At 40.5% G+C, this 62,855-nt stretch overlaps 1 protein-coding gene and 2 non-coding genes across 27 annotated transcripts; 1 reads left to right on the top strand and 2 right to left on the bottom strand.

Annotated features, from left to right (window-relative positions):
- Positions 1–15,496: 15,496 nt before the first annotated feature.
- On the top strand, positions 15,497–54,563 carry CD46 (CD46 molecule). Of its 25 annotated transcripts, none has more exons than XM_005217317.5 (15): positions 15,497–15,768; positions 19,030–19,218; positions 19,564–19,666; positions 29,297–29,385; positions 30,277–30,474; positions 39,818–40,000; positions 40,396–40,461; positions 40,577–40,618; positions 40,732–40,773; positions 42,927–42,974; positions 43,635–43,688; positions 45,180–45,211; positions 45,930–45,990; positions 46,555–46,598; positions 52,048–52,210. In XM_005217317.5, the coding sequence occupies exons 1-14, from the start codon at positions 15,648–15,650 to the stop codon at positions 46,557–46,559; spliced, it is 1,233 nt and encodes a 410-aa protein (XP_005217374.2). In that variant the 5' UTR covers positions 15,497–15,647; the 3' UTR covers positions 46,560–46,598; positions 52,048–52,210.
- Positions 54,564–58,890: 4,327 nt separating this feature from the next.
- On the bottom strand, positions 58,891–58,978 carry MIR29C (microRNA mir-29c). The gene has a single exon (NR_030966.1). It is a non-coding gene; the product is annotated as a microRNA mir-29c (primary transcript).
- Positions 58,979–59,457: 479 nt separating this feature from the next.
- On the bottom strand, positions 59,458–59,538 carry MIR29B-2 (microRNA mir-29b-2). Its single transcript, NR_030965.1, has one exon. It is a non-coding gene; the product is annotated as a microRNA mir-29b-2 (primary transcript).
- Between the last annotated feature and the right edge of the window lie 3,317 nt (positions 59,539–62,855).

The following is a 62,855-nucleotide window of genomic DNA, read 5'->3' as shown; positions in this document are numbered from 1 at the left end:
TAAAGCCTTTGGATGTGTGGATCACAACAAACTGTGGAAAACTCTTCAAGAGATGGGAATAGCAGATCACCTTACCTGCTTCTGAGAAACCTATATGCAGGTCAAGAAGCAATAGTTAGAACTGGACATTGAACAACAGACTGGTTCCAAATTGGGAAAGGAGAATGTCAAGGCTGTATATTGGCACCCTGCTTATTTAACTTATATGCAGAGTATATCATGTGAAATGCCAGGCTGAAGCACAAGCTGGAATCAAGACTGCCAGGAGAAATATCAATAACCTCAGATATGCAGGTGACACCACCCTTATGGCAAAAAGCAAAGAGGAACTAAAGAGCCTCTTGATGAAAATGAAAGAGGAGAGTGACAAAGTTGGCTTAAAACTCAACATTCAGAAAATGAAAATCATGGCATCTGGTTCCATCACTTCATGGCAAATAGATGAGGAAACAATGGAAACAGTAACAGACTTTATTTTCTTGGGCTCCAAATTCACTGCAGATGGTGACTGCAGCCATGAAGGTAAAAGACACTTGCTCCTTGGAAGAAAAGCTATGACCAACTTGGACAGCATATTAAAAAGCAGAGACATTACTTTGCCACCTAAGGTCCATTTAGTCAAAGCTATGGTTTTTCCAGTAGTCAGGTATGGATGTGAGAGTTGGACCATAAAGAAAGCAGAGAACCAAAGAATTGATACTTTTGAACTGTGGTGTTGGAGAAGACTCTTGAACTGCAAGGAGATCAAACCAGTCAATCCTAAAGGACATCAACCCTGAATATTCATTGGAAATACTGATGCTGAAGCTTTGGCCACCTGATGCGAAAAGCCGACTCACTAGAAAAGACTGATGGTGGAAAAGATTGAAGGCAGAAGGAGAAGGGGACAACAGAGGATGAGATGGTTGGATGGCATCACTGACTTAACGGACATGAGTTTGATCAAGCTATGAGAGATGTTGATAGACAGGGAACCCTTGCGTGCTACAATCCATGGGGTCACAAAGAGTCGGACACAACTGAGTGACTGAACAACATGTTTACTTTCTGGTTGCTAGTCAGTTTGTTTCTGTCAAGCAGCTTGTTTTTCATGACTGTTAATGGAAAAAATGAAATATGCCTTGTTTTTTAAAAATTCCGAATTGGTAATTTATTTTTTGAAGCTTTAACAATGCTTTTCTAAGGGTGTTTGCATATGTCCTGGGAGTGCTTGGCTGCTATACAAATAGGATATAGAAATAATGCAATAAACATGACAAGGCTTCCTGGGAGAATATTTTTTCTAATGTTATTTCAGTAGTTTAAATGGAAAACAGCATTATTTCTATATTAAAACAAATATATAATAAGGGAGCAGAAGACAAATAAGCCAGGATATTCTAAGATGAATAAGAGAGAGAATACTGTGCTTCAAGAGATGCTTTGGGCCTCTAAGGCTCAGGGGTGATGCATTCCTCTTTTGCTATTGGGATCAGTTCAGTTCAGTCACTCAGTTGTGGTCTGGTGGTCTGGTATTCCCATCTCTTTAAGAATTTTCCACAGTCTGCTGTGATCCACACAGTCAAAGGCTTTGGCATAGTCAATAAAGCAGAAGTAGATGTTTTTCTGGAACTCTCTTGCTTTTTCAATGACCCAACAGATGTTCGCAATTTGATCTCTGGTTCCTCCGACTTTTCTAAATCCAGTTTGAATATCTGTAAGTTCACGGTTCACATACAGTTGAAGCCTGGCTTGGAGAATTTTGAGCATTACTTTGCTAGCATGTGAGATGAGTGCAATTGTGTGGTACTTTGAACATTCTTTGGCATTGCCTTTCTTTGGGATTGAAATGAAAACTGACCTTTTCCAGTCCTGTGGCCACTGCTGAATTTTCCAGATTTTCTGCCATATTGAGTGCAGCACTTTCACAGCATCATCTTTTAGGATTTGAAATAGCTCAACTGGAATTCCATCCCCTCCTCTAGCTTTGTTCATAGTGATGCTTCCTAAGGCCCAGTTGACTTCTCATTCCAGGATGTCTGGCTCTAGGCGAGTGATCACTCCATCGTGATTATCTGGGTCATGAAGATCTTTTTTGTATAGTTCTTCTGTGTATTCTCACCACCTCTTCTTAATATATTCTGATTCTGTAAGGTCCATACTATTTCTGTCCTTTATTGAGCCCATCTTTGCATGAAATGGTCCCTTGGTATCTCTAATTTTCTTGAAGAGATCTCTAGTCTTTCCCATTCTGTTGTTTTCCTCTATTTCTTTGCATTGATCATTAAGGAAGGCTTTCTTATCTCTCCTTGCTATTCTTTGGAACTCTGATTTCAGTGGGTATATCTTTTCTTTTCTCCTTTGCCTTTCACTTCTCTTCTTTTCTCAGCTATTTGTAAGGCCTCCTCAGACAGCCATTTTGCCTTTTTGCATTTCTTTTTCTTGGGGATGGTCTTGATCCCTGCCTCCTGTATGATGTCATGAACCTCCATCCATAGTTCTTCAGGCACTCTTGTCTATCAGATCTGATCCCTTGAATCTATTTTTCACTTCCACTGTATAATCATAAGCAATTTTATTTAGGTCATACCTGAATTGTCTAGTGGTTTTCCCTACTTTCTTCAATATAAGTCTGAATTTTACAATGAGGAGTTCATGATCTGAGCCACAGTCAGTTCCTGGTCTTGTTTTTGCTGACTGTATAGAGTTTCTCCATCTTTAGCTGCAAAGAATATAATCAATCTGATTTCAGTATTGACCATCTGGTGATGCCCATGTGTAGAGTCTTCTCTTGTGTTGCTGGAAGACAATGTTTGCCATGACCAGTGCATTCTCTTGACAGAACTCTATTAGCTTTTGCCCTGCTTCATTTTGTACTCCAAGGCCAAACATGCCTGTTATTCCAGGTATCTCTTCCTACTTTTGCATTCCAGTCTCTTATAATGACAATGACATCTTTTTTGGGTGTTAGTTCTAGAAGGTCCTGTAGGTCTCCACAGACTTCATTGAAGTCTTCAACTTCAGCTTCTTCAGCATTAGTGGTTGGGGCATAGATTCTGATATTGAATGGTTTGCCTTGGAAATAAACAGAGATCATTCTGTCATTTTTGAGATTGCACCCAAGTACTGCATTTCAGACTCTTGTTGACTATGAGGGCTACTCCATTTCTTCTGAGGGATTCTTGATATTGGGATGCTAGGATGGAAAAGTTGTGCAAATCTGTTCCATAGGCAGCCATGTTGTCACCAAATATAAACAGAACAGACCCAGAAGCAATATTGTCTTTCCAAGAGTTCAATGAAAAAATATTTCATAGGCAATCTGAAAACATCATTGGATTTGGTCTCATTCCTGCCAGGCTGCCTGTCTAAAACACATTTCACCTTTCTTCTATCTAAATTGCATAACCAGCTCAGAATTCACTTACCCTCCCAAATAACTCCAGTGCAAAGTGATATCATTCTTTGGAACTCAACGCACTTACTTTCTATACCATTTTAAAATAACTTATTTTTAAAATAATATGGGCTCATTATCGAAAGCACAGAAATACAGAAAAATATGAAGAATATTAAAATTGCCTGTAAAAGCCTCTACCCAGTAATTAGTATTTTTAAGCTTCTTTTTTATTTTACATTTGCAAGGTTATAACTTGAGATTATATTGACTGTATATTTTTTAACCAAATGAAAAACATTCCCCTATCATTTCCCCTAACATTTATCTAAACACATCTCATAGAATTTGATATTTCATGGCTTTTTTACCTAGTAATGGTATTACATTCATTTGCTTGCTCATGATTCATTCTTTACTCAGTAGTTAACTAGAATGTATCAAATTTTGTGCTTATGTATTTCCTTTCCCATACTAAATTAACTTATGAGGAAGGATCACTTTTTTCACTGTCCCCACATTTCTGAGTATAGACTTAATCAAACAAGAAGTATACGGTAAGTACTTGAAAATGAACTTACCAAAATTTTACTTATCCTCAACATTTTGAAATCATTCTTTTATACCAAGGTGCATCTCAAATTGTGCATGTTGACGACTTTTAATAATAATTTTCTCAAAATGTTTTCTTTTAAGCTTGCAGTCTTGGCCACAGTCTTCCAAAGGAGCAAGGTTAACTATTTGTGATAACACATCATAGACACGAAGTCAGAGTCTGTACCAAGCTTAACACCTGTGCACCCAGGGCAGGCAGAGGGGCAGAGATGGCAATGCATTGAAGAAGCAGACTCTAAATACACAGCTGTGTTTTGAAGGCCATGAGAATATTCAGTGATGATGCAGGTAACACATGATGCTGGAAAGCCTTATGAAGTAGAAGTAGAACAATGATGAGCAATCAGTAGTAACTGGGAGTGTCAGATCAACTGACAGCCCTCATCATGGGTGTCTGTTGGTGGACAGTGTTCCTGGTCTTACAAAACCAGAGCCAGGCACCAGCACGGCCAAGAGAACATTCTGATATCTCGGATTATACAATAACTTCTTTCAGTCCTGACTGTGAGCGGGAAAAGAGGACATGCTCTTGGAAGCTGACCCTCCTGCATACTACCAGTTCCTGTTCATTTCCTCTAACAAAACCATCATTCAGAGAAAGAAACAAGAAAATATATTCTGTGTTAATAAGGACCTGTATGTGTTCTAGAATGAGGCTCTTTTTAGTTACTCAACTTGGAGGACACTTTGTTTTGACAAAAGAACCAAGAGGAAAGGTCAAGTTACTCTTTACTCTCACTTATCTTCTCAGTATTAGGCAATACTTTCTAGTTCCCAACATAGCAACCATAGAAGGCAATAAACACTTCCTTTGAACTTGTTATTTATGTTGCTTGCATCATGATTATCAGCATATAAATTCTGGGGTAGGCCAGTTGTCAACCATGCTGTCATCTAAATAAAGGGACTTGGGATTTCAGTGTCCTTCTTTGACAAAGCACTATAAAGTTGGGAACATCTCGAAATAAAACACTGACAAGGAGCCGGTTATTCTCAACAGAATAAGATCTGAGATCCCTAAAACCTTAAAAGTGACCACACAGAGATACAAACACGGGAACCTGAGGATGCAGAAGCTCTCCCAGCACGTCCTGAAGCTCCCTCCTCTCGTTTGGTCTCCGATCACTCCTCCGCTCTCTTCTCTTGTGTTGAAAGCACACATTATCTAGTCAGGGGAAACTACGCTCTGGATGTATAAGCAGTCTCAATTAGTTAAAGAAAGGAGCTGTCACTGAGGATTTCTGTTTACACGTTTGTCCTTTTTCTTTCTTATATTTAAATGTTTATAACATGGAATGGGCTCATGGAAGAGAATTTGGAAAACACAGGAGGAAGATATGAAAATCTGATTAGTTACCTATAAATATATTACCTAGTGATAACCACTTTAATATTTTAATTCATTTTCTGCTAATCTTTCTTCAGATATATTTCTTTATAAACACAGGTATCCTCCTTTTTAAATACCTTCTTTTTCTTTTATAGAGGAGAACCCAATCCATACAGATAGATTGGAGTAAGGTTTATGCTATGCCAGTTTTCACTTTCTCTAGGAAAAAATTAATTTCTGTTTAGTAAAAAGGCATTAAATGATTACAGAGAGTGGGTTAAGGGAAATATCTGAAAGAAAATTTAGGAAATTAATATTTCCTAAACTGTAGCTCAAAAGTACTTTGTATTATGTTCTATATAAAAAACACTAATATTTAAATAAAAGAATAATTTTTATCATAAAATTAGCTAGCTTACTTTTAAAGGATTCAGAATAAACTAAATTAACTAAGAAAGCATGACTTTTAAGAATTTATCAAATTAATAAACATGTATTGATACTTTCTAAATAAGTGGCCCTGGAGTCTTTTTTTTTGTAATCCAAATTGTTATTATTTTTTTAATATAGATTTATTTATTTTAATTGGAGGCTAATTACTTTACAGTATTATAGTGGTTTTTGCCATACATTGACATGAATCAGCCACGGGTGTACATGTGTCCCCCATCCTGAACCCTCCTCCCACCTCCCTCCCCATACTATCCCTCTGGGTCATCCCAGTGCACCAGCCCTAAGCATTCTGTATCCTGCATCAAACCTGGACTGGCGATTCATTTCATATACGATATTATACATGTTTCAATGCCATTCTGCCAAATCATCCCCCCCTCTCCCTCTCCCACAGAGTCCAAAAGACTGTTCTATGCATCTGTGTCTCTTTTGCTGTCTCACATACAGGGTTATCATTACCATCTTTCTAAATTCCATATATATGCATTAGTATACTGTATTGGTGTTTTTCTTTCTGGCTTACTTCACTCTGTATAATAGGCTCCAGTTTCATCCACCTCTAAGAACTGATTCAAATGTATTCTTTTTAATGGCTGAGTAATACTCCATTGTGTATATGTACCACAGCTTTCTTATCCATTCATCTGCTGATGGACATCTAGGTTGCTTCCATTTCCTGGCTATTATAAACAGTGCTGTGATGAACACTGGGGTACACGTATCTCTTTCAATTCTGGTTTCCTCGGTGTGTGTGCCCAGTAGTGGGATTGCTGAGTCATAAGGCAGTTCTATTTCTATGGTCCACATTTTTCTAGATCTAAAATTTATATGGAATGATATTGTGAGACTTGCTAATGACCTCTAGAAAAGTCAGTATATTTCTGAATATTTAAAAATAGATCCATGTATGACTACTGCTAACTTCTGTGTAATTCTGGACTTTAACAGCTACTTTTAGAAGATACTTCTGCCATATTTACCTTGATAAATATAAAGAATGAACTGGACACCAACTTGAATTTCAATTTGAAATTATGCAACATAGGAAAAAAACTAGCATAAGCAAAGTCAATGGACAAACAGTGACCAAAAAAATTGAAATTATATTACAGATAAAGGGTAACTGGCTTCTCTAAAGAATCAACTATTCAAAGACTAACCCTCCCCCAACCTCCTAAAGTACGGGTAAATGACATGCAAGCAGGTAACTCAAAAAAGAAAGGCAGGTAGCCCATAAATATAGGAAAAGATGCTCAAACATTCTACTTAGTTGAAATTTAGTAATCTCTGTTTATTCTTGGGTTTCTGAAGAAGTAACATTTAAAGGACCTAGAAATTAAATGCACAGAAATGCAACTTCCTTAGAATGAAAATTCTCTATCACAAGAAAAAAATGTTCTGTTTCCCACCCCCCAAAATGGAGTAGGTTGGTGAGCAATTAGATTAACAAATATCTGATACCTGAGACTTTGTAACTGCAGGAATCTGTGTGATTTTTTTCTATTACATCAGCTATCTCTGGGAAATACTGTATATATAAAAGATACATATAAAAGTCTAAAATATTATATAGCCTAACTTGCATTATTGAGCAAGTCTTTTCAACCCTGGCCTTACATTTTTCATCTGAAAAGCAGGGTCTGGAATAACTGGTCTTGAAAGCTATTCCTAATGTTAGCATTCTAATTTTGTTTTGTTTTGCTTGACTTTTTGTACAGTTAAGTGTGAGTTGTAAGTTAGTTTAAGTCTATGATGTTGAAATGTACTGTCTCCACTATTATAATGAGAAAGGAATAAAAGATTTTATCTTTGCAAACCTACTTGTGGAATATGGTTTGTAATGTTTACAGTGCGAAGCTTCTGAAAACCAAGAGGAAACAAAGTGAGTGCGTGGTCCTTCCGAGAAATGCCCTCCTCTCTGTGCCTGGCGGGGTTCCAGATCCCTGTGTCTGGTGTGGCTCCACAGTAAAGCTCTTGAGGTCACAGACAAGTAAGAAGGTCAACTGACTGGCAGGTGCCTACCAGGTGCAAGCAGAGATGGCAGAGCTCCCAGGACCAACATCAGAAAAGGTGGTTTAATTATTAACTCCTAATGCACTCAATATGCCAGCAAATTTGGAAAACTCAGCAGTGGCCACAGGACTGGAAAAGGTCAGTTTTCATTCCAATCCCAAAGAAAGGCAATGCCAAAGAATGCTCAAACTACTGCACAATTGCACTCATCTCATACGCTAGCAAATTAATGCTCAAAATTCTCCAAGCCAGGCTTCAGCAATATGTGAACTGTGAACTTCCAGATGTTCAAGCTGGTTTTAGAAAAGGCAGAGGAACCAGAGGTCAAATTGCCAACATCTGTGGATCATGGAAAAAGCAAGAGAGTTCCAGAAAAAATCTATTTCTGCTTTATTGACTATGCCAAAGCCTTTGACTGTGTGCATCACAATAAACTGTGGAAAATTCTGAAAGAGATGGGCATACCAGACCACCTGACCTGTCTCTTGAGAAACCTATATGCAGGTCAGGAAGCAACAGTTAGAACTGGGCATGGAACAACAGACTGGTTCCAAATAGGAAAAGGAGTACGTCAAGGCTGTATATTGTCACCCTGCTTATTTAACTTATATGCAGAGTACATCATGACAAACGCTGGGCTGGAAGAAGCACAAGCTGGAATCAAGATTGCCGGGAGAAATACCAATAACCTCAGATATGCACATGACACCACCCTTATGGCAGAAAGTGAAGAGGAACTAAAAAGCCTCTTGATGAAAGTGAAAGAGGAGAGTGAAAAAGTTGGCTTAAAGCTCAACATTCAGAAAACTGAGATCATGGCATCTGGTCCCATCACTTCATGGGAAATAGATGGGGAAAAAATGGAAACAGCAACAGACTTTATTTTGGGGGGCTCCAAAATCACTGCAGATGGTGACTGCAGCCATGAAATTAAAAGATGCTTGCTCCTTGAAAGTAAACTTATGACAAACTTAGACAGCCTATTAAAAAGAAGAGATATCACTTTGCTAACAGAGGTCCATATAGTCAAAGCTATGGTTTTTCCTACAGTCACGTACAGATGTGAGAGTTGGACCGTAAAGAAGGCTGAACACCAAAGAATCAATGCTTTTGAACTGTGGTGCTGGAGAAGACTCTTCGGAGCCCCTTGGACATCAAGGAGATCAAAGCAGTCAAGTCCTAAAGAAAATCAACCCTGACTAGTTATTGAAAGGAGTGATGCTGAAGCTGAAGCTCCAATACTTTGGCCACCTAATGGGACGAGCCAACTCACTGGAAAGATTGAAGGCAAAACGAGAATAGTGCATCAGAGGATGAGCTGGTTAGATAGTATCACTCACTGTGTCAACTACAAATCGGCACTTGCCAAGAACACTTGCCAGCGACTGAGCAACAAGGGCATTTTCCATCTGCCTCTGCAGAGACTGAGCCCTCTGTTGCTGCACCTGCAGACCTTCAACTCTCCCTCAGGGGAATTCAGGGTGGAGAGTGAGGCACCCTGTGCTCCAGGAAACTGGGGGAACATTTCTTCTGGTAGCTAGATATTTTCAGGAACTGATTTCATGATCCCAATCCTTGCATTTCTTCATGGCTAGAAAATCACTAAATCCCTTCTTGGTGACATCAGCTCCTCGTGACTAGCAGAAAACCTTTTGTAAAGTAAGAGTTCCATTTCATTGAACTCCCCCTTCACCAAAATCATACACTGACCTTCTCCCACTGCCTCTTCGGAGCAGTCTCTCAGAGCTATCTGAGGTACTGTCTCCTGGGCTGAAGTTTTCGTTTTGCCCCAAATAAAATTTAACTCAGCTCTCATGTTGTGTATCTTTTTAGTCGATGGACACGAATCTGAGCCAACTCTGGCAGATAGTGAAGGACAGGGGAGCCTGGCATACTGCAGTCCATGGGTTTGCAAAGAGAAAAGGATAGGACTTAGTGACTGAACACCAACAACAACAACAAAAAAAGAGGGGAAAGCCTCTTCCGAGAGCATTTACAGGCCCCTTCATACTGCTACCCCACCTCTGAAAAACAAAATGTAAATAAACCAATTTAGGAGGAAAAGGATATCTAACACTGTTTTATGTACTGACATCCCCAGACACCTCCCTCCATGGTACCGCCATTCCTAAAGCTTACAGGAGAGCTACTACAGAGCTCAAAATCTGGTCTACAAACAATCATACTCTCTATTCTCTCCTCATTTTCTTGCTGGCAGTTTGACAAAGTCTTTGGGAAATTTGGAGGAACCACTAGTGTTTAAGCTCCTACTTCACTCAAAGCCTGACTCTGAAGTTCTATGCCTCTCAGAACCTTAGGAAGTTGACAGTCAATACTCTCCCTTTGAACTCTCACTAAAATGATCTCTTCAAGGCTAAGTGTTAAACAGTGGACCCACTTCAGAGGTCAGCTCGCCATTCCTGATTCAGGAAAGTTTCCTGTATAGACATTCCTTTCATTCCTTTCAGAGACAAATCCAGCTTTGCTCCCAGTACCTAACATTATTAAAATCAAAATTTCTCAGAATTTTTCCAGCATTTGGTAAATCCTCACTAGGGGAGAAACAGCAGTAATATGTTAGAAGCACTTGACAGCAACATCCATTTATTTCATTCAGTATTTAATGCGTATTTGTTAAGCACTTAGTATCAGTCTAGAACTGCCTCAACACTGGAGATACAGCAAGAAAACAATCTCTGCCCCATGGCACTTGTTCAGAAAAATAGGGAACAAGGCTCAAAAACCTTTCAAATGTAGCATCCCTTGAGTCAAATCAAAATAAGTTAAGAAATCTATGTAAAACTCTTCATTTATATTAAGAATGACTTGATGAACCCCAGAAATATCACTGACCGAAACAAAATTCCAGCAAAGCCCAATTCTTGGATCTAATATAGCACTTGTAACTAGGAAACCAAACAGTAGTCATTTTTTCTCCTTTTAAATTTTCTTTACTTCTAAGACTAGAAATAAGTTGGAAGTGTTTTTCAATTTTATTCAGCTATAACTGACATATAACATTATATACTGATAGCTGCAGAGAACAATGAATAAATGTGTTTTCTTAAGTGCCAACACTGAGCCACAAAACATTTCTGTTGTATCACTGTTTTACAACTATAAGAAATAACAAAGACGACAATTACCCTTCATTGAGTTTCCTATTCCCTGTCTCCTTAATTATACCTCCTTTAATTGTCATCATGGAGTATCTGAATTTTATAACCCAAGATACTAAGGTGTTCATTTTATACATCGCCTTCACAATTAGTATCTTGTATGTTCTCCCAAGAATCCAAACATGTGTTGATCTGGGAGGAAGCAGAAATTCCAAAGTTTGCTGAGCCCAGAAAATCTTTAATACAAACTGTTTAAAATACATACAAAGTTCTATAATTACAGAAGATACATTTGAGGTTTACATGAAGAGCTTTCTTTTCTTACCATCCTCTCATACATTAACCTTATGTGATACAGGTTTTTTTTCCACCATCCTGTGAACAAAAGAGTAGTTGATATACAGGTTGGATTTAAAAAAAAAGATTTTTTTTTTTTACCTGATTCCAAATGTAATAAAGGGTCAATGCAGAAAACTAAAAAATACACAAAAATGAAATATACAGAAGCCTATCAACTGTTAATTTTGATTTATTTTCAAGTAACCTCTTTTTAAAAGTGTGTCAATATACTATTTTAATAAAAGGAATGCCAAAAAGCACACACTGATTTGAAGTTTGCTTTTTCAACTTATTAATATGTCATAGTTTCTCTTTTTATACACTTCTTGCTGTACAAAATTTCATTTCAAAAAGATACCTATCAAAAAGTCTTATACTTCTGCCAAATATTTAAGAGTTTATATTTTCTCCAAAAGTATACATCTTTGTTTACAACTCTAATGATTTCCTTGGGGTAAATATCAATAACCTCAGATATGCAGATGACACCACTCTTATGGAAGAAAGTGAAGAGGAACTAAAAAGCCTCTTAATGAAAGTAAAAGAGGAGAGTGAAAAGTTGACTTAAAGCTCAACATTCAGAAAACGAAGGTCATAGCATCTGATCCCATCACTTCATGGGAAATAGATGGGGAAACAGTGGAAACAGTGTCAGACTTTATTTTGGGGGGCTCCAAAATCACTGCAGATGGTGACTGCAGCCATGAAATTAAAAGACACTTACTCCTTGGAAGGAAAGTTATGACCAACCTAGATAGCGTATTGAAAAGCAGAGACATTACTTTGCCAACAAAGGTCCGTCTAGTCAAGGCTATGGTTTTTCCTGTGGTCATGTATGGATGTGAGAGTTGGACTGTGAAGAAAGCTGAGTGCCGAAGAATTGATGCTTTTGAACTGTGGTGTTGGAGAAGACTCTTGAGTCCCTTGGACTGCAAGGAGATCCAACCAGTCCATTCTCAAGGAGATCAGCCCTGGGTGTTCTTTGGAAGGAATGATGCTAAAGCTGAAACTCCAGTCCTTTGGCCACCTCATGCGAAGAGTTGACTCATTGGAAAAGTGCCAGGAGCCAGCGTGAGGAACTCCGCCCGTGGCAAAGGTCATGAGGAAGGAGGCTCGGCATATGCAAAGGCAGGATCGAGCCTCAGGAGTCCCCCTGGATATTCTCGAGCATCTACCCCCAAAACCAGAGTCTGCCTACTTTACTGCTTTGTGCTCTAACCTCTGACTTTACGGGGGGCTGTCCCCCACCACCATCTTGCTCTCTCTGAAAAGGAGTTAACCTACAGCTCCAGTTAATAAAGTTCCTGGGCATAATAGGAGTGTTTAAATCCAAACCCCTCAGATGGCTCTCTAACTTGCCTGACAAGTTTACCTGGACTCCTACAGCTATGCATACGATTGTTTACAGTCTCCCAGCTGCGAGAGGCACGGGAAGCTTAAGATATTCAAATAGCTTAGAGCCTCTCGGAGAGTTAGAAACTGTCAGAATGAAACTAGTAGATTTCATTGATGAGCCAATGCTTGCTGCCAAGTTTCCACATCCCCTGTATGGTATCTTTGAATGTGTATTAATTAATATAGTTGGTGTGTAGAAAAAATAAGTAGTGGCCTTGGTGTTAGTAACTTTAGACCCTTAAGGTAATAAATTCTTTCCTTTGTTGTAAACCCACTGCACCTCTGCCCTATAGGAATGCAACTTTATCTAACATCTTCAGAGGATGGCGCCAAACTTTAAAATAATTACTCGTAGAGAAAATAAGTCTTATGGTTGACAAACCTTTGTCAAAGTCATAAAATGTTAATAGGCCTTCTGGCCAGAAGATGATGTAAATCACCTAAACCATTTGTATATGATACCCTGGTTTCGATAAAGATCAAAGACTGCTGACTTTGCATGATTTCACATCCCCTATTATCCTCTATGTGCAACTTAGGGTATAAAAGCCCCTGTTGAAAATAAAGCTACGGGCCTAGCTCACCGAAGCTTGGTCTCCCCATGTCATTCTTTCTTTCACATTCTGGCTGAATACCCATCTGGAGTGCAGAGGTCCTCTGCGACCACTTGTTTGCCTGGGCTTCTAAGACTCACTCTAGAAGGTGTCTAAGGTGCGGCACCTTCCACTATTCCAGAGGGCACCTGTGGCCTCGGTGGTCAGAGCTAACCTGATGTCACAGGTTATATTGATTTTCCGCGTAAACCAAGTTATTCAGCCTCTTTTCTCCACTGAATTTTCCTGCTGAGCTATCCTCATTCCATGACTCTTTATATCTTTGATTAATATTTAATTAAAGCTATTGTATCCAGTTCGCCGAAGCCATCTCCCCTTCAAATTCCCTGGATCAGCCGGGGCTGACCCCGGCAGAAAAGACTCTGATGCTGGGAGGGATTGGGGGCAGGAGGAGAAGGGGACGACAGAGGATGAGATGGCTGGATGGCACCACCGACTCGATGGACGTGAGTTTGAGTGAACTCCGGGAGTTGGTGATGGACAGGGAGGCCTGGCGTGCTACGATTCATGAGGTCGCAAAGAGTCGGACACGACTGAGCGACTGAACTGAACTGAAACTCTAAATGGACCTAGTGGTTTCAAAGTCATGTCCTTTTAAATTTTTAAACCAAGCAAAAGTGATGTTAAAAACTAAAAGTTTGAGGGTACTGGTTCCCCCAGCCCGCAATGTTTACACATTGGTTGACATTTTTATTCTTTACCAACTATTACCAAGAAAATGTCAACTCCTTTGTCTGCTGTTTAATAACGGTCACATTACTTTTCTTTCCTATTACTAGTCATACAGGTTTACTCACAACTCTACAAATAAATTTTACTCATTCTTCATTTTCCAGCATTGAGAGATTGGTTCATCAGAAAAGTTGTCACTCATTAATTCCTACCCATTCCAACTCTAACGACATTCATTGCTTCCAGAAATATGGTGCTTAAGGCACCCTTTATCCTTGGTTTTTTCATGCATGTGTATTTCATCTTCAATAAAACATTTAGTTAATTCAAAAGCAAGGCCATAGAGTTGAGGCCTCATATGCTAACGGCCTGGTGTTATTTAATAATTTACCTTCCCAGGGTCCTCTCCTGGGAATTACAGGGGAGACTAATCAACTTTTGGCAAGCTGCAGTCCATGGGGTAGCAAAGGATCAGACATGACTGAGCAACTGAACTGAACTGACTTTAGCAGTTGGGAGAGCAATGGCCAAACCTTTTGTGATTTTGATATCTATCAGGCCAGGAGAAACTTCCAGTAGCAGACGTTCAGCCATGGAAATCTCAATTATTGTCCCAAAGTATGACTGATGTCGACTAAAAAAAGATGTACAACTTAAGAGTCGTGAGTTAAGTTTTATTTGGGGCAACATGAGGACTGCAGCCTGGAAGGCAGCACCTCAGCTCTGAGAGACTGCTCCAAAGCGGCAGTGGGGGAAAGTCAATATATAAAGTTTTGGTGAAGGGGGAGCTCAATGCCATGAAGCAGTTATTTTACAAAAGTTAATTGTTAGTCATGAGGATCTGATGTCACCATGAAGGGATTCAGTGTTTGTCTAGCCACGAGGAGATGCAAGGATTGAGATCATAGAACCTGTTCCTAAAAACATTCAACTACCTAAAGACCTGTCCCACCAGATTCCCTGGAGAACAGAGAGCCTCACTGAACCCTGAACTGCCTCAGGGGTTGCTGAAGGTCAACAGTTCTAGGAGCATGGGTTTCAATCTCCCTAGAGGCAGGTGGCAAATGCTTTTGCTGTTCAGTCGTCAGCAGGGCTCTTGGTAAGTGCCGATTTATAGTTGACACTGACACATGCCAAAGTCTGAGCAAGGGCAGAGGTGTCCTGACACTCTGGATCCCAGGGTCAAACTGGAGTCTTGAGGGGGTGTCTGCTCCCCTTGCCCGAGCTCTAGGGTTCTATTTTTAGGTCTCTGTCCTTTATTCTTTAATCCAGCCTTCCGGAAAACGGACACCGATGACAACGCTACTGCGAGTTTCCGCTCCACCTTTCCTGCACAGGGCGTTAACAGTCCCTTTAACAAAGCTAGGCCCGGGGAAACCAGCTATTTCCCGCAAGCCGCAGCAGCTTCCGGGTAGGTCCGCAAGAGGGCGGAGCTAGAGGCAGTCAGGGGGCGGAGCTAGAGGCTGTCAGGGTCCCCCGGACGCGCGGCACTCCCCGCTCATGGGCGGGGCCTGCAGGCCTGTGGGAGGGGGGCCGCCTGCCCATCGGCCCCGCCCCCTTCTCCGGAGTCACTTCCGCCCTGGGTGCGCCGCGGGGCTCTGGGTGCGCCGCGGGATTAGGCTGCCCGCGCCGCCGGTGCGTCCGGGTCCTGTATCGCGGGGAGCTGGACTCAGCAAGGTCTCTGCGGAGCAGTCTTGGGTGTCCCGCTGGTCTCCCCGAAAATGAGGGCGTCTTGCACCCCGCTGAAGGCGCCGCTCCGCCGCCCCGAAAGACTGGCTTCTTCTGGGCGCTTCGCCTGGGTGCTTCTGCTGGCGCCGCTGCTCCTGCTGCCCACGTCCTCCGGTAGTGTGTGCGCCCTGGCCGGGGAGGGGGACTGGAGCGGGCCCGGGGAGCGTGGGGGCCGGCCGGCTGGACGCTGCTTGGGAGCCTTCGTGGCTCGGGCCGCAGGCGCGGGGCCGGGTCCCCCCGCGATCGTCAGGAGTTGGGGTGGAAGGTGTACCGAGGGGTGGGTGGGGTGGGCACCACGGAGACGGCTTTCCTTGGTGGTGTGGCTGGCGGGTTTAGCTGGGGCCGGGTTGGGACCCCCGCCGAAGCTTCCAGAGTGGTTCTGGGACTGATCCAGTCGGTAAGGCGAGAGCCGACGTGCAGGGTGGTGACGGTGTCCGGGGTTGTTGCTAGGCTGCTGCTGTGTCTCCTGGGAGAGTTGGCCCTGTGTTTTTTTTCCGGGGCGGGGTGATGGCCTGGTGCCCCGCGGAGCTTGTCTAGGATTAGGGGAGTCCGGGCCAGGTGTGCCCAGGTATGTGCTTTGAGGAAGTGGCCAGTCCAGCTGGGCCGAATGCGGAACAGGAAAGCTTCCTGCCTTTAAAGTGGGGGCCTGCGGAGCCCATGTGGTGCCCGTTGTCTATGCTGAGAGCAGGCCCTGGCTAGGGTTAGAAGGTTTGCAAGGGGAAAAGGGCGCTTTTTGTAATTCAGGTTAACAGGCAACTTGGTACCCAGTTAATATACGTAGCAAGGAAAGAGAGCTTTTCAGGCATGAGGGAGCTAAGAGAGTGATCAGTAGCTCCCCATGGTACAGGCAGGTTAACTCTCAGTTACTCAGGGACAGAGAATGAGGCTGAATTTACCTAGAAGGAGGCTGGCTGTTTGCTTGAACCTGGTAGATGTTTTGTTTGTTTGTTTGTTTGTTTTTTAAGGTCTAGAAATGAGTAGAATGTGAGATAAAATGGATAGGTATAGATGTTAAAGCCTCAGTTTTGAGGAAGCAAAGGAAGGTTAAAAATAGGTTGTGTAGACAGAAAAGGGGAGTCTTCGGTTTCACTGAAGTTCTGGTTTTGGTTAGAGACGGTGATTATCCAAAGGTACCATCTGGGCGGGGATGTGGGCCTATGCTAGACTCAGAGAGTTATTTTTATAACTTTGGCAAGCAAGTAGGGAGTGTTTACACAACTTTTGTAAGTGTACGGAAGTGGGCAGTTCTCTTGACCCATAGTAGAGACTATTTCACCTTTCTTGAAACTCATCTGGAAAACTGGAGAATTTTCTGAATGCAGCCTCTCGAATTATATAATGGCACCTGTTAAAGTATAGCATTGTGTGTGTGTACTCAGTGTTCTCCAGCTCTTTTGCGACCCCATGGACTATAACTCATCAGGCAAAGCATAGCACTGCAGCCTGGTAATGTTTACATTGTAAATTCTCTAGGAAAAATTGAGTCAAGATACGATTTTTTGATGCTGGCAGCGTTTGAAAATCCTTATAGGAAAAAGAATTCAGTATTCTGAGAAAGAGAGGAAATTTGATTTATAAAACAAATACGATATCGGACTCAGTCATCACAGTGTATGAACCTTATAATCCACTGATTTCCGAAGCAAACATTCTAAACTGCGTATTGTTGAAAGCATGTTTTTCATGATGCATGTTATTGGGAAGAGATACTTGAAGTTAGTTGAATGGTTTAAAAAAACCAATTGACATTTGTTTTTCCATACACTGTATGTGAGAGTCATATCAGAAATTCTCCCTTCTTTTTATGCTTTCAGGATAGTTACTGAAATTGAATGCATAAAGCAAAGAACACATATAATTTAATCATATGCACGGTCACTTGAGTTCTTCCTTGGTGCTTCCAGGATATTCTTGAATGATGATGTGTGTTTTTATCTAAAATGGAATTAAATAACATTTCTAGCTCATATTCTTTTCTGTTATAAAAAATAGAATGTGTGCCTCAGTATTCAGTAAATTTAATGTTAATATCTGTGACTTTTTGATTTTGGTTTGTTATGGGCAGTTAATTGAAGAAGATTCATGTATCATGATCAGCAAAGTAGAAATGTTGAAAACATTTGATAAATGTTGAAACAATTTACTTGACATGATATAAGACATGTTATAAGTGAAATGTTGGACGAGTATTGAGAGAGAAGTTTAGAATTTAGAATATGATGGAAAAGAATTTAGAAGGAAAGTGAATATAGAATATGAGGGAAAGAAGGGTGATATTTCACTTGTTTGGAATTCTCTCAATCTGAAGTAAGACCTAGATCCAGGGAGTAAGGAAGTAAATGTTCCTCAGGGATCAAAATAGGTCTGTCTCTTGTTTTCCTTGTAAGCGAGGCCTCTGCTTTCCTTTAGCCCTTTAGGACTTGATGTGTCTCCATCACGTTATTTTATATAATTTTTCTAACAGACCTGTTAGGTTGTCAAGTGCCCAGGTACTTAAAAGGAAGAGGACTTGCTGAAATAGAAATGACATTATTCTAGGGAGAAAAAATTTTCCCCCAACATTCCCCGCAAAAACCCCAGAAGTAAAAAACTCTAAAAGCATATCAGGATAGTAGCTTTACGTCAGGATATATTGGATAAACAACCCAGCTACCTTAGGGAGCTTCTGAAGGATTGATCTGTGAAGGAAAATGAAATTATATTTAATATCCAGGAGAGCACTTTTTTTTTCATGTAATGCTATCCAAATATTGTATTTTGATATTTCTAGTGTCTCTATATATCACTTAAAAAATGTTCAGTTCACTAATAGAAAACAAATGAAGTATTTTGAAATACTTTGGTCCCTATTTATTTTGATTTATTAATCCCTCAATGCGTATTTTGTATTCACCTCTTACCACAGCATATCTTGAGTTACAACTGAGTATACAGTTTAGTAGAAAAAGAAGGCATCTGATTCCTGCCCTCTGGGCCCGTGTCTTCTGAGAGAAAACAGCCTGATATGTTTGTGTTTCAAACTCTGGGAGAATAATCTGAGCATAGTGCTATAGGAGACTTCTTAGAAGAGAGGTGAGTTTTGAGATGATGAATTTAGAAAGAAGTGGGGAAGGATACGGACCTATAAACATATTTACATTTCAGAACCAGGCACATTGATGCTGTCTCTTCCATTTACTGCTGAATTAAAATTCATCTTATTCTCCAACAGGCCAGAAGCTCATAGGTTATTTAAAGTAGGCAAGGCATGTATAAAATCTTGCTAAGAACTTTTCCGTTTGTCCTGTACTACCTGTCTGTTGCCAGGCCACAGTCCCTGTCTGGTGAATAAGACAAAACAATTTATTTTCATGCTCTTATTCTCTCTATTCCTAGATGCCTGTGATGATCCACCAAGATTTGTCTCTATGAAGCCCCAGGGTACCCTTAAACCCAGTTATAGTCCTGGGGAGCAGATTGTGTATGAATGTCGTCTGGGTTTCCAGCCAGTAACTCCTGGTCAAGTCCTGGCTCTCGTTTGTCAGGATAATAATACATGGTCGTCTCTCCAGGAGGGCTGTAAAAGTAAGTAAAATCTTTTTTTAATTCAAAAAACTTTTTATTGCTCTAGAGATTTTCACACATTTTAGAGTACGTATTTTACTACTGAAATGATCGTTTTCTCATGTGAACGTAGGTTTTTAGATAGCCATGCATTCAGGCTTTGAAAAATCTCCAGGGAATTGTTTTCGTCACGATTGGTTGCCTGGGTAATTAAGAATCTTATGTGGCATTATAATAGTTAAAGCAAGAAAATAGTAATAAAAGTAATAATATTTCCATGAGTTCAAACAAGCCATATAGAATTTTGAATTTGATTCAGATCTATTTTGAAATGGGTATAAAACAAGTTTGATCTTTTGCTTTTAGAAAGACGGTGTCCTACCCTAGCTGATCCCACAAATGGCCAAGTTATCCTTGTAAATGGAAGTACTGAGTTTGGCTCAGAGGTTCACTATGTTTGTAATAATGGGTAAGTAGGCTGCTCCTTAGAGGAAATAAGGTTATGTATGACTAAGTCCATTTTCATTTTGCCTCTCTTAAGCATTGCCGTCAGAGAAGGCAGTGGCAACCCACTCCAGTACTCTTGCCTGGAAAATCTCATGGACGGAGGAGGCTGGTAGGCTACAGTCCATGGGGTCACTAAGAGTCAGATATGACTGAAGCGACTTAGCATGCATGCATGCATTGGAGAAGGAAATGGCAACCCACTCCAGTATTCTTGCCTGGAGAATCCCAGGGACAGAGGAGCCTAGTGGGCTGCCGTCTATGGGTTGCACAGAGTCGGACACGACTGAAGCGCCTTGGCAGCAGCAGTAGTAGCAGCAAGCATTGCTGTAAAGTTGATTTCATTTTGCTTTATATGTAAGTCATACTGTAGCCAAATAACCTTGGGCTTTTTATGAAGATTGAAAAGATGAATAACTAATAGAAATTTAAATTGAAGGAAAGTGAAATAGTATAAAATTTAGTATACAGGTGACTACAGGTAACATTGCTCAGTAGTGTCCGGCTCTTTGCGACCCCATGGACTGTAGCCTACCAGGCTTCTCTGTCCATGGGATTTTCCAGGCAATAGTACTGGAGTGGGTTGCCATTTCCTGCTCCAGGGGATCTTCCTGACCCAGGGATCGAACCCGGGTCTCCTGCATTGTAGACAGATGCTTTACCGTCTGAGCCACCAGGGAAGTCCACAAAATTTAGTATGTGTATTAAACATTGAAAAATCACGGTGACTGTATCCTTGACAACACAGTGCACTGTCTTTGTCAATAAAATGTCCAAATCTGGGATTTGAAATAGGGTTTATGAAACTGGGAAGTGGAATAGCCAACTATAGTTGTTCTTATATCGAAGTAATCTGTAAGATGTTACCAGACCAAAGCTGACCTGGCTAGCTTAGACAGTAATCTTCATCAGGATCTTTTAGTTGGAAAACCTTATTGTTGAAACTACTACAAAGGAGTGAAGCATCTCAAAGAGGTACCGAGTGTTTAATAACAGCCTTTGTTCTACAGGGCTCTCTTAATAGTATATATTAAGCATACTGAGCCTTTTTTAAAAATGTGAATTTAAAGGATAAATGTGATATCTCTGGAAATGCAACTGGTTTTTTATTATTGTCTATGTCTCCTGGTACTTTACTGAGTTTATTCAGTCAGTTCAGTTGCTCTGTCGTGTCTGACTCTTTGCGACCCCATGAATCGTAGCATGCCAGGCCTCCCTGTCCATCACCAACTCCCGGAGTTCACTCAAACTCATGTCCATCGAGTCGGTGATGCCATCCAGCCATCTCATCCTCTGTCGTCCCCTTCTCCTCCTGCCCCCAATCCCTCCCAGCATCAGGGTCTTTTCCAGTGAGTCAGCTCTTCGCATGAGGTGGCCAAAGTATTGGAGTTTCAGCTGTAGCATCATTCCTTCCAAAGAAATCCCAGGGCTGATCTTTAGATGGACTGGTTGGACCTCCTTGCAGTCCAAGGGACTCGCAAGAGTCTTCTCCAACACCACAGTTCAAAAGCATCAATTGTCCAGCACTCGGCTTTCTTCACAGTCCAACTCTCACATCCATACATGACCACTAGAAAAACCATAGCCTTCACTAGACGGACCTTTGTTGGCAAAGTAATATCTCTGCTTTTGAATATGCTATCTAGGTTGGTCATAACTTTCCTTCCAAGGAGTTAAGTGTCTTTTAATTTCATGGCTGCAGTCACCATCTGCAGTGATTTTGGAGCCCAAAAAAACAAAGTCTGATCCTGTTTCCCCATCTGTTTCCCATGAAGTGATGGGACCAGATGCCATGATCTTCGTTTTCTGAATGTTGAGCTTTAAGCCAACTTTTTCACTCTCCACTTTCACTTTCATCAAGAGGCTTTTTAGTTCCTCTTCACTTTCTGCCATAAGGGTGGTGTCATGTGCATATCTGAGGTTATTGATATTTCTCCCGGCAGTCTTGATTCCAGCTTGTGCTTCGTCCAGCCCGGCGTTTCTCTTGATGTACTCTGCATATAAGTTAAATAAGCAGGGTGACAATATATAGCCTTGATGTACTCCTTTTCCTATTTGGAAGCAGTCTGTTGTTCCATGTCCAGTTCTAACTGTTGCTTCCTGACCTGCATACAGGTTTCTCAAGAGGCAGGTCAGGTGGTCTGGTATTCCCATCTCTTTCAGAATTTTCCACAGTTTATTGTGATCCACACAGTCAGAGGCTTTGGCATAGTCAATAAAGCAGAAATAGATGTTTTTCTGGAACTCTCTTGCTTTTTCCGTGAACCAGCGGATGTTGGCAACTTGATCTCTGATTCCTCTGCCTTTTCTAAAACCAGCTTGAACATCTGGAAGTTCACGGTTCACATATTGCTGAAGCCTGGCTTGGAGAATTTTGAGCATTACTTTACTAGCGTGTGAGATGAGTGCAATTGTGCGGTAGTTTGAGCATTCTTTGGCATTGCCTTTCTTTGGGATTGGAATGAAAACTGACCTTTTCCAGTCCTGTGGCCACTGCTGAGTTTTCCAAATTTGCTGGCATATTGAGTGCAGCACTTTCACAGCATCATCTTTCAGGATTTGAAATAGCTCAACTGGAATTCCATCACCTCCACTAGCTTTGTTCATAGTGATGCTTTCTAAGGCCCACTTGACTTCACATTCCAGGATGTCTGGCTCTAGGTGAGTGATCACACCATTTTGATTATCTGGGTTGTGAAGTTCTTTTTTGTACAGTTCTTCTGTGTATTCTTGCCACCTCTTCTGAATATCCTCTGCTTCTGTTAGGTCCATACCATTTCTGTCCTTTATCGAGCCCAATAAACTCAATAATAAACTGAGTTTATTAGTTCCCACATTTGTATTTTTGTTTCTGTGTGTGTGTGTGTGTAATCTTTAGGGTTTTCTATATAGTAGAAATGTATATATATATATTGTTTCTTGCTGAATTTCTCTAGCTAGAGCGTCCAGTACCATGCTGAATAAAGTGCTAACAGTAGCTGTCCCTGCCTGTTCTGATCAAATTCTGTCAAGTTCTTTTCTGCCTCAGTTGAGGTGATCATGTGCTTTTTTTCTCTTTCATTCTTTTGATGTGGTTATTACAGTGATTGACTTTTTTGTGTGTTGAGCCATCCCTTGCATTCTCGGGATAACTCTCACTTGCTCATGATGTTTAATCCTTTTAAGATGCTGTTGAGTTGTTTACTAGTATTGTGTTGAGGTTAATTGCATCAGTGTTTTTAAAGGCTGTTGATCTAACTTTCATTGTGTCTTTGTCAAATTTTGCTCTCATGGTAATGTTCATCTCATAGAATGAGCTCAGAAGACTTCCCTTCGCTTTAGTGTTTTGAAAAAGTTTGGGAAAGATTGGTGTTACTTCTTTAAATGTTTGTTAGATTCACTAGTGAAACCATCAGATCCAGAATTTTTTTTTTTATTGAGAGATTTTTGGTTACTGATTCTGTCTCCTTACTGCTGCTCCTGCTGCTAAGTCGCTTCAGTTGTGTCTAAGTCTGTGCAACTCCATAGATGGCAGCCCACCAGGCTCCTCTGTCCCTGAGATTCTCCAGGCAAGAATACTGGAGTGGGTTGCCATTTCCTTCTCCAATGCATGCATGCATGCTAAGTCGCTTCAGTCATATCTGACTCTGTGCAACCCTGTGGACAGCAGCCCACCAGGCTCCTCTGCCCACGGAATTCTCCAGGCAAGAATACTGGAGTGGGTTGCCATTTCCTTCTCCCATCTGCTTACTAGTTAAGGTTTATTCAGCTTATCTGTTTGGGTGATTAAGTCGTGGTAGGTTTTGTGTTTCTAGGAGTTTGTCTGTTTTATCTAGTGCTTCCATTTGTGGCATAAAATTGTTCATGACACTCATAGTATTTTTTATTTCTGTCAAATCAGTAGTGGTGTTACTACTTTTATTTCTGACTTAGTAATTTGAGTCTAATCACTTTTAGTCTATTTAAAGGTTTTTCAGCTCTTGCAGTTTTTGAAGAACCTACTTTTGGTTTCTTTGATTTTTCTCTATTGTTTTGCTCTTTTTTTGTTTGTTTATCTCTGTTCTAATATGGCAGCTAAACCATAATAAATGTTTATTATTTACTTCCTTCTGCTAGCCTTGGATTTATTTCTTTTTCTGGTTCGTTAACTTGTAAACTTAGTTTGAACTTTCAGAGGTACCATTTCTTAATGTAAACATTTATAGGTATAAATTTCCCCTTTGGCACTAAATCCCATAAGTTTTGATATGTTATATTTTCATTCCCATTTGTCAAGGTATGTTTTAATCACTCTGATTTCTGCTTTGAACCATTGGTTGATTTAAAACATACTGTTTAACTTTCACAGTTTCATGAATTTTCAGTTTTCCTTTTGGTAATGATTTTTAACTTCTTCCTAGTGTGGTCAAAGAATATACTTTGTGTAATATCTACCTTTTAAAATCTATTACTTTAATTTGTAGCATAAAATAAACATAGTATTATTTGTTAAATAATTAATTAACGTTTGAATAACATTGTTTCCTTATTTATAGCCTAGCATATTGTCTATCCTGGAGAATGCCCCATGTGCTGCTAGAAAGACTGTAGAGTCTGTTTTTGTTGGCTCGAGTGCTTCGTATGTCTCTGTGAGATCTGGTGGTTTTCTTATTAAGGTCCTCTGTTTATCTCCTGTGTAGTCTTTCTGTCCATTATTAGGTATTACAGTCTCCAGCTAATATTGGAGAAATGCTTATTATGTAGGAATGTTTTTTTGCCCCTTCAGTTCTGTCATTTCTTGCTTCATATATTTTGATGGCAGGTCATTAGGTGCATAAATGTTTATAACTGTTAGGTCTTCTTGCAGTATTGAACCCTTGTTAATATAAAATTTCCTTCTTTGTCTCTTGTAGCCTTTTTTTTTTAATTTAAAGTCTGTTTTGTCAGATTTTAGTGTACCTACTCAACTGTGTTACGGTTACTAATATCTTTTTCCAGGCTCTCATTTTCACTCCATTTATGTCTTCTGTTGTCAAGCGAGTCTCTTGCAGACAGGATTTGGTTGGAGCAAGGAGGGACCTATTGCCATTATTGTGCTGTTTGGTTTCTGTATACTTTGTAGCTTTTCGCCTAGTCCTTCATTTCCTGCATTACTGTCTTTTTGTGTAGTTGATTTTTGTAGTGAAATGTTTAAATTCCTGTCTCATTTCCTTCTACGTATATATCCTATGGCTGTAGTTGATTTTTGTAGTGAAATGCTTAAATTCCTGTCTCATTTCCTTTTACGTGTATATCCTATGGCTGTATTGTTTGTTGTCACCCTTGGAAATTACATTTAATACTGTACATGGAAATTCCCTGGTAGCCCAGGGGTTCGGACTCTTCACCCCCACTTCAGGGGGCACAGGCTCGATCCCTGATTGGGGAGCTAAGATCCAAGCTGTGAATCCAATAAGATTCACAGCGTGACCAAAACAAAAAAACACTGTATAGTTACAACACTCCAGGTTGAGTTTATACCAACTTAAATTCGATAAATTACAAAATCAGTCCTTTACCGCCCCATACCCACCCTTTTTGGTTGTTGATAATCATACTGCTGTCTACACAGTTAATTGTAATGCTAACTTCTACTTTAATAATCTATTTATTTTATAATTTAGTCTTTTAAATCACATAGAAAACAAAATTTGTAGTTGCAAACCACTGTTTCAGTAATGCTAGCTTTTATAATTGCTTTTATATTTACCTTTGCTGAGTTTCTTTGTTTTTTTAATGCTTAAGACTTTGAGACCTTTCATTCCCTTTTCAGTACTCCCTTCACATTTCTTCTTGAGTGTATAGTGGGCACAAACTTCTTAAGTTTTTAATTCTGGGAATGTCTTAAATTGTCCCTCATTTTTGATGCTCAGTTTTGCTGGATAGAGGGGTTTTGGTTGAGTTGGTTTTTTTTAATTGTATCAATAACTTGCTTCTGAACTCTGAATTTCTAATGACAAATCTGCTGATGATCTTATTTACGATGCTTGACATGTGATGTTTCTCTCCTCTCTTGCAGTTTTCAGTATTCTTTGTCTTTTTTTTGAAAGTTTTATTATGGCTTTATGCAGGTCTCTTTGTATTCATCTTAGGATTTTGAGCTTTTGACATATTCATATTCATGTCTTTTATGGAATTTGGGGAATTCTCAGCCGTTATTTCTATAAGAATTCTCTCTGTCCCTTTTCTGAGAGCCCCATAGTTGGGGGTCCCACAGATTCCTTAGGCTGTATCCATTTTTCTTCAATCTTTTTTCTTTCTCAGAGTCAGTAATTTCTGTTACCCTATATCAGTTCTATTAATTCTTTTTTCTCAAATACGCCTTCAGTTTTTCTAGTGACTTTTTCTTTTCCATTAATGTAAGTTTCAACTCAAGAATTTACTTTTGGGTTCTTTTTAGTTTTCTGTCTCTAATAGATATTTCCACTGGGTTCACTGTTCTCTAGACTTTCTATATTTCTTCCTTTAGTTCTTTGTCCATCTTAACGGCTGTTATTTATTTCTTCCCAGTTTCACTGAGGCTCCAGGTCCACAGAGCCAAAGTAGGGGGCCGCCCTGTGGGGCAGAGATGAGCCAGTGAAGAGGCTGTATTTGACTGGCCTTCTTGGGGCACAGGTTGTTGGTCTGGCCTCGCTTCCTGTGGCAGGTGACAGCGTGTGTGCACAGCGCTTGCGGAGATTGTTTTCTCACAGTCGTACTTCCGGGAAAAGCTGGCAGAGGAAAGGTTTGATGATGCCACCCCACGTGTGGATTCTTTCTGGATATTATAGTCTGAGAGAGCTTGGCCCCCTCAGCTGTCTGTCTGCAAAAGTCAAACTCTGTTGGTGAGGCAGGATGCCCCGTGTCTTTGATTTTGACTTTATAACTTTCTTCATGGTGACACTCGCCTTGACCTCAGGAGTGATGGTCTTGTCCATCAGGGTCTTCACAAAGATCTGCATCTGTGGGTCTACTGTCTGGCTGCTTTGTGGACAAAAAGTGGGGTGGCAGAACCAGCACCCACCTATTTCCAGAGAGAGTGACTTCACAAGACACCCCCTTTAAGGTCTTTGTTTAATTGATCTGTCATAAGGTCTCCTTCAGAAAAAAAGCTCTTTTCATTTATCTTTCCATTATATGAGCCATAGATTCTTTTTCTGTTTCTTTGTATGCCTTGTGACTTTTTGTGGAATCGATATATGAAATCTAACAATGTGGTAACTCTGAAAAATCAGATTCGCCCCTCTTTTGTTTTGATTTTGTTTTTGATTATTGTGTGGCATCTCAGTTCCGATTCAGGTCTTTTCTGAGCCTTTCTCTGGGCGTGCACAGTCGCTTTCTAATTTTTTTTTTTTTCCCGCATGGCAATTATTTTGGAATATCCTAGTATTTAATGTCCAGCTTCTGCTAGTGGCTTCCCTGATAGCTCAGCTGGTAAAGAATCCACCTGCAATGCAGGAAACCCTGGTTCAGTTCCTGGGTTGGGAAGATCTGCTGGAGAAGGGATAGGCTACCCACTCCAGTATTCTTGGGCTTCCCTTGTGGCTCAGCTGGTAAAGAATCTGCCTGCAGTGTGGGAGACCTGGGTTGGAAGATCCCCTGGAGAAGGGAAAGTGTACCTACTCCAGTGTTCAGGCCTGGAGAATTCCATGGACTGTATAGTCCATGGGGTTGCAAAGAGTAGGACATGACTGAGTCACTTTCACTCACACTTCTGCTAATGGGGGGGAAAAAAGTGAAGGAGGCAGCAAGGGGTGCTGGTTTTCAAATCTCTTGGAAATCATTTGGCCAGTGTTGAAGGAGCTTGGAAAAGCTGGCAGAGGTGTGAGACAGTGGCTGCCCGTCTCTTTTTTGCTCCTCTGGGAGTAGAAGCAGCAGTGATAAGAGCGAAATTCCCTGCTCCTTGGAGGGCAGGCCCCTTTTTGTCCACCCTAGCTCCCGCAGGCTACTTACAAGCTGCTCCAGCTGCGTGTGCACAGAGGGCTGCTGAGATCGGGGGTGGGGAGCTGCCGCTGTGCTGAAAGCTGATTGACCGAAATTAAGTTAACTTACCTGTCCAAGTCTTCTCCAAATTGCAAGTCATGAAGAGATTCTAGATTTCCAAAACAGTGGAAATCAGGCAGATTCTATCAGTGAACCTGTCGTCAGGGTGGGGAGACAGATTCCTGTTGCCACCTGTCTTGCCATCATCCCAGAGTCCTTTACTTAACGTGTCATAATGTAGAGTCAGTGCGTTAACCCTTGGGGAAAAGTCATCTGGAAGTGGGCACAGGCAGATACACTGGGTATTTTTTAGCTTGATCAAGTGAAAATAGTAGGAGATCAGGTGAATAGATAGAAAGAGGCTGCTAGGTACCAGGAGACTCAAGGAAGTTGTAGACTTCTTGAGAAACACTATATAGAGAGGTGTCAAAACAAAATAGTAAATGAAAAGCACCAAGTAGATCATTTTCATGATCTTTACCATGAGAGTCCAGGAGAAGAGTGTAGTATGAATTTAAACGATCAGAGAAGATTTCATTGAGTAGTGTTGCTAAACCACTTTACTACTAGAAAGATATAGGCATACCTTGGAGATAACCTCAGGTTCACTTCCAGGCCACTGCAGTAAAGCAGATCAAATGAGTTTTTACATGTGTTTACACTGCATTATAGTCTGTTAATTGTGCAGTAGCATTATGTATGAAAAAATGTATGTTCCTTAATTTCAGAATACTATGTTACCAAAAAGTGCTAACCATAATCTGAGCCCCAGAGAGTCATAGTAGTAACAAGAAAGACACTAATCATAGGTCACCATAACAAATATAATAATAGTAGTAAAGTTTGAAATCTGTGAGATTTACCAAATGTGACACAGAGACATGAAGTGAGCAAACACTGTTGGAAAATTAACACAAGTAGATTTTTCGGTGCAGGGTTGCCACACATCTTCAGTTTGTTAAAAACTCAATAAAGTGAACAGCAGTGAAATGAGGTATGCCTATATATTGAGTATTAATACTCTAAAGACTATTAATAAGAACTAAAACTTACCTAGTACTCACTGTGCCAGATGCTGATTCAAACAATCCTTAAAACAGTCTCATGAGATACGGACTATTGTCTCCCTTTTCACATATGAGGAAACTGAAGATGTGAACTTTAATGGACTTTGCCAAGCCCAGGTAACAGGTTGATCTTGGGGCTGGAACTTGAACCCAGGCAGGCATCTGTGCACACCCCACTAGAGCAGCTTCTGAGTAGCCTGTGGGGGCCAGGGTGGGCGAAACCCAAGCTCTAGGGCCTCATCTGTCTGTCCAGTTCTTACGGAGTAGAAAGGTGTGAGCAAAAGCGTAGACGTGAATGTGTGATGCATTTGCCAGATATGGCAAAGATGCCAGACAGCATGACAGAGCAATTTAGACATTTTGCTGTGGGCCAATGTGTATTCATTCAGATGCAGAGACTTTTATTTGATTAAGTTGCAGATTTAGTGAGCATTTCCATTATATTTTGTTTAAGGAACTTCTCTCTCCAGTTACTCTAGTGCAGAAAAACAGCCATGTAAAATTGTTTTCATTATTATGTTCACCTTGTAACTACTAAAGAACATAGTAACCTTTCCTTTCTCATTTAGTTATTACTTACTGGGGACAAATATTTCTTATTGTGAAGTTTCTTCTGGAACTGGTGTGAACTGGAGTGATAATCCTCCAACATGTGAAAGTAAGTATGTTGTCGGAATGTAGAGCAGCAATTCTCAAACTTTTGGCCTCAGGATTCCCTTATACTTTCAAATTAACATAGACACCTGTGAGCTTTTGATTATATGGGTTATGTCTACTGTCATAACAACAATGTGTATAGACATAACCCATATAATGTTATGGGTTATGCTGTGTCAGTTCTATTATATTGAATTAATCCTGAAAAATTTTCAAAATAATTATTTATTAATTCATTTTTAAGAAGAATAAATGTGTACCTATTAGTGTATAACACATATTTAATGAAAAAAAATCTAAAATAATGGTTTTGTTTTACATTTTTGCAAATTTCTTCAATGTTTGGCTTTAAGGAAAACATCAGGATTTAGTCCCTTGAGAAATCACACAATTTATAGCCTCTGGAAAATTTCACAATACACTTGTAAGGATGAAAGTGAAAATGACAGTAATAATTGGTATTAATGGGAAGAACTGACTTAGCAAACAGATACATTTACAAATTATGAAGCATTTCTCAACTAGCACTGAGTTCTGTTTTTGGTCAGGATCATATTATATCTTTAAATTGTCAGCATCTCTTATGATGAGAACAAAACTTAGTTTGGCCTTACAGGTAAATGTATGTATCTCATGTAGATATTTCATGACTTTAAGAAAATGAGTTTTATTCTAGAAATTCATTTGTAGATTAATAGCTTGAGTTTAGGATAATATATTTTCTCATAAAAAGCTTCTTCCAAATGGATAGTGGATTCACAACTAGCATATAGCAATCATATGGTAATGAATTTATTGAAGGCAATTCATAGGACTTTACTAATCCTGTTTAACCCTTTACCCTTCCCTTTAGCCTTTCATGTTCTCTCTTTTTTTTTTTTTTCTTTTTAAGAGATTTTGTGTCAACCGCCTCCAGAAATTCAAAATGGAAAATACACCAATAACCACAAGGATGTATTTGAATACAATGAAGTAGTAACTTATAGTTGTGATCCTTCAAATGGGCCAGATGAATATTCCCTTGTTGGAGAGAGCAAGCTTACTTGTATTGGAAATGGTGAATGGAGTAGTCAACCCCCTCAGTGTAAAGGTAATGATATTTCTATTTATTTCCTTCTTAATTTGTAAGTACTGTAGAAACTGTGTAAATAGTTTTACCTATAAGTAAAAGCAGTCATATATGCTGGAGTCTCCTGTTAAGTTGGTTTCTAATTTGATTTAATATCAGTCAAACCAGATAAAAACTAGTTGTGGAGTTTCCAGCCTCTCACCCGGCAGGCTCTTGGCGTTCCAGCTGATCCATGGCTAACTGCTGTGCGTCTGCATGAGTTAGGACTGTTTTCCATGAAAGCATCAAAATTCAACACACTTTCTTAGGTGTTGTCTTGTATTACAAGAAGTATGACAATGTGGCTGCAGGAAATGGTAGTATAAATTGTAAGAGATGTAAACTGTCTCATAGATATGATTGATAAATGCTTGGGAAAATCTTTTTTGTAAAGAATATTTGAGGTGTTAGAGCTTGATCAAAAAGCAGGGAGACACTGGAGGGATTTTTCCTCTTGAAAGAAAGGATCCACTGAATAATAGCAAAATATTTTCTCAAGTGAAGAGAGACTATTCTTATTACCATATTCTAGACAATAAGAAAATTTTTACAAATCTTGAAGAATTGAAATCATTTGGAGTACATTATCTGATCAAAAATGGGGTGAATGTATAAATCAAAACATAATCTAGTATATCCCCAAATATTTGAAAATTATGCAAGACACTTAAAATTAATAAATCAAAGACAAAATAACAAAGGAAATCAGAATTTCTTTAAGCATAGTAAAAATAAGCTACAAAATATCAGAACCTGTTGGGTACAACAGAAACATTGCTTCAAAGGATGTTTAAAGCGTGAAGTTACTTATATTGGAAAATGAGAAAGGTCTCAAATCAATAACCTGAACTTCCACATTAAGAAACTGAAAAAGAGCAAATAAAACAAAAATAGGAAATAATGAAGACAGAGAAAAAGCAATGAAATTGAAAAGAGAAATAATATAGAGACAGTCAAGAAATCAACACCTGCTTCTTGTAGAAGATCAGTAGAATTGATAAACCTGTATGCAGTTTGACGGAAAACAGAAGATACAGATTACCAGTATCACAAGTGAAAAAGATGTCAAGAAATATACTGTAGACATTTAAATGACAATAAAGGAATAAAACAAACAACTTTATGCCTGTAAATATAACAGGTTAAACCTTTCTCTCATGAAGATTTTGTCTTTTGTTATTATGGTATATCACGTGGACTGATTTGCTTATGTTGAACCATCTTTGTACAGAAATTTTGTCAAATGAGTCAACGTCCATTCATGATAAAAACTCACCATGTTGAGTACAGCAGGAACATATCTCAACATAATAAAGGTCATTTACAACAAGCCCACAAACAACATAATACTCAAAGGTAAAAAGCTGAAAGCCTTCCTGAAATTCAGGAACAAGACAAGGATGCCCACTCACCATTTCTATTCAACATAGTATTGGAAGTCCCAGCCACAGCAGTCAGAAAAGAAAAAGAAATAAATTTATCCAAAATAGGAAGTAATAAGTAAAACTGTCACTATTTACAGATGGCATCATACTCTATATAGAGAATGCTAAAGTCTTCATAAAAGCTCTAGTTCAGTCACTCGGTTATGTTCAACTCTTAGCAACCCCAAGGACTGCAGCATGCCAGTCTTCCCTGTCCGTCACCATCTCCTGGAGCTTGCTCAAGCTCATGTCCATTAAGTTCGTGATGCCTTCCAACCATCTCATCCTCTGTCATCCCCTTCTCCTCCTGCCTTCAGTCTTGCCCAGCATCAGGGTCTTTTCCAGTGAGTCAGTTCTTTGCATCAGGTGGCCAAAGTATAGAGTTTCAGCTTCAGCATCAGTCCTTGCAATGAATATTCAGGACTGATTTCCTTTAGGATTGACTGGTTTGATCTTGCAGTCCATGGGACTCTCAAGAATCTTCTCCAATACCACAGTTCAAAAGCATCAATTCTTCAGCACTCAGCTTTCTTTATAGTCTAGCTCTCAAATCCATACATGACTACTGGAAAAACTGTAACTTTGACTAGATGGACCTTTGTCGGCAACAATGTCTCTGCTTTTTCATACGCTGTCTAGGTTAGTCATAAAAGCTACTGGAAGAACTTAATATATGAATTCAGCAAGGTAGGAGGATATAAGATGAACATGGAGAAATCTGTTGTGTTTCTTTACCCAAATAATAAAATGCCACACCAAGTTAAAAAAAAAAGAATTCCATTTAAAATTGTATCCAAAATAAATAAAAAGCACCTAAAATTGACTTAACCAAGGAAGTGGAAGACCTATATACTGAAAACTGTAAAACATCAGTAAAGGAATCTGAACAATTTTTAAAGAAATGGAGAAATACACTGTGTTGTTAGATCTTGGATTGGAAGAATTAATATTGCTAAAATGACCATATTACCCAAAGCAATCTACAGATTTAATGCAATTGCTTTCAAAATACCTATGACATTTTTCATAGAACTAAAACAAATAATCCTAAAATGTATATGGAAAAGATCCAGAATTGCCAAAGCAATCCTGAGAAAAAGGAGCAAAGCTCTAGGTATGTCCTTTCCTTAACTTCAGGTTGTACTGCAGAGCTACAGTAATGAAAGCAGGGTGATACTTGGCACAAAAACCATAGATCAACGAACAGAAGAGAGAGCCCAGAAATAAATCCATACACCTGCGATCAATTAGCCTATGACAAAAAAGGCAAGAAGAGACAATGGAGAAGAGACAGTCTCTTCAACAAGTGGTGCTTCAGAAGCTGGACAGCCACATATAATACAGTGAAATTAGATAGAACCATATACAAAAATAAGTTGCACGTATAAAACAAACTCAAATGGTGTAACAACCTAAGTGTAAAACATGACACATAAAACTCTGACAGAATTGTAGCAATATTTTCTTTAAGTCAGTTTGCCAAGGCAAAAAAAAAAGGAGGCGGGGGGGAATAAATGGCACATAATCAAATTTAAAAGCTTTAACACAGCATGGGAAACAATCAACAAAACCAAAAGACAACCTATGGAATGAGAGAAAGTACTTGCAAATGATGCAAATGACAAGAGGTTAATATCCAGAATCCACAAACACCTCGTGTAAGTCAGTATTGGAAAAACAAACAACACAATTAAAAAATGGGCAGACCCGAATCAACATTTCTCCAAAAGAGACATACAGATGGCCTACGTGTACATGAAAAGATGCTCAGCATCATAAATTATTAGAGAAATGCAAATCAAAAGCACAGTGACGTGTCACCAGGCTTCAGAGCAGCTATCATCAAAAAGTCTATAAATAATAAATGCTATAGCGGGTGTGGAGAAAAGGGAACCCTCCTAAACTGTTGGTGGGAATGGAAAGTGGTACAGCTAGTAAAGAAAGCAGTCTGGAGGTTCCTTAAAAAACGAAGAATAGAACTATGATCTGCAGACACAGTCCTGAGTATACATGTGAAAAAGCAGTCTCTAATTCAAAAAGGTGCAAGTACCCCAGTGTTCATAACATCGCTGTTTACAATAGCCAAGACAAATAACTCAAGTGCCCATCAGCAGGTGATTGGATTAACAGGTTTTGTGTTTGTGTGTGTATATTGGCATATTACTTGGTTTTTTAAAAAGAATAAAATACATTTCAGCAACATGGATGGACTTAGAGAATATTATACTCAGTGTAATAAGTGAGACAACACACACACACAATATTATATGTGGGATCAAAAAAATAATACAGATGATTTCAGACTCAGATGTAGAAGACAGACTTACAGTTACCAGTGGGAAGAGGGGAGGGAGCAGCGAGTTAGAAGCACGGGATGGTTAACCGATACAAACTGCTATACCTGAAATAAATAAGCAACATGGACGGAGTTAGTGCATACTGTGCTTAGTGAATTAAGTCAGACATAGAAAGACAAATACTATGTGATGTCACTTGAATGTGGAATAAAAAAAATACGAGTGATGCTACAAAACAGAAACAGACTCAGGTGAAGTAGATGAATACATAGTTACCAAAGGGGTTGGTTAGGGACAACAATGAGGAGTATAGGAGTAGCAGATACAAATTACTACACCTAAAATAAGCAGCAAGGATTCTGCCACATAGTACAGGGAATTATCTGGTGTTTCCCTGGTGGCTCAGTGGTAAAGAACCCATCTGCCAGTGCTGGAGACACAGGAGACACGGGTTGGGAAGACCCCCTGAAGGAGGACATGGCAGCCTCCTCCAGTACGCTTGCCTGGGATAATCCCATGGGAGAAGGACACTGGTGGGCAAAGAGTCACACCCGACTGAGCAGCTGAGCGTGCACACACAGGGAATGATATCCAATATCTTGTCATAATCTGTAATGGAATATAATCTGGGAAAAAAACAAGTAAACAAATCGCTGTGCTGCACACCTGAAACTTAACACAGGATAGCAGATCCACTATATTCAATAAATATTTTTCCAAAACCTCATGAAGTGTAGTAGAGGCCCCAGGTCCTCACTAGGGTATTATTATACCGAACATTTAAGGAAGGAATACATAGCAGCAGCCCTATACAAAGTCGTCAAGAAAATTAAAGAGATGGGAATACTTCTTAACTTATTTCATGAGAACAGTGTTGCTCTGATACCAAAACCAGACAGAAACACTGCAAGACAAGTGTTATACAGTATCCAAAGTGGGCTTAGAACTAAAACTTTTAAACAAAATATTAATAAATCAAATCCTTTCTTACAAAAAACAAGAGTGCATCATAATCAAGTGAAGTTTATTCTATGAATGCATGAATGATTCAAATTTAAAAATCAGTGTAATTTGCCATATCAAGAAACTTTGAAGGAGAAAAAAAAAGACGACCTTAATAGACACAGAGAAAAAACATGACAAAATTCATCATCTTTTCATTATAAAACTCAGCAAATGAGGAATATAAGGGAACTGCCTGAAGCTGACAAAAGGCAGCTATAAAAGTTCCCCAGCTAATATTATAATTAATAGTAAAAGACTGGTTATGTTTAAGGTAGGAACAAGAAAAAATGTCTTCTGTTAAAACACTACTCAGCCTTGTATTTGGAGTTCTTAGATCGTAGAACTGGAGAAGGCGATGGCACCCACTCCAGCACTCCTGCCTGGAAAATCCCATGGACGGAGGAGCCTGGTGGGCTGCAGTCCATGGGGCCGCTAAGAGTCGGACACAACTGAGCGACTTCACTTTCACTTTTCACTTTCATGTACTGGAGAAGGAAATGGCAACCCACTCCAGTGTTCTTGCCTGGAGAATCCGAGGGACGGGGGAGTCTGGTGGGCTGCCGTCTATGGGGTCACACAGAGTCGGACACGACTGAAGCGACTTAGCAGCAGCAGCAGCAGATAGTAGAACAAGCCATACATATTGAAGAGTAAAGGAGTAATATAGACTTTATTACACAAGATTGTTTTTGTAGAAAACTTGAAAGACTGAAGTTTTATCAGGATCAGCACAGATATCAACTGTACATCTATACACTAGTAAAACACCAATAGAAATTGAAAATTTTCAAGTACTATTTACACCAACTTGAAAACCCAAAATACTTGTATGTAAATCTAGCAACAATGTGAAATATTTAAATGGTAAAAATAACTAAACCTAAGAAATTAAACAAGACTTTAATAAATAGAGAAAAGTCAGTGATTATGGGTTAGAAAATACAATATAATAAGGATGTCAGTCCTCTATGATTGATCTATAAATTCAGGACAATCCCATAAAATCCCAGCAGAACTTGACAAAAAGATTGTAAAATTTATTTAGAAAAATAAAACAACTAGAATTGTCAATAGAAATTTGGAAGAAAGAAAAAAGTCATCTCGTTCTACCTGCTGTCAAGACTTCTGATAAACACTGCTGTGAGGACTGTAATCAAGACAGTGCAGTGTTGGTGAGAGGTCGGCCATGTAGAGCGTGGAACAGCAGTGTCCAGAACTACAACCTTTCAAAAAAAAACCCAAACAAACCCTCAACACTATGTTAGCACCATTTGCAAGTACTTACTCACAGTGAACCAAAAACTTAAATGTGAAATCTAAAACCAAAAGATTTTTGCTTTAGCACATAGGAAATATTTGTGCCTTAGTCAAAGGCACAAATACAACTCTTAAATACAACTCTAAAACCATGATTCTTTAAAGAAGAAATGTTAATATACTGCTGCTGCTGCTAAGTCGCTTCAGTTGTGTCCGACTCCGTGCGACCCCATGGACGGCAGCCCACCAGGCTCCCCGTCCCTGGGATTCTCCAGGCAAGAACACTGGAGTGGGTTGCCATGTCCTTCTCCAATGCGTGAAAGTGAAGTCTCTCAGTCGTGTCTGACTCTTAGCGACCCCATGGACTACAGCCCACCAGGCTCCTCCATCCATGGGATTTTCCAGGCAAGAGTACCGGAGTGGGGTGCCATTGCCTTCTCCGGTTAATATACTGGACTTATTAAAACTCAAAACTTCTACTTCAAATACATTATTAAAAGAAGGAATAAAATGAGCCATAAATTGGGAAGAAACATTTACAAAGTACATATCTGCTAATGGACTTGTATCTACAATATAAATAACTTTCAAAACACAATCAGAAAACAACCCAGTTTTTTAAAATGGGCAACATGAATAGACCTATTGCACCAAAGAAAATATATGGATCCCCAAATACATGGAAAGTTGCTCAGTGTCATAGTAAATTACAGAATGGAATTTAAAACTACAATGAGATGTCAGTAAACAGCTATTAGAATAGCTGAACAAATAACCCCAAAACTAAAGACTAACAATACGATTAATAGGCAAGAATATACAGCAGTTGGAACTCTTAAGGCATTCCTGGTAAGAATACAGAGTGATACGAATATTATGGAAGATAGTTTGGCAATCCCTTATAAGGTTAAATATACACTTACCATACAACTCAGCAATGTAAGTAAAAAGACGTATGTTTATATAGAAACCTGCATGAGAATATTCAAAGCAGCGTTAGTCATAATCATTCCACATTGGAATTAACTCACATGTCCTTCAGCTGGTAATGGATGAACAGCCTAATCTGTATCCATGCAATGGAATAATACTCCGTGATAAAAAGAAATGAGTTCTTGAATCATGCAGCAAAGGAATCTCCAGTGCATTACACTAAGTAAAATACCCATACTCAGAGGCTGTGATTCTCTTCGGGCATCCTGGGAGAGCAGCACTATCAGGCAGGAAACAGATGAGTGCTGGGCTGGGTGGGGAAGGTGCTTTGAGAACTGGAGGGTTGATACAAAGTGACATGAAGTATGTGGAGATAATGGAATTTTTGTTACTGTGTTGGTAATTACATGATTATTTTGGTTTATGAAAACTAATACAGTTGTACACCTTAGAAAAGGGTGAGATTTACTGTCTGCACTTTGTATCTACTAAACCCAACTGACAAGAAAATCATTAGGTACAATTAGGAGCATATTGGCCCAACAGTGAAAAAAAAATCAGGGAACCTGAAGACAGGGCAATAGAAATCGAGCATGGTTTGAAAAGAAAGATTAAAACAAGAGAGAGAGAAACCTTTGGGAGAAAGAGCAAACAGCCAAACATACATCTAATTGGAGTTTCAGAAGAGAGAACAACGCAGGAAATCATTTCAGAAATACTGGCCGAAAATTATGTAAATTTGATCACAAACAACAACCCCACATGTCTGGGAAATTCACTGCCCTTAGCAGAATAAATTTTAAAAATTTACCAAGAAACCCCCAATTAAGCTAAGCACAGCATGTTTGAACTCCTGGAGACAAAAGAGGCAGCAGCCAATGAGAGGGAGAAACAGACGGGAAAGCTTGTCTCCTTTTTCTGCTCACCCCAAGGTGAGAGTGACAGCTGACTTTCATGGAACTATTGAAAGTAAAAGACAATTTCTGCTAATATGCTGAAGGAAAAACAAAACCCCAAAAAACAACACTTAATGTAGAATGTTGTGTGAATTTGTCATTGGTCAACTTGGATTATCCTGGAGAAGGGAAAGGCTACTCACTCCAGTATTCTGGCCTGGAGAATTCCATGGACTGTATAGACCATGGGGTCATACTCAACTGAGCAACTTTAACAACCTGGATTATAAGAATTGATAAGGAAGTTCTTCTGGCTGAAGAGAAATGATACCTGACGGAAATCCAGACCCAAAGAAAGAGAAAGAACACTCTTCTGGTTTAAAAGGCTGTATATTATCTGCCCCTTATCTGTCATTCGGATTTAATCTCATAAGATGTTCTCTTGAACTCACTACTCAGGCAAGTGTTTTCTTGATTTTTTTTCCCCCAATTCTGCCAAACCCATTAATGGATACTAAAGTCAACTGAGACCGTCAGGATGAGTACTTTTTATGAGTGGAGTAGAATGGGACAGGAGAAGGCAATGGCACCCCACTCTAGTACTTTTGCCTGGAAAATCCCATGGACGGAGGAGCCTGGTGGGCTACAGTCCATGGGGTCGCTAGAGTCGGACACAACCGAGCGACTTCACTTTCACTTTTCACTTTCATGCATTGGAGAAGGAAATGGCAACCCACTCCAGTGTTCTTGCCTGGAGAATCCCAGGGACGGCGGAGCCTGGTGGGCTGCCGTCTCTGGGGTCGCACAGAGTCGGACACGGCTGAAGCGACTTAGCAGCAGCAGCAGCAGCAGCAGAATGGGACATACCATTACTAAGATTATCTCAGGCCTGTTGGTTTATATACTGGTTGACAGCATAAAATGTGTTTCTTGATCTCTGATGTAGCCCAGAGCGTTTGGAAAACACTGCCCTAACCCCACTGCCTTTACTTCTTGAACTTCTAGCTTCTGTGTGTTGTTGCCTCCTGAAAACTTTCTTTTTCGTATCTTGGCATGGCTAGCTTCTCTGCAACTTAAATTTGAGCTCAAACGTTACCTTCTCAGAAAAGCTTTTGCTACCTTTCTAAAAGAGCAAGGTATGTAATCAGTGTCAGAATGATCTTAAAAAAAATCCTCAAACTGAAGAAAATTACTTTTGACCTTACCCTGAGTTTGTATCTGGTATCAGACGGTTCTCAAAACTTGTCAGTAATGGAAAGAAAATGTAGAAAAGCAAATGAACTATGACAGTCTGTTCTAGGTTTTTTAAAAAAAAAAAAAAAAAAAACATTGCTAGATTTCTCTAGATCTCTTTACCTGGAGTTCAGATGCTCAAAGGTTTCTTTTTTCTTTTTTCCGCAATTAGCATCTTTCATTTCTCTCCTGCTTCTTCCCTGGGATTACTTCACACTAGTCTTTCTGGTCCCGTGTAGAAGCGGCTTTCCATTAATTCTGGAATTTCTCAATTTTTCAGTGGTCAAATGTGTATATCCAGCCATTGAACATGGAACGATAGTCTCAGGATTTGGACCAAAATATTACTACAAAGCGACGGTTGTACTTAAATGCAATGAGGGTTTTAACCTTTATGGCAACAGTGTAGTTGTCTGTGGTGAGAACAGTACTTGGGAGCCCGAGCTACCAAAGTGTATTAAAGGTAAAAGTACTATCTTCCTTTTGTTTTTGTTCTTTATGTCTTTCACATTAAATATCAATGATGCAAGAAAAACTGAAGAGAAACAATGTTCATATTTAACTGTGTTATATTCATTTCTCTGATAGTTGTATGACTTCAAATTCACAAGAAATCCGCTGCAGCGATTTTCTGTCTTTGTAGGGTCTTAGCATTTCACGTACATAACACAGGTATATAAATGTCTCTTGCTAGGCATTCTTAAATGTAAAAATGGATAGCAGTCATTTTTCAGGGTAAACTGAAGCGTAGGGAGTTTTACCTAAATAAGTCAAGAATGAAAGGCATAATTCATGTGAATGAAAAGACAGTATTAATGCCCAGATTTTTGATTCAGTCTCCATTATTTTGTTTTCTAGTGTCGATTCCTCCCAGCACCCAGTCTCCAATTCCCAGTACCCAACCTCCAGTTCCCAGTGTCTCAGGTTTAGTAACTTCCTACATATATTTTTTTCAAAAATCTTTTAAATTCCTGGTGAAAATGCCAGTAGTAACTCCCAAATGTTTGATCCTGTCTGCGTTTTTTTTTTTTTTTTCCAGTGTCGACTCGCAGCACCCAACATCCAGTTCCCAGTGTCTCAGGTTTAGTAACTTCCTACATATATTTTTTCAAAAATCTTTTAAATTCCTGGTGAAAATGCCAGTAGTAACTCCCAAATGTTTGATCCTATCTGCGTTTTTTTTTTTCCCCCCAGTGTCGACTCGCAGCACCCAACATCCAATTCCCAATGTCTCAGGTTTAGTAACTTCCTGCTTATATATTTCAAAATCCTTTACATTCTTTTGATCTTTTTTTCAAAGTCTTTTAAATTCCAATGATTTATACTCATTTATCAATTTTAGTAATAAAATATTCACAGCCTTTTTAGTTCTTAGATTGAGTGATTCTAAAATTATGTGCAGTCTGCAGATACAAGCAGATAGCAAGTTAAGTAAACTTTAATATGTTTACTTATGTGTAAAATGATTTCAAACCTTCCTTACTTGAGTTCAGTTCAGTTGCTCAGTTGTGTCCGACTTTTTGCGACCCCATGGACTGTAGCACGCCAGGTCTCCCTGTCCATCACCAACTTCCGGAGTTTACTCAAACTCATGTCCATTGAGTCGGTGATGCCATCCAGCCATCTCATCCTCTGTCGTCCCCTTCTCCTCCTGCCCCCAATCCCTCCCAGCATCAGTGTCTTTTCCAGTGAGTCAACTCTTTGCATGAGGTGGCCAAAGTATTGGAGTTTCAGCTTTAGCATCAGTCCTTCCAATGAATACCCAGGACTGATCTCCTTTAGGATGGACTGGTTGGAGGTCCTTGCAGTCCAAGGACTCTCAAGAGCCTTCTCCAACACCACAGTTCAAAAGCATCAATTCTTCGGCTTCCTTACTTAGTGACAGTAAATTTAAAGTGGGATTCATTTAAAGCACTTAGCATAGCCCCTGGTATCTATAAAGCTCTTAAAAGGCAGCTTGTACCAGTTACACTCAGATTAATATTAGTGTAGAGGAAGGTCCACAGGTTCTGTTTTTTAGCATGTATGTTTTCTGTGTCATCAACACGGATGATTTATTCATTTTAAAAGTGATCTCTCGACACCTGTACAGGGTGTCTTCTGGGTCCAGGACTGTTTCCTTTCCCAGGTTGACCAGCTTGGTTCTTTTTTATAAACTGGGAGACTACCATTGTCTCTAGAATGAGACTAGTATTTCTACCACCTCCGTCACTCCCCCACTCCTAACAATTATTGTTTTTCTCTTTACTGAGGATTTTTTGTTTGTTTTGGATGTTTTTGTTTTTGTTTTTTGAGGGGGAAAGGGGGAATTGGCAACAGAAAGTAAGTGGTATAACAACTAAAAGGCAGAAAAAGCCCTTGTTTATTGGAATGAAATGGAGGAATTCTAGCAGGGGCTGCTGATCAGCTCCTCTGCCTGAGACTTGAATGAGTATTTTGATATGTTGGAGGGAATTGTTTTCCTAAGTTCAGGGCTGCTATCTCTGGCTTGTATTTAGTTGCCGCAGAAGCTAGAGACTAGAGGAAGGGTGGAAAGAGCATCAGTCTGGGCAGACTTTTAAAGAGTTGACATAAAGGAAAGTGAAAGTCAAGTCGCTCAGTCGTGTCCGACTCTTTGCGACCCCGTAGACTGTAGCCCACCAGGCTCCTCCGTCCATGGGATTCTCCAGGCAAGAATACTGGAGTGGGTTGCCATTTCCTTCTCCAGGAGATCTTCCCGACCCAGGGATCGAACCCAGGTCTCCTGCACTGCAGGCAGACGCTTTAACCTCTGCGCCCCAGGGAAGAGTTGACATAAGCATTTCATAAAGGATTTATAAAGCACTGATACAGTTTAAAAGAAGAGTTCTGAGGACAGATGTACAGTGAAGATAAAACTATGGATTATTTTAAAATATCAAAAATCAAAATTCCTCATGAGACTGTCAATCATTTTCTGTCATCAGTTAGTATGAAAAACATCATTAAGCAACATATAACGGTGGTCAAGTAGATCTGATATTGCAAATATGAAAAACTGTAGGCAAAATACTAACTGGAGAAGGATACAAGTTATGCAATAGGAAACTATATGGACAGTATTTTTTTAAAGAACCATATGTTTATTCTGAGCACGTTTTTTTTATGGTTTGTCATTAGTTAACTTCTAGGATTTCCACTGTATACAAAGGCACAGGGAACATTCCCGTGCAACATTCTTGTGCACTTCGGTAAACATGTGTTTAGGTTAGCTTTACAGAAGTAGAATTGCAAAATTTAGGGAGTACATGTATTTTTCATTTTGAGAAATAATTCATTTTGAGAATCTTTATAAAAAATCAAATACCAGATTTAAATCCATAATTTTGTATGGATAAGGCTGGAGAATTGAATCTAATTTTCCATTCCAGATTCCAAGCCCACTTCTCCAACCATGACTTCAGGACTAAGTCATCCAGGTTCAGTGGCTGAGCTTTTTTTCCATCTACACTTATTTATTCATGTCCTTCTTTAAATTGTTCTACATAGCTTCTGAAATTTCTTCAGTGTTTGTGGGTTGTACCTTCTTTTTTCATTCTGATTTTGTTAATTGGGGCCGACTTTTTCTTGATGAGTGTGGCTATGTGGCTGTAAACTTCCCTCTTAAAACTGCTTTTTGCTGCATCCCATAGATTTTGGATTTGTTTTCTTGTTTTCGTTTTCTCCAGATATTTAAAAACTTTCTTCCTTGATTCAATCAGTGATCCATTCTTGTTTAGTAGCATATTGTTTAGCCTCCACAAATGTGCTTTTCTGTTTTAGTTTTAAGTATAATCACATCGAATCCATAGGGTTATTCTGACACCACACTAATGATAAATTTGCTTGCTGTACCACAGAATATTGTCCTAGGAAATGTTACTGGACAAGAAGTAGAATGCTTTGGTATTGAATATAAATTTATAATATTTTGATACTACTTTTAATGACAAACATTAATGTAGTTTATATAAGGAGAATGAAATTATAAGAGTTTTTGTACAAAGTGAAAAAAATCAAAACCTGTGAACTTAGAGGACATTAAGCTCTATTGTTTTTTCTTTTTTTTTTTTAACTTGCATTTTTTTCCTTTTTTCTAGGACATCCCCCCCGTCCTACTGATGCATCACCCCCTAACGGTGCTGAGGGTTTAGGTATTATTTTGTTACTGATTATAACTCTGTGTCATAAGGCCCTAGTTTTCTATGTGGAAATATTACCATTGTCTATAATTAGAGAAGAAACAACATGTTAAAAATTGGTGATAATTGTTCAGTTTGTAGTTGTAAAATTGCACGTTTTAAGGAATTTTAAAGGTGCAGATCCTATGACATATTTAAGGGGTACTTTTAGACACATGTAGATAATACAGATTTTAGGAGGGTGCTCAACTTAGGATACCTAATAATAAGTTTACTTTTTAAAATAATAATATGGCTATACGTAGTCTAACACATCTAACATTTAAGTTATTTTCCATGTAATAGTTTTACTTTATAATGGCAATTTGTAGATGAATTTTCTTTCTGTTGGTACCTTGTGAACAAAAGGCTTGAAGTACTAATGTTGGATTAGTTTTTCTATACAAGGGTGGGGTAGCACACTTAATGTTTGCACACGTAGTTCACACAGTATGTGTTAGAGAACTTGATGGAAGTATAGTTGTGGCAGTTACATGAAGTATAAAGACTTACTGATAAGGAAATGAAGAAAAATAGTTTATTATTTTTAGACTAGTTTAGTTATACTATTTAGTTAGTCCTTTTATAAAATGCACTTTGGGCTTGTTATATTTTCCCTGTGAAAACTGTGGTCACACTAGCACTCTGCCAAGAGAATCCAGTGCCATCTCAGGATGTTTACATTCGATAATGTTTATGGAATAAAAAGCAGAGCTGTACATGACATTGTATGCTGTGTTACCTGCTGTACGTTATAGATAATAAAAGTAATGGCAGTTTAGAAGCAGAGGTGCCAGTGACCAGCGTTTCTAAGAATTAAGATTTGGTGGTATATTCAGTGCCCTCCGGAGAGTCAAAAATGCATGTTTACGCTTCTGTGCCTAGTGTTATCATGTGCCCTGGTGTTCCCTTTACAGTCTTAATTTGCATTACTTTCAGCGAGTCTCCCTAGGGAGTTAGGGCCACGTCTTCATCTGGGGAGAAAGTGGGGTAGGAGCTGTGGTGATATGATGAAGACTCTTGATGGGTTCAGATTTATCCCACAGACTTCAGGGAAAAATAGACGTTAAATGTCTAACTTAAAGTCATAAGTAATGAAAGAACTGAATGTCGAACTAAACCATCCATAGTTGGATACTCACATTTTAAAAATGGTTTGCCTCCAAACTAGTGAATTCTAATTGTTAACCTTCACTAAATAACCTGACATGGTAGCCAGAGCAAACAGCAGTGAAAAGTGAGATTCCTTATTAAGAGTGTCACAGAGTTAGTGTCCTGACTCTGGAATCTGATCAGAAGGGTTCTGTGGTGCAGATAACCTGGAAGCACGAGCAGTTGTGCTTAAACTAGATTGGCAGGTTTGTTTCTCTGTAGTTACGGATGGTCTGGTGAAATTAAGGTGCAGCCGCTCCTAGGAGATCCCAGATACTCACTTATCTCCCAAACTGTTTTCATTTTTCACAGGTGCAGGATACATCGTGCTCGTCATTGTTGCTGTACGTAAGTGTCAACAAGTTTGATACCAATGGAATCAAAACATTGCTCTGAAGAAGTGTAGTTTTGTGTTTTTTTTTAGGGTTTTTCAGTATTTATAGCTTTATAGCTTGAAATTAAGTAAAACAGGAAAACCTGACTTTTTACATAATACACTACCTTGTATTAGTATTACTCTATTCCTGTCTATTCTGCCTGTCCACATACTAACAAACTCTAAATAATATATGTTGTTTCAAAGGTGAGTTTTTTTCATATGAGTTTTCATCCCAAATATGCTTTGGGTAATTTTATAAATTAATCAAGAATTTCTCTGACTTACTGTATACTGTTTAATCCAAAGAATACAATATACTGAAGAGTCCAAATGGAATAGAAATGTATATGTGCTTAAATTAGATACCATTTTCTGGCCATGGGTATCTGAAAGCCAAAAATGAAAGCGTTAGTCACTCAGTCATGTCTGATTCTTTGCAACCCCACCAGGCTCCACTGTCTGTTCTAGTCCAGGCAAGAATACTGGAGTGGATTGCCATTCCCTTCTCCAGGGGATGTTCCCAACCCAGGGATTGATCCCAGGTCTCCTGCATTGCAGGCAGATTCTTTAGCATCTGAGCCTCCAGGGAACCTCTGATCAGCATTCATTTTCTTCTGCTAGATTTTGAGTCTTGGCAGCGATTTTTCCTGGTCATGTGACGTTTGTCTCCTGATTTCTCGTAGTTATTGGCGTTGGATTATTGCTCTGCCTGTACTGCTGTTTTTGCAGACAGAGGAAGAAAGGGTAAAGTACAGCATGCTTTTCACCTGTTGCTCCTTCTCACTGTTGACACTCTTTCGTGCAGTTTTCGTTTGTACTCTGTATTACGTGTTTTTTAAAAATTGCTCCTGCTTGAGTGTGCTGTGTGAATTACACATCTTCACTAAAAATGTTTTCACCTGTTTTTAATATCACTGCCATACGAATAATCTGTGCAGGTCGTGTCAACTAATTATGATGTAAGAAAAATTTCTGTGGGATTTGAGGTATAAGTGCTGAAATGAATCATGGACCGCTTTGGGGTCTTCTCTACTGTAGGCATACCCAACTTCCTAGATTGGACTAATGACCAAGATTACATATAAAATGATTCCCTGTGGAGACTTTGATAGCTGTAGTCACTGCAATTTTGATGGTGAAAGTTTTCAGTTGTCTGTATAATTTAGATAGGTAGTTGTAAGAAGCTACATAGATGTCTCCTTCAGATACCAAATCTGTTTTTTTTCTTTTAGATTTGTTATACAGTTAAACTGGAGAATTTAAAGCAACATCATTTGATTTCCCTCTTATGTTCTCTTAATTTACTAGGTTGAAGTAAAACTGATGGGGTTAAACTAAAAGTTGCTGAGAGGGTAAGATTTACAAGGAACCTCATGAACTTTGTCTTTTTATCTATAAAAATGAAATAAGGGAGAGAGTTAAAATTGCAAAAAGGTACAAATATATAATTTGTACCTTTTAAACGTCATCTTAAATTTTAATGAAGTAATTTAAAATCTAATGACTTAGAATAAAACTGGAACATAGACCAAGATTAGTGCTTTGATATTTCTCATTTTTCGTGATTTTTTTCCCTATTGCTTTGTAAATCAAACTAATAATTAAAAATGAATGGTATTAATGGCTTTATGATATTTATATTCCTTTTATTTTAATCACTGCATTTGGACTATGTAATAAAAGTACATTCTTCACTCATAAAGAGCTAAATATATATTTTTTAAATTTCTTGGTAATCTTTTAAAAATATCCACAGTGCCTTCATTTGAACCTTGAATCTTATATTTATAGAACATATAATATGCACGTTTGATTTCTCTATCAGTAGTGTATTTTTAAAACTGCATATACACAGGCGGTATAACATGGAAACACCATCAGTGAAATATTTGACAAGTCTAAAATTTGTTAACTAGAAGTAACCTCTAAAGAAAGCAGAACAAAATAGCTTTCTGCTCCTTACTGGCCTTTGTAAAACATCATTACAGAAAAATACAGTTTCCTAACAAATATTAGCCAAACTCTGTCTACCAGTGAATGAGTCTTTTAAAGCTAAACAAGTATCTGAGCATCACACCCCCAGGTTAAGGTACCAGGGGCATTAGAGTTCTGAGATCCCATTTCTAAAGAGTTCCCCAGTGAGGCTGCTGCTGCTAGGCCTGGAGGACACTTAGAGAAAGCAGGGTGTAGACTGTTAACGATGTGCCCATGCTCTTTAGCTTTGAAGAAGCACCATCAAGCTTATTGGGAAATGGTTCACCTGTTCAAGACAATCAAGTGGATTGTTTAAAGACTCCACATTTTTGTTGCATGCCTTTTTAAAAGAATGTGAAATAATACCTAGCTTTAGTTTGCTTTTCTTTTAAAGAGGTAATTATTTTTATTATTGATACATTTTTTGCACTATTGAATGTCCATTCTCCCCCACCCCAAATTGCTTTCATTGCTTTGGAAACTCCCTTACAAGACTGTAAACTATATGCAGTTCCTTCTCTATTTGTAGGGATAAATCTGGAAGCAGGATACCAGGCGCAAGAATTGCTGTTAATGGGAGTTCCCTGGTAGTCCAGTGGTTAGAGCTCAGGCTTTCACTGCCTTGGGCAGGAGTGCAGTTCCTGGTTGGGGAGCTAAGATCCTACAAGCCTCAAAACAAATCAAAAACACAAATTTGCTGTTAAAACTTGATACAAAATGGATTCGATATGAACTTGTATTTTCGATAATTTGGGAACACAGTTACCCTCCTACAGGATTTATACCAAAGCATGAAAATAAGTAGTTTTTTTTGTGGAGGGGATCTTAGGTCCTTGACCAAGGATCAGACTCAAGCTCCCTGCATAGAAAGAGCAGAGCTTAACCACCGGGGAAATCCCCTAAGTAGTGTTTTGTTTTGTTCTTTTAAAGATCATTAAATTATGAAAAATGGCCACAAGGTTAAAGCATTTTGCTATAGTTTTCTGTTTCTTAGCTCTCAATGAAGAAGAGGATAGGGTCCCAGGTGAGCTGACAGGCTCCATGTGCACACGCCTTCCTTTTCCCGCACAGCTTCCTTTCCTAACCAGCTCTTCTGCCACACTTTCCAGACTTGGATCCACAGCCCTTCGCTCTCTCCTTTGCTCCTGCCCAAGTCCTGTTTGCATGTCCTGACTATGTGGTTCCAGATGTCTTTTGTTAACATGAATGTTTTCAATTATTTGTGGTGAATATTTTTTTTTCATAAATGGATCATTTTTCTCTGCTTGGGTTAAATCATCACGGGATAAATGAGAGTTTGCTAAGTTCAGTAGAATTATTGAAATAATTTATGTATTTTAGTAATAGTAACTAAATACCTTTTTTCTTTTTTTCCATTAAGTATATTTATTACTTGTGCAATTGTAAACTATGTTATCTTAATAAAGATTGATCGAGAAATGTTGTAACTTTTAAGTTGTCTGCTTAAATGCATCTTACTGAAGCTTTTTTTGGATATACTGTAAATGGTAAATCCAGTTCAGGTGGTGAAGTGTAACGACACGGTCCAAAACTTGAATGGTCAAATTAACTTGAACATTTTTCTGCCTGGTTCTCAAATTCTTAACCATTCAACAAAGGCCTTAAAATTTTTAAGCAAGAACTAGTAAATAAAAAAGATTTTGTAATTAGTTGAGAGAGCATATTTACAAAATTTAGATCCATCCTAGAAAAATGGGAAGTCATGTAATGCTTTATAGAGGTCTTCCCTCAGGTGGAAACAGTTGTGCACAAGAAGAAACTGTCCTTGATGCAAAAGATGCATCTGAAAATGGAGGATGTCATGACATCAGTTTCTGAGACAGTGTTACATGGGATTAATACAGGCCCCATGTATCGCCTCAAAGGCTGTGCTGCTGGAGACCAGGACCGTGTCTCCCCATACACTATCATTCTGAGAAAACGAGTGTACATTATTCACTTGAGACTAGGCGGTTTCAGAAGTAAACAGATTATATGCAAATTTAGAGTCTGTTTACCTGCTGTATGATCTATAAGACCGCAAGGGTAAAGTTGCTTCTTGGACCAAATTCTTGGTTCAACTTCCCAATGAGAATCAGGAGAGACATAGTGTATGGGCCTAATTGTCAGCTTTACTTCCCTTCTCCCCCCTCATTGATTTTATCCCATTTTTATGCCACTCTTGCTTCCTTTTGGTGTGACCTCACTATTTTATTCAACACTTTCCCCTTCCTCTGTTCAGCATATACGTAACTGGTGAGAGCCACAGACAAGACATTTTATTTCTCTCTGAGAAGAGATGAGAGAAACGTTTGCTTTTATCATTAAAAGGTATCTGCTTTCTGTTGCATTTCTTTTCAGAGATGTCCTTTCTTCTGTAAAATATTTGATGAACATTTAGATATCGATATCCTGAGCTGAGCTAAGTAGACAGTAGACAGCAAGGAGGACATTTGGATTCTGGTTCCCCTTTGTGAGATTATTGATATTTATATTTTCTCCTTCCCTGTTTTAATGTAAAATAATATGCACTGACAGGCTTTTGCTTTGACATAGGCACCAACAGAGAGTAATGACCCCTTGACCTTTGGTCAGACTGTGACAAGTGTTTTATATAGCCATTTCTTCAGGACTGTTGTGGTGAGCAATTCAATAGTTAGGCCTGTCAATGAATCCTTGAAGATCACTATATTCTTCTATTTGAAGTGAATAAATACACTTTTTTTTCCCCCTAGTAGTAGTGGAATACTTATTTTCTTAAATAGAAATGCATTATATGAGAAGGATAAATAAGCATTTATATAAACCTAAAGAAACAACTCAGCTCTACCTTCTAGCAGCTGTAAATCCAAATCTGGGGGAATTTTTTTAGTCTAATGGGAAATAATCAGATAGTCGGTCCACTTGAAGTTCACTTTTAGGTTTTTTATTGACAGAAACCAAACTACATTTTATGTAATTTTGGTAAAGAATTTCAGTTTCAGCTTGTAAATATTAGTTCTATAAAGGCATTTAACTGTTTCCCTCAGCCACTATATTTTTAGCATATAAAAAATAAACCAGCACCAACAAAAATCCTCAAATTTGATGTGAAATGCATTCCCTTTAGCCATTTAATCCCCTCTATCTCTGGCTCTGAATGAAATGAACTGGAAGTTCTTTTTCTGCCTGAGTGTCTCTGCATAGCTAGGAAGAGAGGAGATAGACTTCCACACTCACGTGCAAGGCACTACCCTAGGTGACAGTCATGAAGTTGAGAGCAGATTCCACAAAGACCAGTAAGATGGGCAGTTCCTTAGTAAAAGCAGAGCCATGTCTTTGATCACAGGGGCAGAGGGGAAGACAAAAATATACCAGCTACCCCGCCCTATGTATCTGCTCAGTTCTCTAAGGAGTCCTTTGAGGCTCCAACCAACCAGGAAAGCGGTTTTCAGACAATCCGTGAGCTTCAAATTGTCTGTAAACACTTGAAGTTACCTTAGTGAATGCTAAAGGTAATATGACTTATAACTGTAAGTACTAACTCACTTTCACATTTTAATCATCTTTAAATAGCTTGATGTTATATCCAATGAGTTGTTTCTTTAACTTTATGTAAATGCTTATTTATCCTTCTCATATATTGGATTTCTGTTTAAAATTCTATTTAAGAAAATAAGTGTTCCACTACTATTAGAGAGAAAAAAAAAAAAGTGTATTCACTTCAACAAATAGCAGAATACAGTGGTGTTGGAGGATTCAGTGAGAGGCCTGACTGTTGAATCGCTCTCCACAGCAGACCTGAGGACACGGCCATGTAACAAGTACCGCGCGTGGCAGCGCCGGCTCATAGTGAAGCCTCCCCTCCAGGGGAATAATGAAGTTTCCGGCGTTCACACGGTCAGCTCTTCATGAGGCAGGCACCCGAGGGTTCGCTGGGCGGGCACACTGTCAGTAACCGGCGCGTCCGCGTTCGGTTGTAGTCTGTCTGCTGTAGTCCGGTTCCGAAGCAGGAGTGGAACTGCGTTTCCCAGCTCTAGAGGCGGTGGTCCTGAGTGGCTGCTGCGAATGTCAAAACTGGCTCCTCCTACGTAAAGTGAGCTCGCGTGCACAGTTACACATCAGAGTCAAAGACTTCATGGGGAAAAAATGTACAACCATGGATGTTGGGTTACGTAAACTATATGAAAGTTAATTTTCTTTTCCCTTTTTTAACATGGCTTCTAGAAAATTCAGAATTCCCTGTGTGACTTGCATTATATTTCTTTGGACAGGGTTTAGAAAGATGTTCCTTGTTACCAAAAAAAAAACAAACACCAAAACTGTGTGATGTGAGTTTTAGTTACTTAGGAGGCTCTAACCAGAATATGTGATTTCCTTGACAGTGAGGTGTAAATGAAGCATTATTGAATGTGAACACTCAGAATCATTACCTTTGTATAATCATCTCAGAGCTGGATTTTAAATTGAATATTATGAAAATGTGCTTCTCTCTATTCTCTCCCGTTGTTCCTAAATTAAGATAGGAGGATATTTACTAAGTATATGTGACTGCCCTGTTTCTTGTCTTGGAGGAAATCCAAGCTACACTACAGAATTAGAAAAAAGAGTTTGTAGAGTGAGCCTGGTTGAACATTGGAATAACTTTAAAAAATCATGTATTTCCTAGTTCAGTGACTCTTACTAGTATGTAGCTTTTTTTTTTTTAATCTTCCCTATTCTAAATGGGCTTCTGGAATTAATGTATGTACTTAATTATTAATTATGTTCATCTCTGATGCTGTCTTCTTAACCTTGCTTCTTAGGAAACCAGAATGTCACAGTACATACTGTTCTATTCCCTTATAGGAAAGCAGAATGTAGCGCTACGTACACCACTTATCAGGATAAAGCAACCACTGCAACAGAACAGATGAACTGAACCGTTTCCAGGAACGCATGTACCATTCAGCCATGAAAATGAAGGAAACCTTGCCATTTGCCACAATACAGACAGACCTGAGGGGACTTTGCTGGGTAATAAGTCATGTAAAGAAAGACGTGTACTGTCTGATCTCACTTACACATGGAATCGAAAAAAACAAGCTTTCACAGAAGAAAAATGAGATTTGTCGATGTCAGCGGTGGGGGACTGGTGGGGGTGGGTTTGAGTAAAGGTGGTCAGAAAATACAAACCTTCAGTTATAGGGTGAGAAAGTACTGGGGTATAATTACAGCACAGTGGCTACCATGAGTTACTCATACTGTATTTATGTTGGCAAGTTGCTAAGAGAGTGGATCTTAAAAAGTTCTAATCACATGGAAGAAAAAAGCTTTTTGTAGTATTGACATTATCAAATCATGCTGTACACCTTAAACTTAACGCAATGCCCTCTCTCAATTTTGTCTCAATACTGAAGGAAAAAAAGTATAAAGATTATTTGCCACTTTCTTACACTGTCAGAAATAAAACTGCTAAGCGATAGCCATAGGAACATTAAAACATTTTAATGTGGCAGAAGTATAGTCACTATTCTGTAATGCTTCTTTGAAACATGTATGAATTTAGGTTTAAACACCTTGCCTGTTTTTCCTTAAATAGCACTTGATTTATGGGGTAGGTCAACATGGCATTCTAAGGTAGGGAAATGTGTTTGTTTTTTCTTCTATAAGATCTCCAAACTCAGAGAAATATATTGAAAAATGACATTACATTTCATTTGCAAAGAAAGTGATTTTGAAATCTTTTTTTGTTCAGAGGTGATTACCAATTCTTAAGGTTCATTCTTTGAGTTTCCTAACTAAGAATATTACTGGAAAATACTCTTACATTGAATAGATTAAAATGCTATTTTTAAAAATGTGTAACCTCGTGGTAATTTAGAGATGCTATTAAGTTTTTATCTGGCATTTGTTCTTCACCCCTTTTATTTATAATAAGCCAGTCTGAGAAACCAAGAATTCAGCATCAGTTTCAGGCTTCTATACAAAGTTAGAGTACTGTTAGCACCCATGGCAATAATGCCAGCTCAGGACAAAGTGAATGCTGTGGCCTTATAGTTTTCTTAAGAAGAATTCCACTTTGTTATTATTATTATTGTACTATAGTTTTTTTTTTTTTTTTCTTAACAATGTTGTATCTGTTTGTGCTGAAGAATTCTACTCTCTAAGAGAATTAGAATCCACTCTAAAGTCTGGCTCTAGGGGCTTTTCTCTGCCCACTTGGATAAAGATATGTCTGTCTTTACACATGTCATCAGAATGTAAGCAGTTTTGTAGGGAATAAATTCAGCAGATAACCTCAGGTTGTATCAGAATCTTAAGTCTTTGTGGGCTCCTCACCTCATCTGTAAAGGGCAGAGTAAAAATGAAGCCCTGTATTTTAGAAAAGCAAACTCAACTCCGTGGATTAACTGTAGGTCACAGAAAGGGAAGGAAAAAGGAGACAGCTCAGGGGGGGTCTGGACACTCAGGTGGAACAGACCCCAGCCCGCTTCTCTGTCCTCACGCCAACGGCCACAGAGGAGGGACTCTGCTCTGACTCAGATTTTTACAGGTTTTGTTTTACACCTTAAAAAAATTGTTTTTCTTTTTTTTTAAATTTTTTGGCCATACCTTGACACGCAGAGCTATCCAAGCTGAGATCAGACCTGTGCCCCCCACAGTGGAAGCACAGAAACCCAACCACTGGACCACCAAGAAGTGGAAGTCGTCACACTTCATAGTTAGTGGCACACACTGGGCCAAAGAAAAGCTGCCTTAGAAAGGTATGAATGAGGACTCGAGGGTGAACAAGAGTAGATGCTGTTTTTCTCCCTGAGGACATGTTTGTAAGGCCCTCTGTAAGTGGTCCTTCCCTTTGTAATCTTGGGTAAGGCACGTGGAAGATGAGTTTGAGCAGAATAAATTCAGGAATTCTGAGACAAATCCAGAGGTGAAGTTTTGCCGCACCCTTTTTATCACATGCTCTTTAAGAATCTAACAGTTTCTCAGAAGCATGGGGGTGGCTGTAGTATGTATTTCTTAAAACCTCAAGGAAATGTTTTCAACCAAAGTTTATTGTGCTTACCAAAATAGGCTTTCACAATAGTTTCCACTTCAGATTTGGTTTTCCAGTGTAACATAGTTATATGTAAGACTGAAATATGTGTACATATAAATAATGTTCTGTCTGCAAATAACTTGTCAATCACTTAAATATATGGAGAAACCATTTTTTTCTAGAAATGTCTGTCTGAATGAGAGGGAAAAGTGTATTTGAATTTAAACTTAAAACTGCAAGAGTGAATCCCCAGTGGAATGAGACGTCTCATGTCTGTATTGTTTTCTGAGAATTGAACCTTTGAGTCTGTTTAAAAAATAATATGTCATTATGGAGAAGTTTCATTTGTGATGGTGCATTTATTTCCGGAGTGTTTTATCTCAGATGAGAGTGCGCCTCTAATCGGGCCCACCTTCTGGAAGCGTTCCCCTCCCACAGTCACCCCTTCTAGCCCTCCAGTCTCAGAGCCTGAAGTCTGTCCAGGCTTCCCCCCTCCCAGCCTGCCTCGCGCCTCCCCTGCTCACGGCGTTCAGTCCCACAGTTAGCCGCAGCATAACGTTATCCTCAGCATAACGTCCATTTCATGAAGCTTGAAAACTTGCTGCACTTAATGCCCAGCTTTTCTCCACCTGCAGCACTTCACATAGCCTGCTCTCAGCCAGCCAGGCCACCCATCCTGTGCTCACTGCTGTACTCCTGGCTCACTGTTGCCTGAAGGCCTCTGGTCCTGTCTGATCCTGGGCATCACTCAGGCCCAGTTCACAGAGCCCGTCGTGTGCAGCCCCTCCTGATTCCCGCCTGGTCTCAGCCTTCATGATTTCCTGGCCTTGAGGGAACACACACGTCTATGTGTGTGGTGGAAGACGTGTCTTCCACATCACTTTTATGCACGGGTGTAGCTGAGTAAAAACCCGGGTCCCAACCATGAAAGCACAGCATGTTTCTGAAGCACGGCTGCACTCTGGAATCCCCTGGGGATTTTTACTAATGCCTGGGTGCCCCCACCCCCTCCCCGTCATGCTGTTGACCTGGGGTGTGCCTGGGCATTAGGTATCTGTAAAGCTTCCCAAGTGACTATAATATACAGCTAAGGGAGAACCTCTGCGTTAGTGGTTCTTCAGCCTCAGAGTCCACGTCTGCATGTGAACTTGCACATACAAACTTGTAACGACAGAGGTGTTTATATCTGCAAGAAAAAAATGTGTTTTTGTAATTCAGCCTGTTAAGTCAGAAAATGACCAAGACTTGAATTAAGATCTTGTCACCCAGCTAATCCAAAGAAGCTATCTGGTTAAAAAGAAAGGAAACAATCTTTATAATGCCAACGCTGAGAATTAGCTTGGCTATAAAGAAAACATTTTGCCAAATTTTATTTACCTGTAACCTGAGATCCAACCAGTCCATCCTAAAGGAAATCAGCCCTGAATGTTCACTGAAAGGACTGATGTTGAAGCTGACACTCCGATATTTTGGCCACCTGATGCGAAGAGCTGACTCATTTGAAAAGACCCTGATGCTGAGAAAGATTGAGGCAGGAGGAGAAGGGGACGACAGAGGATGAGATGGTTGGATGGCATCACCGACTCAATAGACATGGGTTTGGGTGGACTCCGGGAGTTGGTGATGGACGGGGAGGCCTGGCATGCTGCGGTCCATGGGGTCACAAAGAGTCGGACACGACTGAGCGACTGAACCGAACGGAACCTGAGACTACTGTAGTATTTTTGGCTGGGCCGGGTCTTCTTGCTGCACCGGGCTCTCTAGTTGGAGGAAGCAGGGCTCCTCTCTGGTTGCGGTGGCAGGCTGCTTCTGTGGGGGCATGGGCTCCACGGTGCACGGGCAGCATAGCTTCTGCCACGTGATCTTGGTAGTTGCCCTGCGACGTGGACTCTTAATCAGACCAGGAACCGAACCCTGCACTGGCGGGCAGATTTTTAACCAGTGGTCCTCCAGTTGCTGTATTTTTATTTTTTTTTTTCTTTTTCGTAAGATATACCGGGAGAGCTTTTACGGTGATAATGAAAAGTCTTCGTCTTCCAGAAATGATACAAAACTGAAAAGTGTTAGTCGTTTATTCCTGTCCGACTCTGCGAGTCCATGGACTGTATACCCTACCAGATGTCTCTCCGTGGAATTTTCCAGGCAAGAATGCTGGAGTGAGTTACCATTTGATCTTCACACACATTTGTGGATGGGGTGGGGAGGGGATGTTGTTTGCTTTTCCCAGTCTGCATTGCTTTCATCACTTCCAGGCTCATCTAGAAAACCTTACCCTGGCATAGTGCGGACAAACTTTAAAACCACCACACTGCTGCCCTCCTGTGGACTGCGAGGGCATCTGACACGTTCTCTGCGTAGTTTAAACTCAGAGGTTTTAGTCACTGCTGAGATACATAGAAGTCATTTTCAACTTTAATTAACTAGCTCTTTTCTACTTACCTTCTAAAGAATTACCTTTAAAAATGGCTAACCTCAGTCCCTTATGGCTTACATATGGGGGAAGCGTAATATAGGGGTCTGTGGTCAATAAACTTATCTTCCTTTCCTCTGGTGTACATACCACCAGAAGGTGACCACATCGATCCACGTCTGGATGACACTGAGAAAGTTCCCCACCCCGATTCTTCACCTGATGGTTCGAGAAGACCTGTACGGGGTGATAAACAAGTGGTTGTGGCGTAGTCAAGTCGTGTCGGACTCTCGCAACCCTATGGACTACATCCCGCCAGGCTCCTCTGCCCACGGGATTGCCCTTTCCTTCTCCAGAGAACTTCTCAACCCAGGGGTCAAACCCAGGTCTCCTGCGTTGCCAGCAAATTCTTTACTGACTAAGCCACCCAGAAAGCCATAAACGTGGTAAAACTTAGGTAGACCCATGCCTGGCAGAGCATTTTCTAAGTTGAAAGCATGGTCACAAAAGCAGACTCAAGATGTCTTCAAAATAAACACTGCTCAGCAATCTATTAGCACAAACCACCTTGGGATGCTAATTTTAGCTAAAAAGCTGTCAACCTTCAGATGAATAAAGAAAAATAATCCTCCATGAGTGGCCCTTCAGTTACAACCAAGGGGCTTTCAGTTTGCTTCTCATGACACAGCCATGAGCACTTGTTTAAAATTAAGCATTCATGAGAACTCCAGAAACTACTTTCATGGAAACGATGTCCCAAGTCATTGTTTTTATGCTTTCGTGTTAAACCCAGATCTTCTGGCACTTTCTCATTTGGGGACTGGAATCATAGCAACCTGCTGGCAGAATCCACGGGTGACTTGCTTTATTGGCAATACCTAGCCCACTCCAGTGTTCTTGCCTGGAGAATCCCAGGGACAGGGGAGCCTGGTGAGCTGCAGTCTATGGGGTCGCACAGTCAGACACGACTGAAGTGACTTGGCAGCAGCAGCCTGGAGCCAGGGACACAGTAGGTGAATCAGAAGCTGTTCAGTTTCTTACAGTTGACCCAAAGCTTTTATGCCCATAGGTCTGTTGTAGCTACCTCAGCAGAGAAGTGAAGAAAACAATCCAGGGTCTTAACTGTTCCCACCACATCCTGGGAACCAGAACCTGAATTCTCCAGTCAACAGCCCCAAACAGCCCTACAGCTACAGTGGGAGGTGCCCCCCATTCCCAGGGAAGTTCTCCCAACAGAGGCTTCACCCACCTCACCCCACCCCACCGGGCAGGGCAGCCAGCTGGGGGGAGACTGGCAGGAACTGGACCTTAAAAAGCTTCCCAAGTGGTTGAGGTGCCACCATGTATGGAGAATAGATGTGAAATCAAAGTCCTGCAGGTAGATTAGGGCTGGCCTTGCACTTTCTGCTCAAAAAGGTCAATCAAGGGGACACAGCTCTCCAACCTGAAGACTCCTCAAGTGAAACCCCCTGTGAAGTCAAATCTGGCTCATCTCTTGAGAACCTTTACAGAACTGGTTCACTCTGTCCTCAAGGGTTGATAGAAAGGAAGAACAAAAGTAGAGAACGTCTGCATCTCTCCTAACATCGCTGAATTCATCAGTGCACCTCCCTCTAGAGGCCACGTGAGTACTGGCTCAGTTAAGCAAACATTTCTGCGGGAATGCTGACCGCAAAGGCTCCAGGGCTGCAGCCTATTTGCGACTGAGGTCAGTTTCCCCTTCAACTCAGGTCTGCAACACTTCTCTATCATTGTTTTTCTCACTTTATTTCTTGGCTCACAGAATTTCATTCTTAACGGGCTACATTTTTAATATCTGTTTGCTTTAACCGACTTTGAACTCTTTATGAAATAGGTAACATTTGCATATAGCAAATTAATTTTTCAGGGCCCCACTTATCATCATAAAATTATGAATGGAAAATAATCTATGAAAAACAAACACATGGTAAGTTTAATACAGTAAATATTTATTAAGGTCAGGATGCATGAACAGAAAGATAATTTAACAGAAATCAATTTGGAGTTTACAGCACTATCACATTTTAGCAAACTGAGGACATTAGGTACACTATGGTGATTTGTTTCTAAAAATCCACTAAATGATCTATTACCTGTGCATAAAGTATTGTAGATGTAGTTAAGGAAGTCAGTAGGAAAAGGTGTAACCTCCCTCCCCCTCTCTCTGCCCATCCATCTTCCAGGAAGCCACAGGCTGCTGCTGACCAGACTTGGCACGAGACCTTGAGGCTGCTGCTTTTCCCCCTACATCATAACCGATTTCAAATGGTGCTAGACAAAAACAGACTCTGAACACCAGGAGAAATCGGTCAGCCTGTGTAAGAGATGGGTCCGGTGGTGCTCAGTGGGGTCCACACCTTGATGGTACAGGTGGCAAGTCTGATTTCACCTACTCAGCAACTGCAGCTGAATGTTCCACGGCGCGTAGGAGCAGGTGGACAGTGCTGGTGTGATGAGAGAGTCCTTCCGGTCCACGGCCCTCCCACTGCCGACTGCGATCACGTACCCAACCCAGTGCTGCCCAGTCACACACTGAAAGGCCCCACCAACAGGTTCCTGCTGGTGGCTGCTGCTACCTGTCCATAGGAAGACCATCACAAACCCTGGCTCTGCTCAAGCCTCTGAGTTTCTACTGAACACAGCCCCATCCCTGCACTGTCCCCCTTTCCCAACCCAACATGTTCAAGAATATACTTTTCTTCTCAAATTCTTCTTTTCTTGAACCAGCTCAGTTGGCAGGAGAGGGGAGCTAGTCCCAGGGCAGCAGCTCCTCTGAAGGTGGCCTTTGGCTGTGCTGCAATTCTTACTCCTAAAACACTGATTTCAAATGGTGCTAGATACAAAGATGGAAAAATCTAAGCCACCATGTGAAACCAGCTTCCAGAAGAAGAGGATCTCACTGAAGAAAGGAGGGAGATGCGATCAGAAGACCCAGCCTTTGCCTGAGCAAAAAGATGTCTTACTGCAGTTATACTTGCCACGGGACATAAGGGTCCCTTCAAAAGGCACAGAGAAGAGTTACAAAGTGATGCTCAAAGAACATGAAAGTCAAAGCTGGTAAGTCACATAGACAATCGCATTACAAAAGTCATGAATTCTAGGCTAGTTTATTCAATTCCACAACCAGTTCCTTCACATTATTATATATATGATGAAATAAAATAGTGAAAGTTATCATTGAACTGTGTGAACATTTACATTAGTTTTGCCCTGTTTCGTAAACTATTTCACAGTCTGCAAAGCATTTTCTGATCTTATCTCCCTGCATCAGGAAACAAGCACCCTTTCTGCCTGGGAGGCGCTGACGACTACACACAGGTGGGTTTCACCTGGACCAGGGCGACTCGCCCACAGACCCTGGTGAGGAAGACCACGGGCTCGCCCTTCCCCATCACAGATGAGCGGTCAGGACGTTCAAGTATGACCCCGTAAGCCACCAATCTTATTCTCTACTGGGTCCTAAAATTGTATTAAGTAGACAACTCTCTAATACAAGAATGGACTTTTGTGTTCAAATTCAGCTTGAAAATAAGATGTGCGCACAGGGTTCAAATCAGACTTCCATCTCCTATGGGTGAAGCTAAGAAAGTATGTCTGTATTTCCTGATACCATAACCGAGAGAAAGAAGAGACAAAATCTTTACCTCTCAGGTTCCCTACCAACTCTTCAAGACTCCAGATAAAAACGTTGTTTTTTCTGCCTCCTGGAAATAACGTGACGTGCTGCTCTAGGGAAGAGAAGGAAATAAAATGCGAACACCGAGCTGTGCTCTTCAATTCTCACCACGAACCAGAGATTATTCCTGTTTTTGCAGAAGAAACTGATCCTCAGTGTGGTTTAGAAACCTGTCCACAGTCACATGACTGGTGAGCCGGGTCCAAGCTGGGTCTGACCCCAGCGTCTGCGCTCCTGCCCCTCTGCCCACCGCGCCTGCTTTGTGGTTTGCGACTGTCTCCCTCTGCCCTTGCCCCTGATTATGAGCAAGACTGAGGGCAGGTGGGAATCCTAGGCAGTGCTTCTGCATAGATGGCGGGGTGTTGCTGACTGTCCAGCGTGTTAAACTTGGGTGGAGATGGGAGCACACCCGGTGCTTTGACACTGGTTTCGTTCTCCCTCAAGCCGTGCCTGCGTGGTCTCCACTGCGTGGCTGCGGCGGTGAGGAAGACGCTGGGGAGGAAGGCCCTGCAGCACCTTGGTGGACGCCTCTGCAACCTGTGAGGCTCTGCAGGGCCTCAGTCACAGACGGGGAGTCTGGGCCAGGCAGGGGTCGGCACTGCCTGCGGGGAAGGGCTCTAAGTATGGGCACCTGCGGTCAACAGCAGAGGTGGGGTCAGTGGGGTTGGGGTGTGAATCAGGTCATCACTGAGGCTTAAGGTCAAGACTGAGAGTGAGTCATGACTACAGGATACGAATAAAATATAAAAGGAGGGGCTGAAGGAGATCTGCATTTGGCAATTCTCAGCTTTGCTGCTTTCTGCTGCAGCCGAACTCTTCTTCCTTAGTGACGTCCAGCTGCCACTATCCACCCCCTTTCCGAAGGTATTACAGGAGTCTTTTGGTGACCCAGAATGTCTCCCCCCCTTCCAGAAGGCCTCTCTGCACATGCCGCTCCCTCTTGCTGGAATATTCTGCATCTACTGTCCCAAAACTCCCAGCCCTGAACCACCCCAGTCCTCCCGCACAGTAAGCCTGGTGGTCTCAAGCCCTCCTTCAGGTCTCAGCGGGGCTACCCCATCCTCAGGAAAGCACCCCAGTCTAGTCCAGCATTTGGTTAAGCTCCCCTCACACTCCACCTTGCTCTGGTCCTTCAGAACACACTCGGGTCATCAGGTCACAAGGGTGACTAATCCCCAGCTCCCCGGGAAGTGTCAGCTCTTAGTGCAGAGCACGGGCCATGCATGGTGGACAGGCAACTGTCACTGAGGGAGCTCGGGGGCACGAACCCAAGTGTGTGCTCCCAGCTCCAGAGCTGTGAAAGACTCAGTGCCCTGGAGAGAGACAAGAGGTCATCAGCAGCGCACTGCTGTGGCACACTCTAAAAGGGCAAGGGGAGTCACCTTAGGGTCCAAAGCTTTTGCGCTCCCAAGCCCACCAGATAAAAGGGTCTGTTGAAGTCTCAGACCTCCCGACAGAACCAAGCTTCTTTCTCCAAGTCAGTCGGGCAGGGAGCGACTCTCTTACCTGAACCCAGCCGCTGGTTCTGTCCCCAAGTTGCACCCAGCCAGGTGATCCAAGGTGGCTGGAAGCGGCACGCTCTCCCTGGCACCCAGCCCGGAGGCCTCCAGGATCTGGAGGAAGGCGGCCTGGGAAAGCCCCAGCGTGCTGAAGCCTCCAGGTCTTCCCACCGCAACCGAGCAGCCCTGGGCAAGCCAATCAGTGGACAGGGGCTTAGCGGGCTGCCCAGGAGGGAGAGCCAGCCCTGGACGAGTGGGGACATTGGCCCTGGAGGTGCCACCTCGCAGGAGGCTTTGGGGGCCTCAGGGCTGCTCCAGGCCACTTCCGTGTCCACGTTCTATTTGGAGGATTTTTCCCCACCCCCCTCATGCCTACGAAAACTCCTCTGCCTGGGCAGGGACCCAAGGGCGGAGGAAAGGTCACCACACAGCGCATCAGAACACAGCGGCAGCTTTAATTTCTGCTCAGCCCAGGTTCTGAGAACGGGGGGCCTGGACTTTTCTGGAACAGGCCTCAGGGTGCTCATCCGAAAAGAGAGGGGCAGGGGCAGACTGGTCACTGCACCTTCAAATGTAAGGAGGGCCAGGCGGAAATAAGACAAGCGAAGTGGGGACAGTGTGCAGCAAAAGTCCAGTGGCCCCGCTCAGTCTAAAGGCACGCAGAGTCAGATGCAGTTAAACAAGAAATAAGACACAAAAACTGCGCAGGCCAAAACCAAACATCTGAGGGTTAAATACAATTCATGGGCCTCTGCTTCCAGAACAGTCCAGAGATGGCAAAGAGAGTGTCTACTGCATTCTGTAAATGATGCTGTCTGCGTCATTTAAAGCCCTAAGAATCCTATGCCCAGTATGGTGACCCCCTACAAAAAAAATAATAAAGGAGGAAAACAGGAAGGAGAAGAACCCTTATTTATGAGATCTGTAAGCAGAGACACAGAACACACAGGAACCAGGGCTACCGGCCATGTCCTGCGCCACCACGGCGTGTTCAGATCCAGAGCCGGGAAGGTTCCTGGGAGGCGGCAG

The sequence above is a fragment of the Bos taurus genome, chromosome 16 (genome assembly GCF_002263795.3).
Source record: "Bos taurus isolate L1 Dominette 01449 registration number 42190680 breed Hereford chromosome 16, ARS-UCD2.0, whole genome shotgun sequence".
Classification (NCBI taxonomy): Eukaryota; Metazoa; Chordata; class Mammalia; order Artiodactyla; family Bovidae; genus Bos; species Bos taurus.
The sequence above is the reverse complement of the archived record's forward strand: the minus strand, read 5'-3'. Positions and strand labels throughout refer to the sequence as shown.

Excerpts from the sequence above, each read along its gene's own strand:
- CD46 (XM_005217309.5), top strand. The coding sequence starts at position 15,648 with ATGAGGGCGTCTTGCACCCCGCTGAAGGCGCCGCTCCGCCGCCCCGAA. Across the intron at positions 40,462-40,576 it reads TCCAGTTCCCAGTGTCTCAG|TGTCGACTCGCAGCACCCAA; the intron begins GTTTAGTAACTT and ends TTTTTTTTCCAG. Across the intron at positions 45,991-52,047 it reads TGCAGACAGAGGAAGAAAGG|GAAAGCAGAATGTAGCGCTA; the intron begins GTAAAGTACAGC and ends ATTCCCTTATAG.